Raw genomic sequence first — 72089 nt, 5'->3', positions numbered from 1 at the left:
TTAGTTAGTGGAATTTTATTTATTTAGTTAGATTTAAATATTAAGTTGTTTGTTTTAGATTGTTTGGATTTCATATTATTTTAATATAATTTATTTTGATCATCTTTTTGTAAGGTTGTCTTGGAGTAAAAGTTGAAAATAGTGGTAGCATGATATGTAGGAGAGTTTAGATACCAGGGTTGTTAGGAAATCAAAACTATGGTTAGTTTCCGGTTTCGGGTTTGGCAGTTTTCTATTTCCGGAAATTGCCTTAAAACAATTTGGCAATTTGCCGATTCGTTTTGAAACCCGAACCTATTTAAACTTCCATCATACTACACTCACAACCCACACTACACACCACAATCATCTTCACTTTTCACTCCAACCTTTTTCCTTGTTTTTCTTAGAAACTCACTTTCTGCACCTCTGGCGCCTTTTAATGGCGAGCCTTGACTCGCCCTATTATACTGTAAATCGAAAAATTTCGTGGCGCCAGCGCAAACAAAGCGACCGACCAAACAACTGAAATCAAAAATCATCGAGGCGCCCTTACCGCCAAGTAAAGAGCGACCAGCTCAAACATTTGAATTTCAAAAAACCAAAGCGAGCGACTTCTATCTGAATATGGCGCCCTCTCCAGTAATCACAGAAATTTTCGATTTTCTGAGGTTCTTCAGGGTTTTCACAGCTATTTACAAGTAGTGTTGAGATGACACCACCTATAGTGATTCTGAGCAGTCTTTTGAAGACTTGATGGGAACCTATACCTATGGAGCATCGTTCCGGCCGGATCGTGCAATTAGGATGGCATCTTACGGTAAGTGATGACGATTCTTTTTCACCTAAGCTAACTGAATTCTTCTATAATAATATTATTTTTTTTATGAAAAGAAGGAAAACAAAAATTTTCCCTTACTATTGATGGGTGCGACTATGGAATTCAATAAACACTTGATAGCTTTGGTTTCGTGGTTGCCATTACGACCCTATGCACGTGGGGATATATGACCGGATAACTTCATACCTATATGAATATGCCTATTTCCATGAGTATTATGGGGAGGGTATTTCATATCATGGACCAAGACCAATATAACATGCATGCGAAAGTAGCCTATCACTGAATGTAGGCTGACCATGTTGTTCATCATGATGAACATTCTAGGAACGGCGGTTTATACGCCGATAATCTGCGTGGTGGCGTTTTCCTTGCTTTAGCTGAGGGGCGTCGTAGGTATGACATTCGAAGTTTTAGTTCTACTCTGGCGAGCCCATACCTTGAGGCATAAGTACCTTCTTATGCCCTGTCTTGGTTTTGCCGCTTTATCTTGGCGCTTGCCTACCCATATTCTATACGATTACCGCATTGGAAAAAGGGTGAAATCATGAGACCCACCAATCGTGGTGGTAAGATCATTCCGAGCCATGACTTGGCGGGGATGGCGAGTGCAACCACATTTGGTTGCCCGCACACCCCATCGGACCAAATAACACTCAGAGAGGTTAGCACTAGTTGATGATACCGCGGCGGCGTGGCAAGTTGTTATGGCATGGCGGGATCTTGAAAAGAACCTCATATAGAAGAGGAGGATGCCAGTAGAGATCTTTGGGGTGCAGGTAAGTTTTAGTTAAGTTAGTGTCCGCTTATGTCCCAAGCAATTTAATTACATTAACCCCATAATGGGTGGAACTCTTATAGAGTTAGCGTCGGTATTTTATTACTATATTTGTATGTTTTAACTTTGTTTTGCGGATGTTCCTGAATTTCCGCGGCGTTTCAATGGTATTTTGCTACCCTCTTTATTTAAATGCTTTGAGGACAAAGCATGCTTCTTGTTGGGGGGGGGCATAGAAACGCGATGTAATTAAGACATCTGATTGGGATATAGATAGGTATAATATGCACTTGTTTTCTAGTTAAAATTTCAAAAACTCAAAAATAAAAAGAAAAAGTATGCTATACACTTAGGAATATTGGTATTGTTTTCTTTCTCTATGCTCTTAACAATCTAGAAGTCTCCGTAGCTTTTTGCATCGAGAATAATAGTTAGGAACTTAGGTTAATATGTAGGTAATAATCTTTGCATCTATCTATAAATATATTACATGAGTATCTATGATTGTTTGGCGATAAGTTTTGAAATCTAGGCTAGAGTACTTTATTCTACAAATCTGTGAGAATATAGCCTAAAACCTTATATGAGCGAAACATTTGAGAAATGACACAAGGGAGAAGTAAAATCGGATAGAGAAATCACCGTCCACTTGCTTGATCACTAAACCATATCCTGGCGAGAATTTAGGCCCTCTTTGGATCGATATAGCCAGAAATTCAAACCTATGAATTATTTTCCGCTATTAAGCCCCTCGAGCCTTTCTTTAGCCTTCCATAAAACCACAATTCCTTTACCTGTTCACGAAAACAAAACAAAATAAAATAAAATAAAATAAATCAACCTACCCAATCTAGAATAAGTCTGAGAATAGAATGAGTGAAGAAAGAAGAAGAGAAAAACATGTGTAAACAAAAGTTAGTTAATTGCTTCAGAAAATAAAGAAAAGAAGTTTCCATCCAAAGAAAAAAAAAAATAAAAATAAAAAAAATAAAATAAAAACTCCAAAAAAAAAAATATAGAATAAAAGGAGTCAAAAGCCAAAGAAAAAAAAAATATATATATATATGGCTAAGGATGGAAACAAAGTGTAGAAGCAAAAGTAAATAACAAGGTTTTCTCTAGTTACATAATATGAAGACTCTATTATCTCAGACTTGTCCTTTTTTGAATATCCATTTCCTTCCTTCTTAAACCATCTCCTAATCCCATGACACCTAATAAAGACCTCTAGCTCAATTAGGAATAGGTTAGTGTGATAGTAAAGTGGCAGATGTGTTTTATCGACCCGGCTTCCTTGTTGTCATTGAGATTGTAAGGTAAAAGTGTGCCCACTTGCTTTAGATATGAAGCTTAAACTTGAGTGGAAAAATCAGAGTGGTTTTGTCTTGACATTTATGTGAGGACCTACTTAAGGGCTATTAGAAGTTTTTAACGGACTGCTATTACATTTCATAGTATTACTCATTGTTATATGTTTATTTTAGATGATTGATTATTATGCATATATTAGCTTAGGGTTACATTTGGGTTATTCTTATGTATTTGCTAGTGAGGCGATATAGATAGTTGAGACATGAATGAGAAAACAATAGTTTTATTTCTTAGTCGTTGTAGTATAGATGAAGTTTGTGAGTACCTTCACTGGAAAACTCTCACGAGGCTATAACTTCATCCACTAGGGAATTCCTAGTGGTTTAAGGCCTTGTTGCATATGGTCAATGCAATCGCGACTCAGTAAAAAGCGAGTAGTTAGAACTCCATTTTGGTCACTTATTCTAATTTCTCATATTTGCTTGAGGACAAGCAAAATCTTTGTTTGGGGTGGTTTGATAAGAGCCCAAAACTGTAGTTTTAACCCTTAATAATCATCTTGTTAGACCAATTATGTGAATAATAAGTAAGAGTTAATCTTGATTACGTGTTTTATGCATTTCGGGGCTTCAAAGTCCATTTATGCGCAGAAATGTGCCACATTAGCGAGATAAAGGAGCAAAAGCCATCAGAACTTCGAATGCCATATCTTTGGACTTAGACCACCGAATTGGGCCTACCTTATGTCAAAACGACCGGCTCGGAAAGAGCTTTGCAATGGTCAAGCCTTGACCCAATCAGAGGAGCAGAAGTGGACGAAAAGTCTGTGGAAGCCAACTGCAGCTGAAGAGGCCTTTTGAATTTGAAAAGAATTGGGTTTTGGGCACGATTCTGCGGCCCAAACCATGGCTCCAAGCCCATGCACGAATTTTGGATCTGGATTTATAAAAACAAAAGCTTAGCTCTTTGTTAATGGTAGCTAGTTAGACCTAAATTAAGATATAGAATTATAGATCTAGTTTTATTAATTAAATTAAGTTTTAGTTCCATTTAAATTCTTGTTTTAGATTAAATCTCTGAATCATTGTTCTTGATTGATTAGATAAATAAAGTAGTATTTTTATCAAGTTTGAGTTTTGTCATTTCAGTATAGATCTAATTTCAATTCTTGTTCCTATTTCATTCCAGTAGTTAAGTTAGATTCATTATTGTTCAAATTAAGTAAATCTAAATTTCTCACATTATGTTTAGTTTAGATTCAATGGGAAATGTTAGATTGATGATTCAAGGCTAAACCTCCATTAGAGGGGTTAATGAAGCCTTGATGAAAACTTAGTTGTTTAGTATAGAAACGTTTTAGCATCTATTCCACTCTAGAAGGTCGTGTTTTAGCCATGAGAATGGGTGGGCGACCTCACATGCTAGTTAGTACTTGGTAGAAATGCCATGAACACTAGGGATTAGACTCGAAATTCTTACCGCGGAAAGCGTAAGAATCGAGATACCACAATCTGTACTAGGTGATTAAGTTGGATTCGAGGTGGATTCAATTCCCCTCTAATTCCTTTATCTAGAGTCAAACAATAGTATTTCCATAGCATTTGTAGTTAATTTCTAGTAATCATCTTAATTAAGTATCGTGTAGTATAATATTTAAGTAAAGCTCTCATTGACTTAAAGCGACTAGTTAGACTTAGAAAACAATCCATGCTAGGGAACTAGGAGTGGAACGAACTTCGTACTCCATTTAGTGCAATTCGCATTGAGAGTAAAAGCTTTGATAGACACTAAAGATAGTTTAGTTTACTTACGTCTTGAATTCATCGTTCATTTCGTAGGTAGACTATTCATTATATAGTTATCAGTTACATGTAAGGTAGCAACCCCGTATCATCCACAAACTAGTGAACAAGTAGAAGTTTCTAATAGGGAAATCAAAAAGATCTTAGAAACAACTGTAAATCCTGATAGGAAAGACTGGTTGAAGCATCTATTTGATGCCTTATGGGTGTATATGACTGCTTTCAAATCTCCTATAGGTATGTCTCCTTTTAGACTTATATTTGAGAAATCTTGTCATTTGGCCGTTGAATTGGAGCACCATGCTATGTGGGCTATAAAAAGGTTTAACTTCAATTTTGATGAGGCAGGTGTCAAGCGCAAGTTGCAATTGAATGAGCTTGAAGAAATCCTTAGCGATTCTTATGATCTCGCAAAGGATTATAAAGCTAACATGAAACGTGTTCATGATAAGCAAATCTTGCGCAAAGAGTTTGTGGTAGGTCAAAAGGTCTTGCTTTACAACTCCCGTCTACATATTTTTCTAGGGAAATTGAAAACCCGTTGGTCTGGTCTTTTTCTGGTTACTGAAGTCACCCCTTATGGGGCAATCACCTTGGTAAATCCCAAGAACAACAGTACCTTTCAAGTCAATGGCCAACGGTTAAAATATTTTCACAAGCTATTGTCCCCTGATGTAGAGGAAGTCCTTTTACAGGACCCTGTCTATGAGGACTGACCTTTGTTGGGGTGTACTTCCTTTAATTTCCATATATTGGTAAGTGCACCATTCAGGTAACCGGGCCCTCCCTATAGAGTGTGTGGCTGTAAGTACCGGATCCTAAGTCCACGTTTAACATAATTCACGTTTTCCACTCTTGCATGTTTTCTCGGTTTTTGAGTCATGTTCCATTATGGTGTGAATTATGCATTTATTGCTTTATTATTTTTCTCTATTACATCTTTTTCATAAAAAATATAAATAAATTCTAAAATAAAGAAATAGTAATTTAGGAAGTCTCGGGAATCTGACTTTAAAAGACCCACTTTTAAAAAAAAAATTCTAAACTTCGTTGCCAAAAATTTGTTTGGGGGTGGGGTGTTCATTTTTCTATCCTTGATTGTTCAACTTTCCATTTGTGTTGCTTAGGTCGTTTAATTGTATTTCGATTCGGGTTGACATTATTTATGAATTTAGATTTCATTAGTTCGCATAACTTACATCATGCACGCACTTCGAGGCATTTTCCATCTTCTTATATGTTACCCACAGTTGGAATAGAGTGTTTTATAGATCATTGGATTGGAAATTCTCTCTTGATCGTTTCCATATCTAATTTGCATAAATTGGACAGGTAATGAAACGACAATTTTAGTTTGAAGTTGCGCAGAAAATCGACGAATTTCGAAAAAATCGAATTGGGCTTGGTCCCAATCTCGCACGCACGTGCGTCTCTTTCTTCAACCCAAAATAGATCGCGAGTTTTCCCCTTCACCTCCACCATTAACAAAGCTTATAAACCCTAACCTAAAAAAAAAAGAAAAGAAAAGAAAACCTAAACCTACCCACGCCCAAAGTTAAACCAAGTCCAAAAGCTCCATCCTCTACCAGCAGCGCGTGGTTTAGGGATATTATGAGTTGACGTTGTTTGTATTTATTTTTATTAGTTCGGATGCTAATTTTTGAATTCCGTAGTTAAAATTTGAATTCGGTAGTTAATTGTATTTGAATTTGAATTTTAATATAATGTAGTTCTTTTCAAATTGTGCGTTGTTTTTATTGTTAATCCCACCTTCCCGAATTGTTTGGGGGTGGTATTATTTATTCTGGCATAATTTTTCTATGATCCTCAATTTTAGAAGTTGTTTTGGAGGTGATTGTTGAGAATATTGCCGATATTGGCATGCCTATGATTAGATGTTGTGGTAGGATGAAATCTAAAAGAGTTTAGAAGTTACTATTCTAAATTCAATCTAAAAGATTATTGTTTTAGAATCAAGAATATGGATTGTTTCCATTTTCGGTTTTGGAATTTTTTTGTTTTCGGCAATTGCCTTGAAACTGTTTGGCAACTTCCCGATTCGTTTTGGAAACTCAAAACCTATATAAACTTCATTCATTCTCCACACAAAACTCACATCTCTCACTTTCATCTCTCACCTTTCACTCCCAAGTTTTCCTTCTTTTTTTGTTTCACTTCAGCACTCCGCAGCTCGGAGCGCGCCTGCGCCTCAGTTGAGTGCCACCCGTGCCTAAAACACTGTCAGTCCATTTGCTCCTGAGCGGGACCCGCGCCCTACCCAGACCAATTCTGAGCACGACCCGTGCCCAAAACACTGTACGTATAAATTCTTCGGAGCGTGACCCGCGCCCATACAAGGCTTAGTCAAAGCGCACCCCGTGCCCTGACTTCTTTAGGCACAAAAAATTCCATTTTTTTTGTGGGTTGTTCCAGGATCAATTGCAACTGTTTTGGAGAGTAGTTTTGTGATGACAGCCCCTCGTATCATACCAAAACAATCTTTTGAAGACTTGTTACAAAGTGACACCTATGGTGCGTGGTTTCATGAAGTGATAATTCTAGCAGGGTGGGAGCCGCTATTGGTAAGTCCTGATGAACTTTATTCTCCTACACTTACATTTTATTTTTATGATAATTGTAAGTTCTTTGATAGACCGGATGAAGAACAAGTGTTCTCCATCACCATTGGGGACGAACCGATGGAAATTTCCAGGTTCTTGCTAGCCTTTGTTCTTGGACTTGCTATGCCTGCTGAAACACAAGACTCATGGGCCTATTTGGTAGATAATATGTACATATATAACTATGAGAATTTGCATGAGCATTATGGGGAAGGAATCTTTAGGATAGAGGACCAAGGGGATTATAACGTCGCCCTTGGTAGCCTGTCTATGAACGTGGGCACTGTTATGTTTTGGATCATGCTAAACATTAGAAGGGAATGCCATTATTCTTCTGTGAATGACGAAACTTGTGATATTTTCCTTGCTTTAGCTGGGGGACGTACACTCTATGATATTCCCCAGACACTAATGTCTAGTTTAGCCCGAGCCTATAGCAAGAGGCATAAGTACATTCTTATGCCTGTTTTAATTTGCCGTATTATGCTATGTTTCTTCCCTATTTTTTGTGCCCACTTCATGGATTGGGTTGGGGTCGACATTGTGAGACCCACCAATTGTATTATTCGATCTTCACATGCAATGACTTGGCCAGAGTGGAGGATACAACCTCATCAGGTTGCTCCTTACACCCCATCCGACCAAGTGGCGCTTGATAGGTTAGCTATAGTAGATGATAAATGGCATGAAGCCTGGCAAATCATCATGGCGTGGCAGGATGCGAAGGAACCTCATCTCTTTGGAGAGGAGGATGATGAGGAGGATGAGGATTAAACGGGAATTAAGGTAAGTTTTTAGTTTCAGTTAGTGTCACCTTATGTCCCAAGCAATTTGATTCTTGTTAACCCCATAACGGGTGAAACTTATATAGAGTTGCGTCTGTTTTTATTTTTCTATATTAGTATCTTTTAACCTTGTTTTGCAGATGTTCCAAAATTTCATGCGTTTCCATGGTATTTCTCTACCCTTTTTATTTAATACTTTGAGGACAAAGCATGCTTCTTTGCGGGGGCATAGAAACACTTGTAATTAAGGCATCTGTTAGGATATATATATGTATAATATGCACTTGTTTTCTAGTAAAAATTCAAAAAATTCAAAAATATAAATAAAAAGTTATGCTATACACTTAGGAATATTGGTATTGTTTTCTTTCTCTATGCTCTAAATAATCTAGAAGTCTCACGTAGCTTTTGCATTAGAATAATTTTTAGAAACTTAGGTTAATATGTAGGTAATAATCTTTGCATCTATCTATAAATATATTACATGAGTATCTATGATTGTTTGGCAGTAAGTTTCTGAAATCTAGGCTAGAGTACTTATTCTACAAATCCTGTGAGAATATAGCATAAAGCCTTATATGAGTGAAACATTTGAGAAATGACACAAGGTAGAAGTAAAATCCGGATAGAGATATCATACGTCCACTTGGTTGATCACTATACAATATCCTAAACAAGAATTTAGGCCCTCTTTGGATCGATATAGCCAGAAATTCAAACCTTATGAAATTATTTTCCGCTAGTCACCCCTCTGAGCCTTTCTTTAGCCTTTCATAAACCGCAAATCATTTACCCTGTTACAAAAACAAAACAAAATAAATAAATAAATAAAAAATCAGCCTACCCATTCTTTGAATGAGTCTGAGAATTGAGATGAAGAATAGAAAAGAGAAAGACCTTTGAAATCAAAAAATTGTTAGTCGCTTCAAATAAGAAAAGAAAGTTTCCATCAAAATAAAATAAAATAATAATAAATAAATAAAATAATAACAAATAAACAAATAAAAGAAAAAAAAGAGTTAGAACTCCAAAAATAGAATCAAAGGAGTCAAAAGCCAAAGAAAAAGAAAAATATGGCCAAGGATGGAAACAAAGTGGAGAAACAAAAGTAAAGAACAAGGTTTTCTCTAGTTACATAATATGAAGACTTTATTATCTCAGACTTGTCCATTTTGAATATTCATTTCCTTCCTTCTTAAACCATCTCCTAATTCCCGCGACACCTAATAAAGACCTCTAACTCAATTAGAAATAGGTTAGTGTGATAGTAAGTGGCAGATGTGTTTGATCGACTCCGGCTTCCTTGTGTGTCATTGAGATTGTAAGGTAAAGTGTGCCCTTGCTGCTTAGATGTAAACTTGAGTGGAAAAATCAGGAGAGTGTTTTTTGTCTTGACATTTATGTGAGGACCTACTTCTGGGGCGCTTATTCGAAGTTTGAAAATGTACTTGCTAATGCATTTCATAGTATTACTCATTGTATATATGTTTATTCGTAGATGATTGATTATTATGCTTATATTAGTTTAAGTTTCGACTTGATTATTCTGTATTCATTGCTAGTGAGATGTATAGATAGTTGAGGGAAAAATAAGGAAACAATAGTATTATTTCTTAGGTGTTGTAGTATAGATAAAGTTTGTGAGTACCTTCACTGGAAAACTCTCACGAGGCTATAACTCATCCACTAGGGAATTCCTAGTGGTTTAAGGCCTTGTTGTATATGGTCAATGCAATCGCACTCGGCGAAACGAGAGTAGTTAGAACTCCATTTTTGGTAACTTATTCTAATTTCTCATATTTGCTTGAGGACAAGCAAAATGCTGTTTGGGGGTGGTTTGATAAGAGCCAAAAACTGTAGTTTGAACCCCCTAACAATAATACTTTAGACCAATTATGCGAGTAATAAATAAGAGTTAATGTTGATTTCGTGTTTTTATGTATTTCAGGCTTTGGAGTCAATTATGTGCAGAAATGTGTCACTTTGGACAAATAAATGAGCAAGGGTTGGTTGCTAAGAAGTTCTGTGATTAAATGCCAAGATTTAAGGAGAAAAAACCTTTTCAAAGCCCGGTCAACATTTTCGTGCATGGGCTGAGGAGCCATGTTTCGGGCCGGAAAATCGATCCCAAAGCCCAATTTCTTCAGTTCACAGAGCTCTTTTCAGCCGGATTTGACTTTATCAGACATTTCATCCACTTCTGCTCCTCTGATTGGGTCAAGGTTTAGACCATTAGAAAGCTATTTCCGAGGCGATCGTTTTGACATAAAGTAGACCCAATTCAAAGGTCTTCTTTGTTCTAACACTAATTCTATTCTAATGGCAACTAATTCTATTAAATGTAAAAAAAACTAGATCCAAACTAAGTTCTTGGATAATTGCTAATTAAAAAAACTAAATGCTTAAGAGCTAAGTCTTTGTCTCCCATATGGAGGAGACAAGATCCACAAATTCGTGCATGAGCTAGGGAGCTATGTTTTAGGCCGGAAAATCGAGCCCAAAACCTCATTACTTCAGTCCATAACGGGGTTTTCAGCCGGATTTGACTTTAATAGATTTTTCGTCTACTTTTTCTCCTCTGATTAGGTCAAAGCATAGACCATTAGAAAGCTCGTTCCGAGCTAGTCGTTTTGACATAATGTAGGACCAATTCCGAGGTTTGAGTCCAAAGATACGGTCTTCGGAAGTTCTGCTGACTTTTGTGTGTTGTTTCTGCCCACGTTGACTTTGACTTTTCAGCTTTGACCGGGCTTTGAAATGGTTTTTTCTCCTTAAATCTTGACCTTTAATCACAGAACTTCTTAGCAACCAACCTTTGCTCCTTTATTTGTCCAAAGTGAATAGTTTTGATCTAGTTAAGCAATCAATTAGTTAGGTAGCAAGTAGCCATTAGAGAATAGTTTTGATCTAGTTTTTACATTCAATTAATTAGTTTATATTACCTTGTTGTTAATTTAGTATTTCAATCAATTGTTATTTCTTCATTAGATTAATAAAGTTAGTTAGTTATTCATAATTTAGTCTCATTTTCCATTAATCATTTTAGTTTCAATTCATAGATTTAATTATTTATCATTATTAGTTTCAATTAAATCTTACATGAGTAGATTTCCATCTAGTTCAAATAAGCAAAGTTAGAATCTTTATACCATGTCTTGTTTAAATTAATATAGAAATAATAGTTTGATGAATTAAGGCTAAACCTCCATTAGAGGGGTTTGATGAAGCCTTGATGAAAACTTGTTTGTGTAGTGTAGAAATAGTTGTAAGAGTCTATTCCACTCTAGGAGGTAGTTGATTTGCCATGAGAATGGGTTGAACTTCCTCACATGCTAGTCATTAGTTGGTAGAGATTGCCATGAATGATTAGGGATTAGAACGACCAATTCTTATCGTAAGAACGTAAGAATTGGATTACAACAATATATGCTAGTTTATTAAATTTTGATTCAAGGTGGATTCAATCCCACCTAATTCTTTATGTAGATTCAAACCTTAGTATTTTCGTCATTTCGTTATTCGTATCTTGTTTAGTATTTGCATCGTAGTATAATTTCCCAACATTACTCTCATTAACTTTGGATAGATTGATAATCTTAGGAAACGCGAATTCTAAAGAACTAGAGTGGAACGAATCTTTTACCCCAACTCTATTTCGATAGAATCGAGAGTAGAAATCATTGATAAACCCTGAGCATCGTAAATAGTTTTAGTTTTACTTGCGTTTGAGTCTCGTAACTTATTCGTAGGTTAAACTATCATTTTACATTATCAAGTACTCTATTACTCATAAGCTTGTTACCCCATACCATCCTCAAACTAGTGGACAAGTTGAAGTATCTAAGAGGGAAATTAAGCAGATTTTAGAAAAGATTGTACGACCTGACCGTAATGATTGGTCTTAACGTCTTAATGATTCTCTTTGGGCTTATAGAACTGCTTATAAGACTCCTATTGGTATGTCTCCTTATAGGCTTGTGTTTGGAAAGGCATGTCATTTGCCTGTAGAATTGGAACATCGTGCTTTTTGGGCCATTAAAACTTTTAACTTTGATATGCGTAAGGCAGGTTCACAACTTAAACTTCAGTTGAATGAGTTAGCTGAGTTAAGGAATGAGGCATATGAGAATGTCAAGATTTACAAAGAGCGGACTAAGATTTTTCATGATAAATCTATTCATCACAAGTCTTTTGAACCTAATAAAAAAGTCTTGCTATATAATTCTCATTTGTGTCTTTTTCTTGGTAAGTTACGTTCTAGGTGGACTGGTCCTTTCATTGTTAAAACTAATTTTCTTCATGGTGCTGTTGAGATAGAAGATCCTACGGATGGTCATGTGTTTAAGGTAAATGGTCAACGTTTGAAACCATACCTTGACGGTTTGGCCGGGCAGGATGTGGAAGAGGTAAGTTTTATTGATCATATTTATCATGATTGATTGATTAGAATGTATGTTTATTTTGATTTTCGTGTATTTTTAGGTTTTGTTTATTTCTTACTTAGCCAAAATTAAGGGTCGAGAGAAAGAAACAGTGCTAGACTTTTCTGGGAAATATTTTGTCAGGCGTGCACGCGCTCGACTAAGCCTATGTCAGAGCGCGTCCACGCTCCATCACATTTTCAAAACATTTGACTGTTTTCAAAAATTGTATGAACATAACCTAGGTTGCATTGATTCCATGTATTGCATTTCAGCCCCTAGTCTACTTTAGCTTGACATAGCGCTAATCCAAGAATTAGTTATGTGAAGCATTCATCTGCTAGAGATGTTAACTGTAGTGCTTGTGGGAGGCAACCCATGTTTTTATTTTTGAGTCTTGTGTACACATATCTCATGTATTCCGCTTTAGCACATTTTCTCCATTTTTTTGGAGACGTGTAACTCTATGGAATGAGATATGTGACACATGTTAGTCGTTGCAGTAATTTGGTTCCTTTTCTATATTATCACTGTTATATCTTTTGTGAGGTACGAATTTCTACAGGTGACTCAAGCTTTATTTTTTGTTCATGGAGCTATTGGTAACTTATTTCCTTATTCTTTTACTTGTCCATGTTATTAATTTTTGGAATTGCGCATATATGTCAACATTGAGGACAATGTCTAAAATAAGTTTGGGGGTGGGAACAAAATGTATTGTTTAGCGAAAAATAAAAATTATTTATACTATACACTTAGGGATAGTGGTATTGTTTCCTTTTCTATGATGATAATAGTCTAGAAATCTCATTTAGCATTAGAATTAAGAGTAGTTATTGGAAACTTAGGTTAATATATAGGTAATAGTCTCTGCATCTTTTCATAAATGTCTTGCATGAACATCATGATTGTATTTGGCAGTACTTTTCTGAGACCTAAGTTAGAGTGCTTAATTTTATATATCCTATGATAATCTAGCCTAAAAGCCTCATATGAGTTGATATCTGAGTGATGACACAAGGAAGAAGTTAATTCTGAGTAGAGAAATCACACTTCCACTTGCTTGATCACCAGACTATATATCCTAAGCGAGAATTTAGGCCCTCTTTGGATCGATATAGCCAGAAATTCAAACCAAAAGAAGATTTTTCCGCTAGTCACCCCACTGAGCCTTTCATTAGCCTTTTCATAAACCGCAAATTCCTTACCTTATATAAAAGAAAAATAAAAAAAAAAATAAAGAATAGCCTACCCATTTGATAAGTTTGAGAAATAGGATGAAATGAAGAAAAGAAATGAGAAAGACCTGTGGAAAACCAAGAATTTGTTAGTTGCTTCAAAAGAAAAAATAAAGAAAAGAAAGTTTTCATCCAAAGAAAAGAAAAATGAATAGAAATAAAATAAAAAAGTTAGAACTACAAAAATAGAATTAAAGGAGTCAAAAGCCAAAACAAAAGGGCTAAGGATGGAAACAAAGTGTAGAAGCAAAGTAAGAACAATGCTTTCTCTAGTTACATAATTTGAAGACCTTATTTTCTCAGACTCTTCTATTTTATTTATCCATTCCATTTATTCTTAAACCATCACCTAAACCATCCATAATACCTAATAAAGACCTTTAGCTCAATTAGGAATAGGTTGGTGTGATAGTAAGTGGCAGATGTATTTGATCGACCTCGACTCCCTTGGATGCCATTGAGATTGAGAGGAAAAGTGTGCCCACTGCACACTGGAGTGAGCGAAACCTGAGTGGAAAAATCAGAGTATTTTTATCTTGACATATTTGTGAGGACCTACTTAGGGACGCTATTCCAAAGTATCAGAAATGGACCTGCCATTGCATTTCATAGTATAGTTCATTACATGTTAATTTATTTTTAGATGATTTGATTATTATGCATGTATTACCTTAGGATTTAAAATGAGTATTCTTTATTCCTTGCTAGTGAGATGTACAGACACCTGAGATAAATTAAGGAAACATTACTGTTATTTCTTAGTCACTGTAGTATAGATGAAGTTTGTGAGTATCTTCTCTGAAAACTCTCACGAGACTAAACTCGTCCACTAGGGTAAACCTAGGGGTTTAAAAGGCTTGTTGCACATGCTAAGTGTAATCATGATTCCTACAAAAATGAGTTAGGATTTTTAATTTTTGTTATTAGTTTAGAGTTATTAGTTTGCTCGAGGACTAGCAAAATGTAAGTTTGGGGGTATTTGATAAGCACATAAATGCTACACAAGTATGCCCATATTTATGTAATATTGTCTAGTTAATTAATATAAGTTTATTTGATTAGTCTATTGATAAGAGCCTAAAACTGTGGTTTTAACCTTTTAACAATATCACTTTTAGACCAATTATGTGATTAATAAGTAAGAGTTAGTACTGTTATCGTGTTATTATGTATTGCAGGCATTGGAGTCGAATATATGCAGAAATGCACCCCTTTTGCAAGATAAAGAAACAAAGGTTGGTTGCTAAGAAGTTCCAGGATTAAAGGCCAAGACTCAAGGAGAAAAAGCCTTTCTAAAGCCTGGTCAAAGCTGAAAAGTCAAAGTCAATGCGGGCAGAAATAGCGCACAAAAGTCAGTAGAACTTTCGAAGGCCGTATCTTTGGACTCAAACCTCGGAATTGGGCCTACCTTATGTCAAAACGACTAGCTCGGAACGAGCTTTCTAATGGTCCGAGCTTTGACCCAATCAGAGGAGAAGAAGTAGACGAAAAATCTATTAAAGTCAAATCCGGCTGAAAACCACGTTGTGGACTGAAGTAATGAGGTTTTGGGCTCGATTTTCCGGCCCAAAACATAGCTCCCTAGCTCATGCACGAATTTGTGGATTTTGTCTCCTCCATATGGGAGACAAAGACTTATCTCTTAAGCATTTAGTTTTTTTAATTAGCAATTATCCAAGAACTTAGTTTGGATCTAGTTTTTTTTACATTTAATAGAATTAGTTGCCATTAGAATAGAATTAGTGTTAGAACAAAGAAGATATATTATTTAGAATCAGATTTAGTTTTATAATAAATTATTAGTTTTTCATTTCAATTTAGTTTATTGATTCAATTCTTATTTAGTTTTAGTTGTCTTAAATTCATAATTAGGTTGTCTTAATTTGATAATTAGTTAATCATTATCTTAGTTCTAGATTAGTTTTAATTTCAGTTGTAATCCATTTCGAATCATTAGATTATTATTCATTAGATCAATAAAGTTAGTTGGTTATTAATCATTACTTAATTATGAATTCAGTTTTGAATCCTTGATTAGATCAATATATTAAATTTATAATCTTTTTATCATGTCTTGCTATTATTTATATATTAATGATAGTATAATAATTTAAGGCTAAAACCTCTATTAGATGGGTTTGAAGAAGCCTTGATGAAACTTGATTGTTGTTAACGTAGAATAGTTCGTAATATTCTATTCCATTCTAGAAAGTAATTAGTTCACCATGAGAATGAGTTTGATTGTTTCACATGCTAGTTGTTAGTTGGTAGAGATTACCATGAACAATTAGGGATTAGGAAGACCCAATTGCTATGCGAAAGCATTGCATATGCGAAAACATTGCAATTCGGATTATGACAATTCCTCGCTAGTTGATTAGGTCGAATTAAGGTGGAATCAAATCCCCCTAATTCCTCCTCATATTGTCAAATTAGTAATTCTGTAGTTTGAATTATCGTATCTTGTTTAGTATAACTTCCATCGTTACTCTAATCGACTTTGGTAGAACTGATTATCGTAGTTAACATTGAATTCTAAAGAACTAGGAGTGGAACGAACTTTCTATTCAAACTATATTGCAATAGCATTGAGAGTAGAGAACTTTGATAATATTAAGTTGAAAAAAGCTTTAGTTTTACTTGCGTATAGTTTCGTAGCTTATGCGTAGATAAAACTATCTTTTTACCTTTTATCATCTATTTCCTTGGTTTTACAGAAATCAACTCAAGTATGAAGAAACGGGCTGAGACTGAGGACTTTACTGAGTTGTGAGATTCTCACGTCTTGATTACATAGAGAATACATGAAACAAGGTGGGAAATAACATGTGTATAACATTATAAAGCTACTGCAAAAAGTTGAGGTACTGTTGTCAAGAGGTTAAAGTGCGCCCGCGCTTGAAGAAGCCTTTGTCAAAGCGTGCACGCGCCCCCTTATAAAAACGCAGAATTCCAGTGTTTTCACAGCACCCTTCACAGCTTGTTTCCACCGCTTGAACTCGATTTGGATGTTTCCAAAAGTGATTAAAACACGGAAATGAAGCTTTCTAAAGGATTTCCAAGGCTTGTACGACATAAGGGATCTCTATATAAACAAAGGAAGGAGAAAGCTCTTTCTCTCTCACCCCCAACACACAAAATCACAAACCTCAGGACAGCTTGCTCGAGAAGAAGAAGTGGAGTTGCTGGAGAAGAAGCCAATGCCTACCCCACGGTTTTGTCGATGATTTCTCTTCCTTATTCCTTTGTTTCTTCCACCATGTTTATGAGTAACTAAACTCAAAGCTAGGGCTTTAGTGAAACCCTAGATTTATGTAGGATATCTTTATGCTACTGTTACTGTTCTCAAACAATTTTTAATGATTAATATATTATTTTCACACTGATGTTAGTGGTATACTTGCATTGATTATATCTTGAATGATTAAATTTCATATCTTGACTAGTTAATTGTAGGATTACTATTCCATTAGCATTATAGCATGACTTTTAATTGTATATTGAATCTGTGAAGAGTTATGCCGTAAGAAGACAACTCTTTCTAGGATTCATATGTTTGCATGCTGGAATTCAATTCAACTTCATGTATAAATGCATATTAGGGCTTAAACGAACGCATATTCGAGGAAGCTAAGGTTTTCTTTCCTTCATGCTACTCGTACTTACATGAGAACTTTAAAATAGTGAATTAAGAGAACCTACAAGAGTCTAGGGTGGAATCAAATGCCTTAGTGTTTCCACCATTCATAGTTAATATGAGTTTCATAGTTTTCATAGTATAATTAAAATAGTTTGTAGTTAAACAATCTTCAAATCAACAACCATTATATTCGGATTAGGTTAAATAGTATTTTAGAATTCAGTTATTCCTAGATCACAATCCCTGTGGGTTCGACCTTGTTCTCGCACACCTACTACAATAGACCTTGTGCGCTTGCAAGTAGTAATAGTAATAGGAGTGAATTAACCTATTTATTTAGGTTGGTTAAATCTCTATCAATGAACTAATCCATGGCAACGAGATTTCAGCCCTTAACTATACATTCATGTAGTTTGCTTAATACTTACTGAATAGCCTTCCCTCAAAATTTTCAAGGTCAAAATCTAGTGGGCTATTTCATTTTCTGTACTTTGTTGGAATCTACTTTGAATTAAATCTTTATCTTTATCTTTAATATATAGAAAAATATGGGGTCTGATGAATAGAATTTTTGGTGTACGTCCCAGGGGCAGTTTCATCATTTCGATCTCTTAACAAAGTTTCTAAACAATTCTTGAATTTTCTTCTCTCACTCGGTATATAATTGATTCTCTCTCTCTTCTTCAACCCATTTCTCTCTCGGTACATTCTTTTTTTTTTTAGTGAAGTTGGGGATTTTATAATAGAGTTGGATATTGAGAAATCTGTTGCTCAATGCTGTACTATGAATCTCTCTAAAGTTGTTTATACTTCGTCAAAGAACATCCTAAGTGCAAGAAAACTGCGGTGATCAACCTTTGCTTTGCAGATGAGTTATTATTATTCTTTAAAGGAGATAGTGAGTCCATTGTAACTGTTCAAGACACACTTGAGCTATTTGCATGAGTTACAGGGTTGAACATTAACAAGCAGAAGACTACACTGCTTGTAGGAGGTTTGAATGATGCTGAAGGACATCCATTGGCTAGTACTATAGGGGTTAAACTTGTTGCTCCTCCTATAACATACCTTGGGCTACCTCTAGTCTCTTCACGACTAGGTATACATGAGTGTCAGCCACTTGTGGAGAAGGTAATGACAAGGATTCAAAACTGGAAATCTAGAGTACTGTCAAGTGTAGGGAAATTGCAACTGATACATTATGTTCTTTCATCTTTCCATGTGTATTGGGCAAAGAACTTCATTTTACCCCTAACAGTCTTGAATCAAGCATCCAAGATATGCAACAAGTTCCTCTGGTGTGGTCCTGATATGAAGAAGAAAATGCATCATGTCGGGAAAAAATGTACTAGTCTAACAAAGAAGGAAGGTGGATTAGGTATTCTTGATATGAAGGTTTGGAATGTCTCGGCCTATTGTGGCCTTGTGTACAAGGTGGCTTTGAAAGAAAGCAGCGTATGGGTGGAGTGGATTTGGAAGGAAAACCTTAAAGGTAAGTATTTTTGGACTATGAATGTACCAAAAGATTGTTCTTGGGTGTGGAGAGGCATATTAGAGATAAGACCAATTGCTAGGAAATTTATCAAGTACAACATTTCTAATGGCCAAAATACTTTGATTTGGCATGATATTTGGTGTCAAGAAGTACCTTTGAAGGAAGACCCGACGGCAAGAAATGAGTTCACCTTACCAATGAGTGCCAAAGTAAGTGAACTTATTACAGAAGGGAAATGGAACTCTATTGTCCATAATTTACCATCAAGTTCGTTGAAAGAAAAGATTCTATCTATTGATATAAATTTACACCTTCTAGAAGACAGAATCATATGGACTCCTAATCCTACTGGCAACTATACTTCAAGGTCTGCTTATGCTGCTTTGAGAGTTACTAGGGAAACAGTGAGATGGTACAATATGGTATGGGGCAAACTGTTCATCCTTAAACACTCCTTCACAGCTTGGTTTCTCTTCTCTGGTAATCTACCCACCCAAGATAGACTTATCCAGAAAAAGGTTCTTCACTCTTCAAAGTGTTGTTTGTGTAACATTAACTCAAGAGAGAACTCAAAACATCTTTTCTTTGAGTGTCCTTTCAGCAAAGCTTTCTGGAACAATGTTAAGCATCATTTGGGATTATCAGCTCAAGCTTCTAATGTTAATAGAGAATGGAATCAGCTTATCAGACTATATCAGAAGAATACCATGGAAGTCAAGGTGTATAAAGTCTTTATATGTTCAGCAGTGAGTTATATATGGAATGAGAGGAACTATAGAAGATTCCGTAACACAAAACAGGATTGGAAGACAGTGAGTAATAGACTGAAAAGTGTTGTTGGTGTGTATTTACAAGGACAGCTAACAGAGGTAAAACACTCAATACTAGTCAAAATTTTATTGGAAAGACTTGGTCTAATAGTAAAGTATAAGTCTAAAATACCAGTCCCATGTGTATGGAGGAAGCCAGACCTAGATACTGCCAAGCTCAATTCTGATGGCTCACTGTCAGATAACAGATGTGGCAATGGAGGAACCATTCGTGATGCCAATGGGGATGTATTACTCGCATTCACTGAAGCGGGAGGATTAAGGTCAGTTCTATTTCAAGAACTTAAAGCTATCTTGAATGGATTACATGGATGTCTTATGGTTGAGATAAGGAAGGTGGAAATAGCATCAGACTCCCTTCATGCAGTAAATATTCTCAAGAACCAAGAGAGTGCACCTTGGCAATGTTATAACATGGTTGCTGAGATTAAAGACATACTAAGGCTTTTTGAGAATGTCAAGATCTCCCATGTGTACAGGGAAACGAATCGAGCAGCTGATTATCTTGCTTATTTAGCTTCTGATCATGTTTTAGAATTCTTTGTACCTCCTCTGAGTTCAACTCTCATGTCTATTGTTGAGGAGGACAAGCAGGAAACTATATATTTGAGAACTTAATGCAGGTAGAGGTCGGCCACAACCTCAGCTATATTTAAAAAAAAAACTATTCTCGAGGTTCGATTTCATCTTTTTTCGTTTTATTTATCCTTACTCAATTAATTGGTTGAAGTATGTAACTATTAAGTTAATTGTTTAAGTCTTTATTGCTTTATTTAGTATTTTTTTTGTAGCTAATCTAATTGGATGCACTCTATGTCCATTAATATCTGTTTCTTCAATTTTTTTCCTATGTTTCACCATATTCATTCAAGTAGAAACTTAGGTAGAGACTATATGAAATTTGACAAGATTGCATGAAATGAGAACACTAGATGGGCTTAAGGTTGCCTTAGGCCTTGGATGGAGTTTTTCCATATGAATAGGCAACTTATACGAGCAAAGTTATGGAAAATGGCTAGAATCCACAATCCACATAGATGTTAATAGATGTTATAAACACTGCCATTTTCTATGTTATGGGTACCAATAGGCTATAGCTAGGATATTCAGTAACTTTGCTAGAGATTATTTTTTTATGATTCAGGAATCCTATTGCCTATAAAGTCTTCAAAATTGTTTTCCAAGGCATTAGTTACTGTTCTTATGTGATGAATAGATCATAACAAATACAAGAAGGTAGGGGCCCTTTCTTGCTTCAAATATAGCAAAATTGCATTTATTTCACTAACACCCCTAACTCCTCTGGAGAAAAACAAAGTGAACTCTTTGGCTATTTAAATTGTTCATTGTTTTTTATGTTGTTAATAACTATTCTTATTTTTTATTATTATATTAGGTATTCATCCATTTGTTTACGTGTGTAGTTGAATGTTTAATTGTTTAATTAATTATTCGATTGCTTTTTTTGCCGCTTTTAGTTAAATTTTAGATTAGAGAATAACTCTTATCTTCTCAATCCTCCTTTCTCTTGCCTTTATGGGTAAAATCCTCCATTGATTAACAGTGTGAGTTCTGAAAAGGTAAGCAAAGTTACATATGGCCTCTACAAGTAACCCTCCTTCTCAGGCAACAAATTCTAATCAATAACAAGCTGCTGTCCAAAATAACGGAGGTGGATCAAGGTGGAGTTTGTTGTTTGGTCGAAATGGAGATCAGGAATCTTTTATAGCCTTCTCTACGTTCTCTCCTATTATCATAGATGGAGTGGCCCAAGTTCCAGAGTACCTTGTGGAACAAGGGATTAAGCAATGGGATGAATACTTGGTGGGTTACTTTCTGGACAAACGGCTATCGTTTCCGATGGTGAAGGAAGTCTTGGGAAAGAAATGGAAACTTAAGGGAGAATTTGATATCACGACAGATAAGGATTTTTCCTACATGAACTTTACATGTGCAGAGGATAGACAGATGATCTTAGATGAAGGGCCAATTTTTATTGCGGGTTGAGTGTTTGAAATAAAACCTTGGATAGTAGACGTCAACAACTATAGGAACAAGGATAATACAATACCAATATGGGTTAAGCGGATGGAGGTTCCAAAAGAGATGTGGACGCTTGATGGCTTGTCTTACCTAGCTAGCTTGGTAGGTGGAATACCAAAATTTATGGATGATGCTACTGTGAAGAGGAAAAGGTTGTCTTTCACTAGATTTTGTATTGAATTCCCAATTAACCATGAGTACAAAGAAGTCATAAAAATTAAGGTGGGGGATTAAAAAATTGATATACCACTTGAATACCCTTGGAAATCTCAATCTTGTGAAAAGTGTAACCGCTTTGGGCACACTATATAACATTAATGTGGTATCAAGGCCACGAGGGTGAGGACATGAAGGGATAATGGATAGTCCAATGAAGCTGAAGTGGTCAGTAGGGTGTGGGTACGAAGGCAGCATGGGCAAACAAATGGTCCAATTGCAAACAGAGAAGAAAGGTCACTCAATGGTACAAGAGTAAACAACCAAGAAGGAAATGGAGATGTAACTGAACAAGGGAATCAAAGGGATGGTATAGGGCCACTAGCAGTTGTTATTGCTAACCCAGAGGTGGAGCCTAGGATCGCCGAAGTTAGAGAGGCAAATTTCTATAACATGGAAGGCAATGGGCCTTAGGCCCAACAGAGTCACAGTGACATCTACACTATCAGTAATATAAGCTTTGTCACTCCTGGACGAGTAGAGAGCTTCTTCAGAGTTCAGTCGCTAGGAGCTATGGAATACAGTGAGGAGGCTAATAACATAGTGGGGACTGCAAATGAGGAGGCTGACACTCTAGCTGTTAGTGGTGGAAGATATGAGTTACTACAATTTGATGAGGAAGGCTACACAAACAGAGGGGAAGTGGTAGTGTACTTTGAAGTCCCAGCAGCTAAGGTAGAACCTCAATATCATGGGGAACATATACTATATGAAGCAACAGCTCTTGAGGATAATGTTATTGAGGATGATATGTCAGAGCCTGAGAAGGATTTCTTTAATGATGAGCAGTTGCAACATGAAGTCTCACCAGTCTTTCTTCCCATGCAAGTGACAACAAGGTCTCAGACTAAGGGATGCAACTCCAATAAGAAAGGGAAGGATAAGAACAAGGGTTCTGGAAGGAAAGGGAAACACAAACATTAATCATGTTGAAGTTAGCAATATGGAATGTCAGGGGACTAAATGACCTCAATAAAGCTAGGTACATGAGAAAATTTTGGTTTGAGAATAAATTATGTCTTTTTGGAATGTTGGAAACTAAGGTGAAGATAGAGAAGTTCCAATACATCAGCAACCTCTGTTGTCCAGCATGGTCTTTTGGGAACAACTACGACAGTAGTTCTAGTGGGAGAGTTTGGATATCATGGGACCCTGGAATAATTTTGTTGGCAAAAATTATGAAAACTGACCAACTTATTCACTGTAAAGTGGATTTACTGCCTACAATGAAATAGTTTTTCTTTACAGTAGTTTATGCTAGTAACTCAAGTGCAGATAGATTGAGATTATGGAGTGATATCTACAATATTCACATAGGGATACAAGGTGAGTGGTGTGTGGCAGGGGACTTCAATAATGTTCTGTATTCCTTTGAAAGGATTGGGGGAGAGGCTGTGCACCCTAGGGAGACTACCCCTTTTTCTGACTGTCTTGTTCAAGCTGAACTATATGATTTGAAAGCTCTTGGGGGGTTCTACACATGGACCAACTTTGCCAGAAAGCATGGTCAACAGTTACTGGAGCGCTACATTCTCTTACTCTTATGCTAAATTCCTTCCTCCTGGAACCTCTGATCATTCCCCAATAGTCGTATCCATTATGCATAAAGTTATTGCTAGTCTCCCGTTCAGGTTTAGTAATTTCTAGATTCTTCATCTAGAATTCTTGGCTATGTTTATGACCTGCTGGAATATATTAGTGTATGACAATCCCATGTACATTCTTACCCAGAAGTTGAAGCTACTGAAGAGCAAACTAAAAGGATGGGCCAAATTCTATTGCTCTGACTTAACTAAGCAGACAGAAGCAGCAAGGAAAGAACTTAAAAGCATACAGAATGCCCAACAAAGTAATCCCATGGATGGTCTTTTATGTTTATGGGAAAAGGAAGCCAGAACTACTCTGTGTCAGCTTATGATTATGGAAGGGGATGACCTTAGGCATAGAACCAAATGTGATTGGATGAAATATGGGGATAAATACACTGAGTTTTTTCATAAGATACTCAAGGAGAGAAAGGGCAGAAATCTAATCGGGGTATTACAAGATGTTGTTGGAGTTCGAAGGGAAGGTCAGGAGGAAGTTTCAGAAGCCTTTGTTGATTATTACAAGGGGTTGGGAAAACCTTCACCAGCTTGATGTGATACTACATTCCTTGAGAGTCTCCATTTTCCGATAGTCCTCACTATATATGAGGCATATTATATGGTCCAAGATTTTTCAGAGGCTGAAATCTAGAGAGCTCTGTTTGAGATGGATGATAATAAAGCACCAGGTCCGGATGGCTTTAATGCTCACTTCTTCAAAAATAACTGGCTATGTGTGAAAGATGAGTTTGTCAAAGCTATTATCTCCATATTTTCCCTGAAGTCTATTCATCGAGGAGTTAACTCAATGCACTTAAGTTTCATTCTGAAATGTGCAAATCCTTCAAGAGTTGAAGAGTTCAGACCTATTGCTTGCTGCAATGTTATCTATAAGTGTGTATCAAAACTACTCACTAATAGAATGAATCCTTACATGTCAGAAATCACTTCCATGCAACAATCTGCTTTCATCCCCAGTAGATCAATCCAAGACAACCTCCTGGTGTCTCATGAACTGGTAAGAAGTTACAATAGATCTCATGGGACTAAAAGATGCTCCTTAAAGATTGATATTACCAAAGCATATGATACAGTTAGTTGGCAAACTATTGAGAAAGTGCTAGTAAGATTTAGATTCCCGGAGAAATTTGTTGAGTGGACTAAGATTTGCAATTCCACACCATACTATTCTGTATTAGTTAATGGTACACCTCAAGCCTATTTTACTGGTAGTAGAGGGCTCAGGTAAGGGGACCCCATAGCCCCGTACTTATTTGTCCTAGTCTTGGAGGTGCTTAGTGGTATGCTGAAATGTAGTGTGATGGCGAAAGAAATTTCTTACCACCCTAAGTGTAAGAAATTAAATATTACACACCTATGCTTTGCAGATGACATCTTGCTGTTCTGTAAGGGTGATGAAACAACTATAAGGGTTGTGAAGAAAACTCTTGATGAATTCACTGAGTGTATTGGGCTTAAGTTGAGTAGACAGAAGACTACACTCCTGGCTGGAAGTATGAGCTATCATGAAGAAAAGGAATTGGCAGACATTATGGAAGTGCAATTGGTGCAGCCCCCCATTACTTATCTTGGGCTCCCACTCACTGCATCTAGAATGGGGATCAAAGAATGTCTTCCTTTGACAGAAATGGTTACTAAGAGAATTTCAAATTGGAAGAATAAGTCTCTCACTAATGCAGGAAGTCTCTAGTTGATTTAGTCAGTCTTATCCTCTCTCCATGTTTATTGGGCTAGAACTTTCATCTTACCTAAAAAAACATTAAATGACATTTGTAAGATTTGTAATAGATTCCTTTGGGCTGGTCCGGACATGACACCCAAAATGCATCATGCTAGTCACTCTCTCATTCAACTTAGGAAATATCAGGGTGGACTGGGGATAGTAGACCCGAAGACATGGAATAAAGTTGCCTACTGTGGCCTTGTTTTTAAGATTGCAAGCTACAAAGACTCTTTATGGGTTAAGTGGTCAGTTGAGCATCATGCCAGAAAACAACACTTCTGGACTATGAAAAGTCCAGCTGATTGCTCGTGCGTCTGGAGGAATGTCTTAAAGCATCGGAAAGCTGCTCAAAAGTTAGTAAGACACCAGATAGCAAAAGGAGAGCAGACTTATGTATGGCATGACCCTTGGTGCCATGACACTCCTTTACTATAGTGGCCTGAAGCAGTGCAACTCTTACAGGTATCGAAGAATGGGCTAATTAGAGATCTTATTTTTGATGGGAGATGGAACCACCTAGTTACTAGTCTGCCTACTAGTGAACTAAAAAAGAGCATAGAGGATACTGAGTTGAACCCTATGCTACAACAAGACCAGGTCATCTGGACTCTAACAGTCTCAGGAAGATTCACAGCCAAATCAGCATACATAACACTCAAGCATACTAGAACAAAAGTTAAATGGTATAGAGTGGTATGGGGTAAGCTAGGTTTACCTAAACACTCCTTCACTGGTTGGCAACTGTTTGCTAATTGTTTACCTACTCAGGATAGATTGGTTAGGAAGAAAATTATTAACCAATCTACTTGTAGTCTTTGCAACTCTTCCAGGGAGCACTCAAAGCATCTATATTTTGATTGTCCATATACTAAAGGTGTCTAGGTGAGGGTGGAAAGATGGTTAGACTTGAGCACTCAAGTTAAGTCATCAACTGCCGAGTGGTATAACATAATGAGGATTTGTAGAGATGCCACTATGGAATCTGAAATTGCTAGAGCTGTTGTCTGCGCCACTATATATGCCATCTGGGTTGAAAGGAAGTTGAGGAAGTTTTAGCAAAAGCAGCATACTGAAGATCAAGTCTGTGAAAAGGTGAAGAGGGAAATGAAGTTATATCTGTAGACAGTGTTGAAAGAAGTCCCAGACACGGTGGCAGCCAGAATTCTTCTCGACAGGATGGGGATACAAGTTTCTTTCACGCCACGTGTCCCAATCTGGTGCAAATGGTTTAAGCCTAAACCAGGTGAGTTAGTAGTTAATATTGATGGATCAGTCACAGAAGAATTCAATGGGTTTGGAGTTATGATAAGAGATGAAGTTGGAGTTGTTCAGCTGGAGTATACTAGGAGTTCTACAAAGAGGTCAGCAATTACCCAGGAACTCTTGGCTATTGAAGTGGGAATGAAGGGAGCAATTTGTATTGGAGCTCGATGACTTACAGTTTGTTCGGACTCTAAATGTGTAGTAGGAGCGATAACTGGACTAGAGGAACCTCCTTGGTATTGTCTTAACATAATTGCTTCCATTCAGCTATTTAAACAACAGTTTGAACTGGTCGATTTTAAGCATGTGTATAGAGAAACAAATAGGGTAGCTGATTACTTCTCTAAGTTATGTAAGTCTCATGAGGATTTTGTTTTCTATTTTCTTCCTCTTTTAGACTGTGCTCTAACTAATATTGTAATGGAGGATGCACAAGGAAAAGTGTACTTGAGATCTTGATTAATACAGGTTGGGGTCTGCCTAACCCCTAGCTTCTTAAAAAAAAAAAATTGTCTAATTTCTAATTGGATGCATTCTCTTGCATACCGATTAATTCAAGACAATCATGAAGGACTCTTCCCTACAATAATCTACTATAGTTAATGACAATTACATTATATGAAATTCTTGCAATATTTCCTTGGCACCGAATCTAATACGGTATTCTATCACCTCGATTTAGGTGAACAAACAACATTCGTATCGAACTTCAGAGTTACAGAAAGAATGCGCGATGCTTGAGGAATTACCAGATGCAGTAGAGGAGATGGAAATAAAGATGGGATTGAGGTATACATTTACAAAATTAAGTAAGAATGACACATCTTCAATGAGAGGCAGAGGTTAGGAAAATGCAATTGGAACATTTGCCAAGACAGAGACCGAGCTAAGGTAATAAAAGGATTTTGTCTTTGAGCAAAATGGATGTACATACGATATTACAATTCACTACCGTACTGACCATGTTGCTACATACATTGGTAGGTTGATGATCAGCTTCCAAATGTGCATTTTATTACCCTTACATTACTGCATTACAACCCTTCTTACACATAATGAAAAGACAACTCATAGCTTTTATTGCATTTTTCAAGTTATAGAGCAATTCAGACCACTTATCATAAAAGCTGCGTCTTAGCACCAAAAGGAACCTTAATTACGCTTTTTATGAAGACTCGAAGCTGCTATAAAAAAGTGCTGAAAAAGTCAAAGTCAAAGTCAAAGGTCAAAGGTTAAGGACTCAGAACCAAAGAGCTGAAAGTCAAGTCCTCAACTCAGAAGACTAGAGATAGATGTCCTTAACTCAAAAGAAGGCTTTCTCTAAAACCTATCTTGATCAAGAAGAAATAAAAAAAAGCAAAAGGAAAAAACAAAAGCATAAAGCAAATGGTGATGTGTCTCAAATGTAATGGAGAAGGGCAAATTAGTCTTTTGTAAAAGTAGGGGTATAAGAACCAAAAGTTAGGGAGAGATAATGCACCTAGACTTATTCTAGTGTCATGTAGGATTTATTTTCTAGTCATTTTCATTTAAGTCATTTACTTTTTGTTATTCATTTTCATTCAAGTCATTTACTTTATGTTTTTTAATCAATTAATCATTTCATTTCTTTGTTGTTCTTGTTTCAATCAATCATTTCATTTCTTTCAAGTTATGTTTTCAATCATTTAAACAACTTAATCTTTCAAGTTATTCAATCCAATAGAGTAAAAAAAACACAAGTTCTAAACTAAGAATCTACCTTCCTTCCTTTTAAAACTCCCAACCATTCAAACTCTAACACAATCTACGGTGAACCTCACTTCAAAACACTTTGAAACTCATCATAATACTAAAACTTCAAATGGTGCCGCCGTCATGGATTGAAGGAGCAAGAATGCTTGGTTGAGCATCTAAGGAGGGAACATCACTCTCACCTTTTCACTTCTTATTTTTCTAATTTTCGTTGATTTACTTCATTATTTTTCATTACTAATTTACTTTTTTGCAAATCCAGGTTCGAGATCAACTTGCTGGAGAGGAGCTGAAGGTGCAGCTGGAGGATGACCAAACTTCACACACATCGAGCGCCCCCTAGCCGGAGAACAACCGCGAGTCCACCTCCACACTATGCTATCTGATTTTTTCACAATTAAGTTGTTTTCTGTGTGTGGTTGTACTGTGAAACTCATATTTTGTAATAGAGTAGTATAAATCAGTGGAACTTGTTTGTAATAGATAGAAATAAAAAAAAAAAAAAATGGAAAAAATAGAAAAAAAATGAATTTTGATTAGTTATTTAGATTGATATGAGTTGAAAACTTGGTTGAAGTTGTGCAACTTACCAAGAGTTAGAGTTTTTATTGTCTTGGGAAGTTCAAGTATGCGAGGCGAGTCGTGAATCATACGCTCGTGCACTTTGAATCAACATGGTAATCAACACTCTAATTACGTTTAGCTCTAGTTAATCTAGATAATCTGTCTAAATTACTTAATCTATTAGGTTAGTATTAGTGTTAGTTTACTTTTATATTTTGGGCCCTTGAAGGCAAAGTTGTTTAATTATCAAAAACCCAGACTGTGGGTTTTTTAAGTGGACCTTCTTTGTATTATAAAACAGGGAAAAGCTCGAACGGTTGGGCTTGATTCTCAGATCATGCACCAACCAACGTCGCCGTCTCCTCAAGTAGCGTGTAAGCATGGCTTGAGAGGTAAATTCTAAACCTCCTCGAAACCCATGTAAGAGGATACCTTATGTGTTCAAGCATGCTTACATGATTGTTTGAAATTTAATTTTCACACTGCAATTTACATTCACGCATAAGGCTAAACCTGAGCCACATAACAACCATTGGGAAGTCATTACCCAATGTAGATAAATCGGACGTTGCTTGATTCTTGAAGCTCTAGACCAAAAAAATGAATTAAATCAACCAACTAGAGCCCAAAGTAGTCACGCTCCTCTAGAAAAGGACAAAAATATAGCCACGAGGATTTAGAGTAATCAGGTACCAGATTTCGGTGACCAACTACCTTCCTCACTCCCCTCCCCTAGATTCATCGTGAGTGAGATTCTTGGTAACATACTACTTGGTGAAGTGACTGCCTACTCTTCTAAGCCGTGTAGTAGAGCCATCCTAGTCTCGCGCCCAATTGTTCCTTGAATAGGGCATAGTAAATTATAGACCAAGCAAAGTTTTCAAAACTTCATACTTGCAAAAACGAATTTCGATTTCTTGAGCATACCTTGCATCGTTTGCGCATGTTAGGATAGTTTTGGTTTCTTGCTAAAAGTGCATGATACTGTGTTTAGGCACTATAGGTATTAGGAAGTATAAAACTTACTCACGTAGGAGAGCACGTCGTCCTAGAAAATCTCCAATTTCTAGTCCTCCACCTATTAAGATGGTCAACAAAGTAGTGCAAGTGGAAGAGCCTCTCTCCAACTTCTACACACAGTTGCAAGATGGGCCTCCATCTTGTATACGACTCACACCGCTCACGAGCAATTTTTGCATTCCACCGAACATGTTCAATCTTCTACCCATCTTTCACGGGTTTGAACATGAGTTACCGTACGAACATCTACGCTAGATACATGAAGTATGCAATACTCTCCACCATTTGGTCGTCACCGACGATAAAGTGAAGCTACGAGTGTTTCCTTTCACTCTAGCTGGTAAGAGTCACGCTTGGCTTCTTTCTTAGATGCACAATTTTTTCGATACATGGGAAAATGTTGTGTTCTCCTTCATGAAGAAGTACTTTCTGCTGAAGAAAACAGAAAAGATAAGAAGTAAGTACAGTTCTTCAGACAAAGTCCGAGTGAGACATTTTCTGAAGCATGGGATAGATTCTCTGACCTACTCCATTCATGTCCTCACCATAAACTATAAAAATCCACTCTTGTCCAATGTTTCTTTAAAGGTTTTCTCCATGAATACAAAATAACCCTCGACATCATGAGTAATGGTAATTTTTTTGGATAGAGGTGCAACTGAAGCTTTAACCTTCTTGAAAACCAAGCTGAAAAGAATACCCATTGGGGCGACATAAACAATTCTAGAACAGCCCAACCCAGTACATCTAAGGCTAGTAGTATTTTTTAGGTGAAATCCGATCTAGAAATCAAAACTTTAATCGAAACCCTCATAAAAAAGGTAGACACCCTGACAACCAAACAAAAAGACTAAACCCCTTTATCCTGTCATGAACATAAATACCTCACCATGCAATTTCTGTTTAAGCTTAAATCATATAGATGCCACTTATCCCTTGATCACAAACCTATCATCAATTTAGCCAGAAGAAGTATGTGCTTTCAATGTATCAAATGCACCATGGAGACAACATCCAAACTTTGCATGGACGAATATTCCACAAAACCAACCACATCAAGGTTTCAACAAACCACCAAATATATTCAGACAATGAAAAGGACAAGGTACCTATAACAATTAGAACAGAGCATTGGTTCCATCCCATTTTAACCAGAACTACCAAAACCTACCTATCAACAACCGAAGAGACTTAGTTCCTATTACACCATCAACTAGTGTCCAAGCAGATAAGCCCACCGAAATAATGCTATCTGTCATGTAATAACAAACCCAAATTCTAGCATCCATGCAATAATCTCTGAACTTGTCAGCCCAAGACAAAACCTAAAAAGGTGTGTTCCCAGGACAAGCTATTCCAAAGCCTAAACCAACGAATACAACCTTTGAACCAACAAGTGACATGAACGAAGCTGGAGCGCTAAAAACTATTTCATGATAATCCTATCTATGAGGATTAAATCCTCTTTTTCTCGATATATTCCTTCCCCATTCCATTCCATCTTTTGCTTTAAAGGGAATACATCAATAAGGTAACTGGACCTCTCCACTTAATAGATGATTCTCGATATATCAATAGTCATGTGATTTTCCAAAAACAAAACGGGCAATGGATTCTAGATAGGCCAACCCCTAGAACAACATAATATAGGGGTGGTTTGAGATCAGTTTTGCTTACTAAGGGTTGCTTATATCATCGAGCTATTCGCCGGGTCAGGACATTCCATGTCTTGCGCAGTAAATCCTCCAACTCGTGTAGCTGAAGCTCTGTCTATCTAGATTGGGTTCGCCCCAGAGCCGACATGAAAGTTACCTGAGATTTCCTATTATGGTGTGTTTTCTAGAAATAATATTAGCATCTAGAATCACAATTTTTGAGTACAAGTATCTTAAAACATCTCTCCATAGTTTTAAAACTAGAGGATATAAAAATGAAAATTATACGCCCCAGAATAACCAAAATGATACCGGATTCACGTATAATTTTATCTTATTGTCAAAACCTCTATATGGTTAGAGATATCTTTTGCTTGAAAAAAAAAAGAAAAAAAAAAGAGACAAGGCGTCTCCAAATGAGAATTAAACAAATAGAGTAACCAAAAGTGATATTTTTCTCTGTTTAATTTTATCTTTTGCCTCCACCTCTCTATTTGTCTCAAGAATTTGACGTTAAAAGACTCAAACTTGTACAAAGTTTAAAAAAAAATTCATTTCTTAAAAATCTTTCCCCCTTCTCAATCTCTCTCTTTCTGCAAACCTAAAAAAAAACTTTCAAAAATGTCTTCTGTAACGAATAAAAACCTCCCACCTAGCAAGACTAGATAGATAAGTTTCAATGATTGTGTGCAAGCACTTCCTAGAGAACTGCAGCTAAAGATATGGACACATATACCAAAAATCATTCCTAGTTTGGGTAAAAGTTCATACGCACGTAAGGGACGAGCTATGAGAGAATACTAGTGCTCGAACTGTCAAACACTAACTTGCCCCGGTCTTCAACCTCATAGTGAAAATTCAGTTTTCAAGGTTTTCTTATGCCAGCCACCTGCTCATCGAACACAGCTGAGGAGAGTAATCCAATCATCTGGTTAGGATTGACTCAAGTTTTCAAAAACTTCTAAGTCTTGGGAATCTGACTTGAAACGGCCCACCCTTTTAAAATTTCAGTACTTATTCAAAACCCAAAAAAATTAATTAAATTTTTTTCCTTCTTTCATTTGTACATATTTCTCTACATTTCATTTTTGTTTCTTTCCCTCATATGTTTTTTATCCACCGTTGGATGTGAGTTTACTCTATACCGTTGTGTAGAATTTTTATGTTGATCGTTTTGATACCTCACGGGTCAAGATTGGATGAGTAACGAAGTGCGGATCGGGTCATGAAGTTAGTAATGCACTGAAGACAAGAACGAAATAATTACCTGGTTTCATTTGGGTTTGGGCCAAAATTTCGTTTTAAGTTAAAAGGCACGTGTGAGGCACATGCCATCAAACCTATTTAGCCCACGTGACTGCCTAACCATCCATCATTTTCCTCAAACATTTACAAACCCTAGCCGCCCAAGTCAACTTGCGACTGCCCCCTTTCAGCTCGCGACCGCCCACTCACCCCAAACACCACCACTCCAAATTTTCACAGCCTCCCCCATTTTCAACCCCCATTCCAACTAAAAACACCTATTTTATCAATTCCTACTCCAAAAGGCTCGAGTTCTGAAAATCATGTTAGAGCAAAATTTTGAACTCGTCTTCAATTCCGATCTATTCGAAGTGCACTTCAAGGATGAGGTTAGAATAAGAGGATGGGAATCTTTGGTTTTGTTGGAAGGTGTGGCTTATTCTCCCTCTCTCACCTTTTTGTTTTATAATTATATGGTTAGAGGGGACGATGACCGCATCACGGTTGTCAAGGATGGTCGCACGCTTGAGCTCAATAAAGAGGTGGTAAGTGAGGTTCTGGGGATTCCTCTGAAACCTTATGTTCAGACGGAACAGTCCTCAGACAACAAGACCATCGATGTGATGATGGCAGAGATGCTTCTCAAGGGGGGAAAAAACCCCAAGTCACACTGCGCGTTTTAGAGTTTGCTGCGAAAGAATCAGTTGGCAGTATCTCAGTGGATAGTCTACAACTTGTTAGGCTCAGCCAAGCCTTCTGATATCAGTAAGGTGATGCTAATATTCTATGGATTCTTCAAGAGCAGAAGAATAGCTTCTGCATCGTCACCTTCGGTTGGGAGCAACTCTGCAAACCCAGGAGATCCACCGCCCCTTTACTAGTGCTGGTCACCAGGATCATGTAGCACTGGGGGTTCGAGGCTACAAACACTCTAGTGGAGGTCATTGATGCTACCACAGGTCCTATCTATGCCCACTACATCCAGAAATTCTGGCATCCACCTGCAGCCAGAGCTACCAATCAAGCACGCCCTACTGAGAAAGTGGACTACTTCGCTGAAGGTGCCACTCAACAGTTCACTCAGCCCATGGACAGAATTCACTTTCTCCATGGAAGCCAGAGGATTTTGCACCAGTACATCCACTAGCTCAGGCAAACACAGGGAGTCATTCTAGAGGAACATCAGACCCTCTGAGAGGAGCAATAGTCTTTCCAACAGGAGCATCAATGTTTTCAGCACACTGTCACTAGAACACTGCATAACATTAGAGATGTGCTCCCGCATAGTGATAGACACGTTAGGACCCGACGTCATCAAGGAAAAGATCTTCTCGATGTCGTGATGAGTCACGCATGGATTCTGATAGGCAGTTCCCTAGTGTCTGTATAGTTGGACATTTTTATTTTTTATTATATTTTTTGTTTCTTTATTATGACGTTAGTAATTAATTATATATATGCTTATGTTATTTGTTTTCTTGTGGAATTTGGTATATGAGTAGAAGGTCATACAAATACATCATGCCAAAATTTTCCATTTTTCTTTCATGCATTTCATATGTTTTCAAAAATACAAAAACCCAAAAATATTCATAGTAGAATAATAATCCCTAGTACAATAAACCATGTATTTCTCGTTCTATATCAAACAACACCCACGCCGCAAAACTTATTTGGGGGTGGCGTATTTTCATTATGAAGAACAAAATACAGGTGTATCGCCGTTTTTGTTCATGTTTCTATGGTAATATCTTTCCTTATCTCTTCATACTTTGAAGACAAAACATATTTCTATTTGGGGTGGTATAGTAACATTTTACAAAAACTAAGCATTTTCTATAATAGATATAGTAGTATATTTATTCCTTTCTAAAAAAAAAATCGAAAAAGACCAAAAATATTTTTCTGTTTAGTATTAAAAAGTCTTGTTTCCTTTTTCTATGATGAATAAAAAGTTTAGAAGTCTCATTATAGCAATAGATTAAGAACTTGTTCTTCGAACTTAGACTAATATACATAGAATAGTTTCGACATCTTTTCATGAATGACATACATCAGCATTTGATTGTATATAGCAGTGAGTGAGACAAAGGTTAGAACAATTAAGTTCCATATCCTGTGAGAATCTTGTTAAAAGCTTCATCTAAATGATTATTGAGTGATGACACAAAGGATGTTCGGATAGAAAGACCACACGTCCATTTGCTTGATCACCACGTCATATCCTAAGAGAGAATTTAAGCTATTTTTGGATCGATATAGCCAAATAAACGTTAAAAACCCAAAAAGATAGTTTTCATCTAGTTACCCCTTTTTGAGCCTTCACCATTTTCTAAAAGCATTTTTATTCTTCACTATAAATTCCTGACTCGTTACAACACACAATAAAAAGCTTACCCAACTGACAAGTTGAGAATTGGATGGATATCAGAAAAAAAGAAGAGAAAACCTTGTACAAAAACAGTTCAGTTAGTTGCTTCGAAAAGAAAAGAAAGAGAAGAAAAGAAAAGAAAAGAAAGACCCATCAAAAACCAAAACTCAAAAAAAAAAAATAATAATAATAAAAAATCAAAGGAGTCAAAAATCAAATCTCCCAAAAGTTCAAAATCAAAAGGAGACGATATCAGAAACAAAAGCAAAGTTAGAATTCCCAAATTTCAAAATCATAGGAAGTCACAAAGCCAAAGGGCTAAAAGAATGAATCACAATTCAGAAGCAAAGAACAAAACGAGGTTATTCTCTAGGTTACAAGTATCATGAAGACCCAATTTCTCAACTTATCAGATTTTTGTTTTTCTCTTCCTTTTTCTTTCTAAACCATCACCCTATCCCCATAACTCATAATAAAAGACCTCTAGCTCAATTAGGAATATGATGGTGTGATAGTAAGTGGCAAGTGTGATCAATCGATCCTGGTTTCTTTGGACGTCATTTGAGTATGTGAGGAATATAAGTGCCCGTTGCACTTGAGAGAATGAAACTTGAGTGAATCTATCAGAGAGTTGTGATTGCAACACACCCCTGTGAGAACCCACCTTAAGGACGCTCTCCAAAAGTCTCGAAAACGACTCTATTTTTGCATTTCATTACTCATGTTTTGCACATTTACCTTTAGATGATTAAATTACGGTACATATGTTATTCTAAGTTCAAAGGAGCTTGTCCTTATTCCCCGTTAATGAGATGTGTGGACTTCTGAGAATAAATAAGGAAACAAGACCCTTTGTCCTAAATAGAAGAAGTTTGTGAGTATCTTTACTAAAAAACTCTCACGAGGCTTAAAGCTCGTCCACTAGGGAATTCCTAGTGGTTTAAGGCCTTGTTGCATATGGTCAATACAATCGCACTCCGCGAAACGAGATTAGTATAACTTCTAATAAATCACTCATTTGTGATCTTAGTTTTTCTCTCATCCTTGCTTGAGGACAAACAAAATGCTATTTGGGGGTGGTGATCAACTCCCAAATGTGTGTTTTATTTCCCTTACATTACTATATTACAACCCTTGTTATGCATAATGAAAAGACAGCTCATAGCCTTTAATGTCTTTTTTAGGTTACAGAGCAATTCAGACTACTTATCATAAAAGTTACGTCTTAGCACCAAAAGGATCGGAGCCTTAATTATGCTTATTATGAAGACTTAAAGCTGCTATGAAAAGGTGCTAAAAAAGTCAAAGTCAAAGGTCAATGACTCAGAACCAAAGAGCTGAAAGTCAAGTCCTAAACCCAGAAGACCAGAGATAGATGTCCTTAACTCAAAAGAAGGTTTTCTCTAAAACCTATCTTGATCAAGAAAAAATCAAAAAGCAAAAGCATAAAGCATAAAGCAAATGGTGAGGTGCCTCAAATGTAATGGAGAAGGGCAAATCAGTCTTTTGTAAAAGTAGGGGTATAAGAACAAAAAGTTAGGGAGAGAGAATGCACCGCCTAGGCTTATTTTAGTGTCATATATGTAAGATTTATTTTCTAGTCATTTTCATTTAAGTCATTTACTTTTTGTTCTTCAATTAATCAATCATTTCATTACTTTGTTGTTCTTATTTCAATCAATCATTTCATTTCTTTCAAGTTATGTTTCCAATCATTTAAACAACTTAGTTTTTCAAGTTATTCAATCCAATAAAGTAAAAAAAAACAGAAGTTCTAAACTAAGAATCTACCTTCCTTCTTTCTAAAACTCCCAACCATTCAAACTCTAAACAATCTATGGTGAACCTCACTTCAAAACACTTTGAAACTCATCATAATACTAAAACTTCAGTTGACTGTAAGATTCTATGCCATTTTCCCATGTAGCATTCGTATGTTGTTAGTAATTTAGTAGACCATATGGTTGTAATTGCTACATAAGTATACAATCAAAAATCAAACATATATGAAGAGAACCATGCATATCATGATCTAATGATGATGACCTATTCAAATGTATATTGGTAGGATCAAGGTACTAGGAATGAACATGGAATGGTTACATAATAGTGGAGTGAAGACTATCTTAGTCCCTTTATCTCTAACGAAAGTATTTGATAAAAAGGTGGAAGGAGAATGTGGTTTAAAATACGATAGTAGTTGGTATACATGGGAAGGAATATAGTTCTGCTGCCATGGCTGCCGACACTAAAATACACAATAATGTAGTGAAAAGGTGTGATAATCTTGAGCGACATACATGATTGATAAGTGGTTCTTCATGGAATATTGTAAGTTTTCAGCACTTTATTATTTACGAATTCTCTTCTGCATGTAATGCACTCATTATTTTTTCAAAGAGAATATGAAAAAAAGTTTGTATAGTGATGTAGATTTTTGCATATTTCATATTTTCTTAATAACAACTCTCTCAAGATTGGTAGGGTGTTGAGCTTGTAAAAAACCTAATCTAGCTAGCAGTTTATTGTGAGTTGTTGTTAGTTTCTATCACACGAAAGTCAGCTTTCTTGCTCTCCGACACACGAAATGCTCGATAGTCTTAAATATCCACGTATGTGATTCGATATTCCAAATCTAAACTTTGGCCTACATTGTTCTCTGCCCATTGTTTTAATTAATAGGTCAAAAGCATAGATTTTATTAGAAACTTTGTAGCAACTTAAGTGCAATTTAGAGCTTCTTGAGGTTCGAGTAGGTAATGTGTTCTTCATGTTGTGAAGAGCTATAGTTTATTATGTCAATGTAAAAATTAAATTTCTGAAGTTTGTCTGGCCATTGTTCATTTGGGTCCTTTGTAAATTTTCTATCTTCGATCACTTGGTTCTAAAGGAACAGGTTTAGTTTGGATGTCAATAAACATGGGAATCTCTGCCAAATTTTTCAAAAAAATTAGTTACTACTTTGTGTTTTAAATGGTGTTTGATTATTGTGTTATCTATATATTACTTTATTTTTCTTTTCTGTTATAAGAAAGCTCATTTAAATGCAGGTACAATTGGCAATCTTGATCGTGAGGAAATTACTCTAACAACTGATATAACAAAGGTTAAGTTATTTTTGTGAAAGTAGCTGTCTAGTTACAATGTCCTTTTTGATGTGGTGTGTGTAGCGCCTTTGATGAAATAGACAAAGCTGCTATAGAGACGCGAAGGCTATAATATCATCGATTTTGAAATGAGTGCTTAATCGCAAAACAATGAATCGCCAACATCAGTTTGCCACCAATGCCTATTTGGTTATCAGGGGATCTCATCTATGTCAGTTGTGTGTGGATATTACTATTTACTGCATCAATTGCTTTTTGTTTAGTTTAATTTTCAATCTATATCAGATGCATATATAAGTTAGTGCAATCAGTTTCGATCCTGTACATTCTATCACTCACCATTTAATTTTCAGTTCTCTTATACATTCTTTTCAGCTATTGATTTTTGTTTAGGAACTATTGTTCGTCTCATTCAGAACCAAGCACCACCATCAGTACAAGAATGCTTGAACAATTTGTACAAGAGTCTTGATAATATTGTGGTCGGTCTTCTTCAGTTAAAAAAACACAAAGCAATGCTACTCCGTCCAAGTAATTCATCAGAACACCTATGCAGAAAACTGAAGTTATAAATTATAGGCTCATATGCGTGCTACTATATACTGTTGGGGATTACACCAATACCAATCGATTCCCCCACTACACAGATAATTTGTATTTGAACACAATTCAACTCCGGACAAAATCTAAATATCAACTACAGCCTATACTAACATGCCCAACTCGCTAAACAACTATCAACAACAAATAATAATGCAAAGCAGTAAAGGAAAACCACAAAACAAAGATTTACTGTGGTTCGGCCAATGATGCCTACTTCCACAAGAGCCAGTTCTTTATAAAGTGGGAAGGAAGATTATAATCTCTCCTTTCAGTCTCTCACCTTACTAGATCACTCTTATCTCTTTACAGGGTTGTATCTCTGTAAATGTTATCTCTCAATCTTGATAGCTTTCAAGATTGGGTTTCTCTCTCTTTGTTTTGGTCTGGTTCTTAGTCTTAGGTTTTTCAAAATCTTGATTTTGTTTTTATACCAAAAAACAAATTTCGCAGTTACTGTAGCGAAGCCCACAAAATTAGACCTAGGCGCGGGTGCGCCTCATATGAGCTGGTCGCTTCAACCATCGGAGCCATGAGATTAAAAGTCGCGCTTCTATCCGGCCTTGGCAGGCTCGACATCTCCAACGCCGAATCAGCTCCATTTCTCTCCAGCTCTATTTCTCTCCTCATGTGAGGGATAACTCCAACAATCTACCCTTCCCGAACAGTGAGGGGGGATACCTCCATGAAATTTCCAAATCAACAGGAGGAGTCTGCTACCATTCCGGTGGTAGCACAACAAATATCAAACTTACCTTTCGGTATGACTTTAGTCATCATATCCAACCCGTTCTTGTCAGTATGGATATTCTCGATACACAAATGCTTGTCTTCGAATACTTTTCTAATCCAATGATAACGCACGTGTATGTGCTTGGATCTAGAATGAAAACTCGGATTCTTGCTCAAGTGGATGGTGCTTTGACTGTCACATAGAACTACAAACTGTTTCTGCTTTAGCCCTAGTTCGTCGAAGAACCTCTTCATCCATAGCATCTCTTTGCAACACTCAGTGGCTGCAATATACTCGGCTTCTGTAGTGGAGAGGGCAACACACTTTTGCAACTTAGATTGCCAAGAAACTGCCCCCCCTGCAAAAGTAACCAGATAACCGGAGGTGGACTTCATCGAAGTCAACATCACCGCCATGTTCCGCGATCGGTGTAGCCTTCAAGTAAGGGCTTACTTCCACCAAAACACAAACACGATTTGAAGTGCCTTTGAGATATCTCAATATCCACTTAACACCTTCCCAATGCTCCTAACCCGGTTTTGATGTAAATCGCTTACTACACCAACGGCGAAAAGCAATATCCGGTCTAGTACACACCATGGCATACATCAAACCGCCCCATCTGCGGATGCATAAGAAATCTTTTCCATCTAACTCGCTCATGCTCACCCTTTGGACACATCTCTTTGGTCATGCGGAACTCGCCACCAAGCGGACAACTGACTGGCTTCGCTTGATCCATGTTGAATCTCTTTAATACCTTCTCAATGTAGCTTTCTTGAGAAAGCCACAACTTCCCACTCTTTCTGTCACAAGTGATCCGCATCCCAAGTATCTGCTTTGCTTGACCCAAATCCTTCATCTCAAAGGACTTACTCAAGTCTTTCTTCAGCTTGGATATTTTGTTGATGTTTGGGCCAACTATCAACATATCATCCACATACAGCAATAGCACTATGAAATCCCCATTTGGAAATCTCTGAACAAACGCACAATGATCAGAAGAAGACTTCTTGTATCCTTGCTTCGCCATAAAGGAGTCAAACTTTATGTACCACTGTCTCGGTGCTTGCTTCAACCCATAAAAGCTCTTTATCAACTTGCATACTAGGTGCTCCTTGCCTTTGACCTCAAACCCCTTTGGCTGGTCCATGTAGACATCTTCTTCAAGGTCTCCATGAAGAAAAGCTGTCTTAACATCTAGCTGCTCAACCTCTAGGTTCATACTTGCGGCCATACCCAATACCACCCGGATAGAAGTCATCTTCACTACAGGAGAGAAAATCTCATCAAAGTCAATCCCTTTCCTTTGACCGAATCCCTTCACAACAAGGCGAGCTTTGTGCCTTGGGTGAGGATTGTTCTCCTCATGCTTGACTTTGTATATCCACTTATTCTTGAGAACTTTTCTCCCTGTGGGTTTCTCAACTAACTCATAAGTGTGATTCTTATGCAAATAATCCATCTCGTCATGCATGGCCTTCAACCACTTTTCTTTGTCTGTACCTTCAAGTGCCTCTTGATAGTACATAGGTTCTCCACCATCCGATAGTAGCACGTACGTATGTGGTGGATACCTGGTTGAAGCTAGTCTCCCTCTGTCAGAACTCCTTGCTCCATCTGCTGGTGCCTCAGGAGGATGCACTTCTGCTTGCTCTGGTGGTGGTTCATGCATCTCATCTACATCTTATATACCAATAGGTTCTATCCCATCATGAGTAATAGGATTCTCATCATGAGCTTCAAACTCATGGTTCTATGCATTCTCAATGCCTTCGCGACGTTCCACGGAGGGAACTTCTCGGTTTCAATCAACAAGATCATTGGTGAAAGCCTGTAGCTTCTCACCCTCCTCAAAGTCTGCTATGGTTTGGTCTTCTAAGAACACAACATCTTGACTTCGGATTACTTTCTTGTTAATCGGATCATAGAGTTTGTAACCAAACTTTTCATTTCCATAACCCAGAAAAATGCACTGCTTGGCTTTCTCATCAAGCTTGGATCTCTCATCCTTCGAAATATGCACAAATGCCCTGCACCCAAATACCCTCAAGTATCCATAATCAACATCTCTGCCTGACCATACTCTCTCTGGATAATCACTATTCAGAGGCTTTGCCGGCGACAGGTTGATCACATGCACGGCTATACGCATTGCTTCTACCCAGTAGCTTCTAGGTAGCTTAGAGTGAGATAGCATGCATCTCATCCTCTCTACAATGGTACAGTTCATTCTCTCTGCTATTCCATTCTATTACGGTGTCTTGGGAACAGTCTGCTCATGATAAATCCCATGACTCTGGCAATACTCTTCAAATGGCCCAATGTACTCACCCCTATTATCTGAGCGAATACACTTCAACAACTTCCCAGTCTCTCTTTCCACCATGCTGTGGAATTTCTCAAACACGCCAAGTACTTCATCCTTGGTCTTCAGACTATAGGCCCATATCTTTCTTGATGCATCATCAATGAATGTCAAGAAGTACGAAGCTCCCTGGTGGGACTTTACTCTCATAGGACCACATAAGTCTCTGTGCACTAGTTCAAGGACAGTGTCCTTTCTGTGAGACGGGAATCTTTGGAAAGACACCCTGTGTTGCTTTCCTACCAAACAGTGAGTACATGTATTTAAATGTGTACCTTTAATGTCTGGCACGACCTTTTGCTTAGCAAGAACTTCCATCCTTTTTATGCCCATGTGACACAGTCTCTTATGCCACAGTTCAGATGAAGCTTCTTTTTCTGCCGCATTCGCTTCTGGTTTACACAAACTAGCCTGTGTTTTGTAAAGAGAGCAAGTTTTCTTTCCTCTGGCTGCTACAATGGAACCTCTGCTCAGTTTCCATACCCCGTTACCAAACGAGTTTACAAAGCCATCGTCATCTAATTTCCCAGCCGAAATTAGGCTTAACCGTATGTCAGGGACATGTCTTACATCCTTGAGTGTCAAGGTGTAGCCGACATTGGTTTCTACATGAACATCTCCAATGCCTATAATCTTCGAGACTCCACTGTTACCCATCCTTACTTCACCATATTCACCACAGCTGTAGGTAGTGAAGAATCCCCTGTGCGGTGTGACGTGATAGGATGCTCTTGTATCTATCACCCACTCTGTATCCTGACATGAGGTACTAAGGCAAAGACACACCACACCGACACAATTCCCCACTAGGTCGTCGACTAGTGCGGTAGTATCTCTGCCTGTGTTTCCGTTCCTCTGTACCATGTCTTCATGTACACAATTATTCTTCTCATCCCTCTTCAGTGTTCTGCACTCATATCTGAAGTGGCCTTTGGTGGCACAATAGTAACATTGCCTTTCCGCCTTAGGAGTTCTAGCTTCACCCCTAGATTTACTTCTGTCATCACCTCTAGAACGAGATGGTTTTCTGTTTCGACCTCTCCCCCGTTTCTCTGTGAAAAGGATCTCTGAGTGAGAGGAGTTGCTTCTTCCACTCCTTCTAGTCTCCTCATTCAACAAAGACATGGTAGCCATCTCCATAGTAACAATTCCATCCTTGGCTGCTCCATGTAGAGAAACTGCTAATGTCTCCTAACTTTCGGGTAGAGAGCCTAATAGAAACAATGCCTCAACTTCGTCTCCCAAATTTATCTTCATCAAATGCATCTGATTGATGATATTCTGTACTTCATTAAGATGCTCAGACATTGAAGAACCTTCTTGGTACTTCGTGTCTACAAACTTCTTAACGACTAGCACTTTGTTTCCACCCGACTTCCTCTCATAAAAGTCTTCGAGTTTCTTCCACAGACTGAAGGCTGTAGTCTCTTGGGACACATGGTGAAAGACACTGTCGTCAATCCACTGTCGAATGTATCACTTTTCTGTCAAGCTTTTTCCACTCAGCCTCATCAGTCTTTTCTGGTTTTACTCCCTCATTCTTAATGGGAAGTGCCAAATCCTTGCAGTATAGCAAGTCTTCCATCTTGGCTTTCCAGATTGTGTAGTTCTTCCTATTCAGACTTATCATGCGAGTGTTCATGGAATGGTCCATCTTTACAAGTTATTTAACTTCAAATCTTCTCTCAGGAATTTCGTCAAACACCTTCTGACCAAGATTCGGATAACACCCTAAGCTATTCTAACCAAGGCTCTGATACCACTTGTTGGGGATTACACCAATACCAATCGATTCCCCCACTACATAGATAACTTGTATTTGAACACAATTCAACTCCGGACAAAATCTAAATATCAACTACAGCCTATACTAACATGCCCAACTCGCTAAACAACTATCAACAACAAATAATAATGCAAAGCAGTAAAGGCAAACCACAAAACAAAGATTTACTGTGGTTCGGCCAATGATGCCTACTTCCACAAGAGCCAGTTCTTTATAAAGTAGGAAGGAAGATTACAATCTCTCCTTTCAGTCTCTCACCTTACTAGATCACTCTTATCTCTTTACAGGGTTGTATCTCTGTAAAGGTTATCTCTTAATCTTGATAGCTTTCAAGATTGGGTTTCTCTCTCTTTGTTTTGGTCTGTTTCTTAGTCTTAGGTTTTTCAAAACCTTGATTTTGTTTTTATACCAAAAAACAAATTTCGCGGTTACTGTAGCGAAGCCCACAAAATTAGACCTGGGCGCGGGTGCGCCCCCTTTGAGCACGGGTCGCACCTAAACACTGGAGCTATGGCGCTGGTGCGGTCATATGATCACCGGAGCTATCAAGTGCGGAGCCATGAGTGCATGTGTATCATCCGAAAGCAGCGCCTTGACATCATCTCAACGCCGAATCAGCTCCGTTTCTCTCCAGCTCTGTTTCTCTCCTCATGTGAGGGATAACTCCAACACATACAATCTTATTTGTAGGTGTCAAAATTTACTTTCCATTTTCTGGATTGCGGGTTTAAGGAAGAATAACCAACAATGGACGTGAAATGAATGAATTTGTTCCGAGGAGGAGTTCTATGGATGGAGAAGCTATCATTATTGGAATTGTACCACAATTGAAGGATCTATTTTTTCGAATATGATGCTCCTCTATCCTTCTCCACAGATGGCCTAGAAATTTTGGGTGGTGCAATGGTCCCTACTTCAGTGATCCTAATTCTTCTAGGCATGCTTATTACTGAACGACCAAATAAATGATTGTAAACTTGGAATAAAAATAACAATTCATATATATCAGTTGCAAGGCCCTTAGTGCATTTTCTATTTGGGATCTGTAGACACCCCATTTTTGCACTCTAGGCATAATTCATTCATGATTTTGCCTTAAATTAAATTTGATCATATAAGGTAATTTACATTCTAGAGTCTTCATTTCTACATCAAACTTCTTTCTTTTCATCTTCTATTAGTGTATTTAGACTCCCCTCATAATGTTCTAACTATGGCTGAAGTTTCATTACTTTCTGAGTTTTGAGCTGAAAATGACCAAAATGCCCTTATAACCTTTTGGAGCCCAAATTTCAAATTTTCTAATATTTCTTTTGATGAGATTATTTCATATTTGAATTCCCTTTGAAAAATCCTTCGAAATGAGTACAAGCTTGCCTAGGTTCCTTTTGGATTTTTGAAACCCTAATCTTGCCCTATCTCGTTTCAGCCTATTGTGCGCATTGTTCAGTGCAATATATTTTTGGAGTAAGATTTCAACCCAAGGGTATTTTTAAGAGTTCATGGGCCTTCCTAATGGATTATTAAACAATTTTTATGAAGAAAAGTTTGCCTAATTTTGACCCGGTCAAAGGAAACTTGCAGTGGTAAGAAAATGGTCAAAACGGGCTTTCTTTGTGGATTTTGGACCCGTGCTTGTGGGCTGTGGATTCAGCTCGTGTTGAACATTTTCATTAGGGTTTCTAGAATATTCTCAAGCCTCCAAAACCCTAGATAACCTTCCTTATTTGTTTGATTTGATTTGATCCCTAAAATCAAGAATATTCTGGAGAATATGCCATTTTGGAGCCATGTTTGGAAACTCAAGATTGTGGGAATATTGAGGACGTCTAGGGTTTTTTTTTTTCCCTAATCCATCTACAAAACCTAGAAATCAAGGGCCAAGATCGCACCTCTCTTTCCACCTCTTGAATCAAGGACCAGATTTAGGAGGTGCATCTATAAAGATATCAAGCCATTGGATTTTTCTTAATCAATACTCATCCATTGGATCAAACTCATTACCATATTAGAATCCACGCCTAAACACTATAAATAGGGGTCTCATTCACCCAGAAAAAAACATCTTCAGCTAGTTATTCAGAGCTAATAGCCTAGTAGTCTTCTTATCTTCAGTGTTCTTCATTTTTCCTTCTAGTTCTTTATTTTAGCCATCTTTTCTCTTAGTTCAATCCTGAGTAGAAGCTTGATTTTATTGAAAGTTGTTTCTTCTCCCAAATCACCTGTTTCATCAAAGTTGTCAATTCAAGATCAAGTTCATCATCATCATTCATCAACAATCAATCAATCTACAATCAAGTATGAGACAACATTCCAAAGAAGGTGATATCTTTATTTTTTTCTTCATTTAGCATTGCATATTAGGATTCTTTTTAAGTCTTATTATAACATATAGTTATTAGCTTTAAATAATTTAGCAAAGATCATCCAACATGGTAATAAAATTTCAAGTTGTCTTCATTTACCTATCTCAAAACATTACACCTTAATAGAAGTAAGGCTGGTTTTACCAGGCGAGCGTGGGTGCCTAACACCTTCCCGCATCGTACCTTGACTCCCGAACCCAATAATCATCTAGTTTCAAGGGCTAGTCCTTCACATAGGTTTAACTCAACTTTTCCTTAATAAAGTTAGTGGAGACTCTAAAATCAATTGCATAGACCTAGGTACACATTTTTGTGCATACAGAATCCGTGTCGTTTCTTTGGCAAGTCAAGTAGTGAACATGTCAAATATTTTGTTATTTTGCATCTGTATATGTACATGACATTAAGCTTTTTTTTTTATGTGTTCTTTACTGACTACTCTGTAAATCTATATGATATTTTGTTCTTTTGCATTTGTATGTATCGTATATGATATTTTACATCTCTATATTCATGTGATAATTTGTTCTTCTACACTTTGTTCACTGGAGATGCATCAGATCTTTTTTATTTTTAAGCTATTCTAAGCCTTCTCTATTTTAGAGAGTTGCCAGTGGAAATGAGTATAATTCAGTTTAGATACATAAAGCTGTTGGATTTATCACCAATGAATAAGCCTATAATATGAACACGTGCAATCACGTGCATGATGCTAGTATTAATAATACATCACGCTGTAGTATTGTTGATACTGGTGGCTCGAGTTCATTATTTCATTAAATATAATTTTGAAGTGGTCCTGATTGTATTTGAGTCGATTGTCTAAAGTCTGTGTAGTGTAATGACAATACTTATCTCATTATATAGTTTCCTAGAAATTAATAGTAGAAACTATGCTTTCCCCCCCCCTGATTCTGGCTACTATTTGTTTGAAAATGACTGACTTCATGTCTTAGTAGAAACTTCCTATGTGTAATTTTACGATCAAAGTGATAAGCTAGTTTTCGTACATGAAATATGTGTGTCAAAAGATGGATTTTTCAGTTAGCCCTGTAAGCCTTAATTACTGTTCTTTAACCTTTGCCCTGTATCCCTGATACATAGCTATAAGGAAACTGAGTTAAATCGCCAATCCTTTAAGGCGATATTAAACCCAGAAATGAATATTCCGTGTTTGTCAAAAAAATATCAGTTTTTCTTGATTGCTTCTTTTTTCGTTTTCGTTCATATCCCTATTCGTGCTGACCCTCCTTACACAAATTATTCAGCTAAATCTAACTTCATACTTGGTAGTACATATCATGTTAATCTCAATAATCTTCTCGTCTCCCTAGTCTATAATGCTTTTTAGTCAAACTTTGTATTGAACTAAAAACTCCACTGTTCAATCGCTCCCTAATAATGGACTCACTACCCTCTCTTTTCTCTCTCACTGTGCGGCCTTCTTTTTCTCTTCCCATCTCCTTCTCTTTATACTGGTTTCTTCTCACTTCCTGATCGTCCATCTGTCCTCACATCCGACTGATCCACTTCCTGCCGTACACTTGCCACGTCTGCGATCTAGCGTTTCTCGGCTAGGATCGCATACTTCCCAGTTTATATTACTAAGATGCACCCCACTCGGTGTCCCGCTGACCTGGTCCTTTCCCTGGCTCGGCTCCTATGCTCCTGTTCTATCATATTACTCTGACTCCCATATGACGTCCACTGACCTGGCATCCTTTTCATAATTGGGACTATACAAATGCCCCTTCTTGATTCCGCGGTCCTAATTATGGACCTGGGGTCGAGAACCCACTTTTCCTCGTTTTCCGTGCACCTTTTCTTCCTACTCCTGGGATTGCGTGAGAGAGTGAATGTATTCATCACGCGCGTTTTCCGCCGCCTCTCGTACTTCGTGCTGCCACGTGTCTCTTTTAGGCTGGCTCGCTGTCTTGTCGCCTCGGTTTCTTTATTCCTTACAATTACCATTCTACCCCCAGTCCCTTCAGTCTTTCTGCCCCCTCAAAAATACGCTTTTACCCCTCCCCTATATAATCCCCTCTCCTTCTTCTTTCTCTCCCATTTCATCTCAGTTATTTTCTTTTCCACCTTGCTCTCGTTCATCACTCCGGCCAACATCCAGTTCGTGACTACCCTCCCTTTCTTTCCTCGGTGAGCTTTTTCTTCCTTGAGCATTCTACCTGGGCAACATTCCCACTAGCTTTCCTTGGTAAGTTTCTCTGTGCTTGAATCTCTTTAATTTTTGCTTTTATTTGAAATATTCAACTTCTCGAGCCTGTTCATCTTCCTCGATGTCGGTTTCTGAATATACTGATCCCTCGTCTTCCCAATCCGGTGGGGTAGCGTCGCCGCCCCCTTCGGTTCCTGCTGCGGTCCCTTCAACCTCTGGTTGTCCGCCTCCTTATTGCCGCCCCCTTCCCGATGCCGTAAACCTAATTTGGCCGCAATTAGGGCTGCCTACGGTATGCCGGCCGACATAGTTTTAGAGCACGTGCCTGCTATCACCCATTACCCTCATCTGGTTCCCTGACGTTCGGAGTACCATGTAGTCACAGTGGGCCAAATTGTAGCTGGCTTGTGGCTACCTCTCACTTTGTTAGACGTTGAGGTATGTAATCATTTCCACATTCCTCCCTGCCAAGGCATAGCAAATTTTGGAGAATTATGTACGCTGCGAACTCCTATAATAAGTCTGGGGACCCCAAGATCACGAGCCGCGACATATTTTCTCAGTACTATATCAAAAAAAGTACCAAAGACATTGAGGTATGGTACCAGTCTTTCTGTGTGCGTCCTCGCAAGAAGAATTTCCTACTTCATATCACCTCCTCGGATAAAGTATGGCACCACTACCCGTTGTACGTGTCGGGCCCATTCCTATCCACAGATCTCCCTGACGATTTAGCTCTTAATCATCTCGCCTTCAGATCACGCGGTGCGTATCTTGGTTTTCCCCTTCTCTCTAGATGTATTATTTCATTTTTTCCTAACTGTGGTTTCTCTTCCTTGTGCAGGGTGGCGGTTAGATTCCAAGTTCCAAATCTACTCTGGTATTTCAAGTCCTATCTTCCAAAGACTCCACGACCTCGGACCTGACCAAGCCGTACACCTGGGTATTCATCCTACCACTGCGACGCCCATTACTGCAAGTTCCCGACCTATACCACATAGGCGGTTTATTAGCTCCTTTTTACCGCCCTCCCCCTCCAAAAGAACGCAAACCCCGAGCATCCCCCCGGCAAAGGCCTCACCCCCACGCACCACGCCACAAACGAACTAGGTCCGCTACCCCTCCACCCGTTTCCCGCAGATCTCAAGACACTCCCACCTCCTCTGCTCTGGAAGGTGTCCCCTCATTCTGCTCTATCTCTGACTGGGATGATCAATACCACAACTCTCCTATAGACGACATGGATGTTCACAAGTAGAAGCTGTTTGACAGCGACTCTGATGATGAAGCAGTCATTGAGGTTTCCCCCTCCATCGTACAGACTTCCACTGAACAGCTGCCCTTTAAGAAGCCGTGGACCGCATGCTTTGCAGAGCCCGACCTCTCCACGCATCAAGCCCCTGCCTCGGGAGAGCTTGCATCCCACCCTTCAACTCGGCCCCAAGCCGTTTCACCACCCCCCTTCCATCGGGCTGGCAAGGAACCCGCCTTCGCGCCCGAACCCATAGATGCCCCATCATCTGTCCTTTCTACTGCAGAAGAATTTCGCCCGGTCTTCAAGGTGCGCAACCGCTGAGTTAATATTGACGACTCTGCTCTGGACAATGCCACAGTTGCCTCCTCCCTGTTTTACAACTCTCATTTTCCCCGGGATATTGCGTATGCAGATGGAGGCACGTTCGATTCGCGACCGTACTTCATTGTACACTAACTGGGAAAGGGTGCGTTTTTTTTTTAACCTTCTTCCTTGGGGTTCAGGTCAGCTTGGATATCTCTTTTATGATTCATGGCCTGCTTAGCGCCAGAAACAAGCTGACTGCCTTGGAAAGGGAGTTGGACGGCCCCCTAGGCTTGAAAGCGGCCTATGCGGGCCTTCAATCCGAGTTAGCGACTGCCAACTTGGCCAAACTCAAGGCTCAAGACGAGCTCTAGACCGCGGAGAGTTCTCATCAAAGGTACATGGACCAAGTCAATGACTGTCTAAGCCAGCAACGGGATTCCCTTCTCCAGCACCATCAGCTCAACTTGGAATCCATGGCCCAACAACATCAGGATGCCCTGGAGGCACTCAAACAGAAGCATCAGGAGGCCTGTGCCACAGAGTCGCAAAAGAACTTGTCCGACATGAATACACTCTGCAACCGCTTCAAGCTTCTAGCCGACAAGATAGTGGCCAGGAAACTCCAAGAAGCAATGGATGGGCTCATCCAAGAAGGTCGTCTTCTCCCAGAAAAGCCTGCCACTCTAGCGACCGACCCCTCTGAGGCCACCGGGGACGTGTTGCCAGCTCAAGAGGTCCTTTCTGCGCAGCTGGAGTAGGAGGAACATACCACCTTAGAAGCTGCCGCGACTCTCTCTGCAGAAATCTCCGAAGATGTCATTGCCGCCAATGATCAACCGCCCTCCGATGTGTTGCTTGTTAATGAATATGTTGCCAAAATGATTTAGTGACCCTTGTGTTGTAATAAGACATTTTTGCTTTCCTGGCCTTGTGATTAGTCATACTTCCCCTTTAGCATGATATTTTGTATTTTGTATGTTATACTATTGTCTCTTTATCATTTGAGGCTCCTTATCAGTTTGATCCACAATTTTTCTCTTTATCTAGATCACTTCTTCCTTTTCGATTCTTCTCCAAGCTCTCTTCCTCTCTAGCGTTAGCGAAGGGCTCAACCCCTCCACTGCCTTTTCTCCTGAGATGCCCTGAAACAAGCCGGGGACACTCTCTTTGCCCCCAAGTCTCCTGCACCTCTGGTTCGCGGGGCCCAGAAGGCTTCCTGCGCCTGTCGTATTCGCTCTATTGCGCCTGACATCTTTGATCTGCGAGGGGCTCATCCCGCCCCGCGGCTCGCTCATACTCTTACACCTACTGGGAACAATCTACTGCCCCACGTGTCTCTGACATCTTTGATCCGCGAGAGCTCACCCCGCCCTGCGGCTCGCTCAGGCTTTTACACCTGTTGGGAACACTCTATTGCCCACGTGTCTCTGGTATCTCTATTCCGCGGAAGGCTCATCCCACTCCATGACTCATTAGGCTCTTATACCTGTTGGGAGCACTCTATTGCCCTACGTGTCTTTGACATCTCTATTATATGGAGGGCTCATCCCACTCCGCGACTCACCAGGCTTTTACCCCTGTTGGGAGCAATTTATTGCCCCACGTGTCTCCGGCATCTTTGATTCGCAGAGGGCTCATCCCACTCCGCGACTCATCAGGCTCTTGCAGCTATTGGGAGCACTTTATTGCCCCACGTGTCTCTAACATCTCTGATCCGCGGAGGGCTCATCCCACTCCGCGACTCATCAGGCTCTTACACCGGTTGGGAGCACTCTATTGCCCCACGTGTCTCTAACATCTCTGATCCGCAGAGGGCTCATCCCACTCCGCGGCTCTCTCAGGCTCTTACGCCTGTTGGGGCACTCTATCGCCCCATGCGTCTCTTCTCTCTCTGCTGGTACACGGTTTATACTCTTCCCTAAAACATTGTAGGTGACAAACACAATTCCATTCACAAAAGTGCTGTGGTTTTATACATTTACATACAACTGTCATCCTTTATTTTGGACCTCCTTACATTGCTCGGGATTTTCTTACATTCAATTGTAAAACTTTTTTAACAGTCTTACATTCCATGGCTTCTCTACCCGTTTACCCTTCATGGTCTGCAATTTGTAAGTTCCTGACACTCCTGACTCTACCACGGTGTACGACCACTCCCAGTTAGGGCCCAGCTTCCCATCCTTCTCTTCTTTTGTACTTGGGGGTCACCCGACACAGCACCAACTCCTCTATCTTGAAACGCCATGGTCTGACCCTTTTGTTGTACTGTCTCTGTAACCTTCTGTGATATTCCTCCAGTCGGATGCGAGCTGAGTCCCTTTTCTCTTCTATCAGGTTCAAGTCCCCCACCAATATGTGCCAATTTGACCCATCCTCCACAGCCTTGGTTCTCATTGTAGTCGCAATCATCTCTGAAGGAATCACGGCTTCCACTCCGTATGCCAAGGCAAACGGTGTCTCCTGGGTGCTCGTCCGTGGAGTGGTTCGGTAAGCCCATAGCACATGGTTTAGCTCATCGGCCCACACGCCCTTCTTATCCTCCAATTTCCTTTTTAGATTGTTCATTATCGTTTTGTTGGAAGATTCCGCCTGTCCGTTGCCCTCTGGATTGTAGGGGGCTGAGAATCCTTGTTTCACTTTGTAGGCCTATAGAAATGCTACCACTTTAGCTCCCGTGAACTGTGTCCTATTATCTGCGATGATAGCATATGACAACCCAAACCGACATATGATGTTCTCCCATAGAAACTTAATCACTTGCGTTTCCTTGACTTGCTGCAAAGGGATGGCTTCAATCCATTTAGTAAAGTAGTATGTGGCTGCTAGCATGTATCTCCTCTTGCCGCTTACCATGGGCAGCGGTCCCATAATATCCATATCCCACATGGCAAATGGCCACGGGCTTGACACATTATATAGGGGTTTCGCGGGTGTGAATATCCTTTGCGAGAACCTCTAGCACTTGTCACACTTCTTGGCAAAATCCACCACGTCCTTTTTCATATGGGGCCAAAAGTAACCCTACGTCAACAGCCGGTGCGCGGTGGTCCTCCCCGCCGAATGGCTCCCACAGTCACCTTCGTGCAATTCTCCCAACACCTCTGCAGCCGACCGTGGCCCTAGACACTTTAACAAGGGCCCATTGAAGTTTTTTCGGTACAATTCACCTTCCACTAGGACGTACCTTTGGGACGTCTGTTCCAACCTTCTCTTTTCTTTCTTGTCTGTCACCTCCCTTCACCCCAAGAAGTCTCTAATGGGATCCATCCAACACTATTCCTCCTCAGTAACCTGATACACCTCTACCACCTCTTCTATACTAGGCTTGTCCAATCTTCCTACCTGTATCATCCTTCCTCTGACCCCAGCATCGTTGCCGCCACATATGCCAGCGCGTCTGCATGCTTATTTTCTCCGCGACCTAGGTGAACAAATTGAATATTCTCAAACTTGCTAGACCTCTCGCACACCACCTTCAAATATTTTGACATTCTCAGGCATCGAGCTGCGAACCCACCATTAACTTGGCAAACCACGAGATTCGAATCTGAGTACACTATCAGCTCTTTGACCCCCAGATCCTCGGCCATCCTCAATCCCGCTATCACTGCTCTCATATTCTGCTTCATTACTGGATTCCACAAAACCCAACTTTGTAGTTAGCTCTATTCTATGGTTATCGGGTGTAACCAACACCACCCCTATGCCGCTACTTTCGTCAGTGGCCGATCCATCCGCAAACACCTTCCATCCATTTCTCTTATCCCAAGGGTCCAGCACGTTGGGCTCCACATCTCTCTCTGGTTCCATAACCATCTCTTCTCCCCAATTGGGACCCTCAGCGGGGAACTCTGCTAGAAATTCTGCCACTGCTTGCGCCTTTTCCGCGGTCCTACGCGCTAAGCATCACTGCCCATTTCAACATTCTCCCAGAACTCTCGGTCCTTAACGCCTGTTTGAGGGGTAGGTTTGTGACCACTACGACGGAGTGAGATTCGAAGTAGGGCTTCAGCTTCAGTGCCGAGAAAATTAGTGCCAGGGCATACCTCTCGATTCTGCTATACCGCGTCTCTGCGTCCAGTAATGTTTTACTTTGAAAATACACCGGTTTCTCCACCCTGTCCACGAGGCGGACCAATACCGAACTTACTGTGTACTCGGAGGCCCCCAAGTACAAGTACAACTTCTCCCCCTCTTCTGGCCGGGATAATAAAGGTGCCTTGCCCAAGTACCCCTTAAATTCCTGAAATGCCTCTTCACACTCCGCGGTCCATAAGAAATCTGGGTACTTCTCAACAGTCGGTACAGCGGCCTGCATTTGTCAGATGATTTGGAAATGAACCTATTTAATGCCGCCACCTTTCCTGCTAGCCGCTGTACCTCCTTTACATTTTGTGGGGACGACATTTCTATCAAGGCTCTTATCTACTCAGGGTTGGCCTATATTCCTCCATGAGTCACGATGTAGCCCAAAAACTTGCCCGTGGTCACTCCAAAAGTGCACTTCTCTAGATTCAACTTCAAATTATACTTCCATTGTATACTGAATGTCTCCCGTAATCCCTCCAAATGCTCCTCCTCCGACATGCTTTTCTCCACCATATCATCTATGTATATCTCAATCCTTTTCGAATCTTGCTCTCAAACATTTTCTCCCCCAATCTCTGGAACGTGGCTCCAACATTCTTCAACCCGAATGGCATCCTTGTATAGCAATACGTGCCGCCTTCTACCACAAATGTTGTTTTCTCCTGATCCGGCCCATACATCGCAACCTGGTTGTACCCCATAGACGCATCCATGAATGAGAATACCTTGTACCCCGCGGTCCTATCCATCAACTCATCTGCCTGCGGTATGGGGTAGCTATCTTTCGGGCACTCTCTATTCATATCCGTGAAATCGACGCACATTTGTACCTTGCCATTCTTTTTAGGTACCGCGACTATATTGGATAGCCACTCGGTGAACTCCGTCTCCCGTATTATGCCAGCTCCCTTCAACCACAATACCACTTCGCAGATGTCCTCCGCATACTTTGGTCTTATGCTCCGCATCCTCTGCCTACCGGCTTGGCATCTTCTCTCATGTTCAACCTATGGCATGCAAATTCTGGGTCTAATCCCGTAACGTCCTCAATTGTCCAAGCAAACCCATCCCCTATATTCACCACTTCAATTTCATCCAGCATCTTTGTACCCTCCGCAGGTTCCAACTTACTCTCGCGGAGGCACTCTGTAATTGCTATGCCTGCCTTTTCCTTGGGTGGGAACTTTCCTCTTCTGTTCCGTGTACCAATCATTTCACTGTTCCCCTATGACTGTTCTTGGCCGTCACCTGATCGTCGCGGACTTCATACGTGCCCGTTGGAGTAGGGAACTGTATCACTTGATAGTACGTAGATGGGACGACCTTCATCTCATGAATCTATCTCCTCCCCAATATAGCGTTGTATTGCTAGGCAGAATCTACCACCATGAACCGTGCGAATACTGTCACCGGTCCCGTTGTTACCGGCAACAAGAGCTCCCTAAAGGCTCTGTCATACTTCCATTGAACCCGTATAAATTAGTGCGCGGAGGCCTCAGTTGCCTAGGATCTATTCCCATTTCTTCCAAAGCTCCTTTGAACAACAAATCCATTGCACTGCCACAATCCACTAACACTCTCTTCACTAGGTAATTGCCCATTGCCACCATGATAACCAACGCGTCCTCATGGGGGGAGTCCACTGCCTGTAAATCTGCCTTGCTGAAGGTAATCGTGTCTTTGTCCTCGGCTGACCCCCCTTTTGGTCATGGCATATCAATCCTGTCATTGATCTGTTGGATGCTCGCGGTCCTTCTTACCCTGTCTCTATGTGCATTATGACTTAGTATCTCTCCACTGAAGATCACATGTATGACTTAGTCTCTATGTGCATTATGACTTACCCCCAATAACTGATCTTGTCGCGGCAAGCGCTCATCATTTTGCGCATCCCTCCCAAACTCCTTCATCTGGCCCTTCTCCACCAATCTCTGAACCATCCACTTCAAAGCGTGAAACCATCGGGCCTCATGGTTTCAAGATCCGGTGATATGTGTAGAAAGGCTTATCCGGTAGCTCTATAGGTGTGTTCCGGGGTCCTTCATACCCCCGCAAGTTTTTAATCAAAGGCAATATTTCTCTCAATGATCTATTCAATGGCGTCACCTCTGTCTCCCGGTATGGCGTCCTTTCTCTATTCTCCCGTCGAATCCCTTCCCGTACTCTTTCAACCCTCGAGGGGTAACCGCGGTACCCCCCGCTTTCCTTTTTCGAGGCCCCTTCCCTACATTGCTCCCTATCTTTCTCTAAAGACAAAACATCTTTCCCTGATCTCTTCGGTAAAGTGTCCTCATACCTGATGTATTTCTCTACCCGCGGATATAGTTCGTGCAATGTTGCAATCTCATTCTTCGCGACCGACTGGTGCACTCCCGTCCCTGGACATAGCCCTCGCTTAAATGCGATAACTGCAGTCCTTTCATCCAAATTCTCGACTTTCAATGTCTCAGCCTTGAACTGACATAGATACTCTCTTACTGTCTCGGCCGACCTCTGTCCCACATTGAACAAGGCCGCGATGTCCACCGCATGCTTCTTCTGGTGTATGAAATGGTCTACAAAAGCCTGTTCCAACTCTTGGAAATTCCTTATGCTCCCCGCCGTCAACCGATAGTACCAATCCGATGCCCCGCCTTTCAAACTAGCCGGGAACATCATGCATCGTAATCCATTATACCGCGGCTCCTGCCATAGCAGCATCTGTTGCCTGAAGTGGTGGATATGGTCCGCTGGGTCTCCTTTCCCATCGTACCTCTCAAATCGAGGTTGACTAAAGCGCTTTGGGACCTTCGAAGCCCAAATGCCGTCCGCCAAAAGGTTGCGATTTAGCCCTGCCACCACTTGGCTGGCCACTCCTCCGTGACTTTTCCCCTTCTGCTGGTTTGCTTCTCTGTCCTTGTCTATCATCTCTTGCATCTGTTCGATTGTCAAGCTGGCCACTGGATTTTCCACGAGGTTTGGCTCCTCTTCTTCCTCATCAGAGCTATCGTTTGCCTCCCTACCTGTACCTTCTTCTTCTCTTTCCCTTTCTCTTCTCAACCCATCATTCTCCTCTCTTAGCCTCCCGATCTCTTCCCTCATAAGCCGTGTCTCCTCTGTCTCCACATCCTCTCTCCTGCCTCCTTCTTCATCAATCACCGCCTCTGGTGTCGGTTCTTGCACTGCCACTCTCTTCGGTCTGCCTACTTGTTTCTTCGGTGCTATCTCTACTTTGCCTTTGTTCTTTTCCCACAGACGGCGCCAAATGTATTGACCTAAAAACTCCATTGTTCAATAGCTCCCTAATAATGGACTCACTACCCTCTCTTTTCTCTCTCACTGTGCGGCCTCCTTTTTCTCTTCCCATCTCCTTCTCTTTATACTGGTTTCTTCTCACTTCCTGACCATCCAGCTGTCCTCCCATCCGACTGATCCCCTTCCTGCCGTACACTTGCCACGTCCGCGATCTAGGGTTTTCGGCTAGGATCGTGATACTTCCCAGGTTTATATTACTAAGATGCACCCCACTCGGTGTCCCGCTGACCTGGTCCTTTCCCTGGCTCGGCTCCTATGCTCCCGTTCTATCATATTACTCTGACTCCCATATGACGTCCGCTGACCTGGCATCCTTTTCATAATTGGGCCTATACAAACTTCAAGGAGATTTCTATCGGAAATGACGGTGATAAAATCTATGGCAACTTCCTCTGTTACAGTTCAATATCTAATGGAACCTGCCAGAATTGCGTGAGCACTGCTGCCGACCATGTAAAATCACTATGTTCGATGAATGAGGAAGCAATTGTTTGGGGGGAAAACTGCCAGTTGCGTTACTCAAATGAAAGTTTCTTTGGTATTGCGGATATTAGCAGTGATCTTACATTCTATAACATGAGAAATATAGCGAATCCCAATAGTTTTAGGCAGGTTGTAAAAGGCTTGTTACACAATCTTTCTATGTCGGTTTCTTTCAATCCTTCCATAGGCGGTTACGCAATTGGACAACAAAACTACACGGAGATTAATGAGACTATTTATGGTATTGTCCAATGTACTAGAGATTTATCTGGTGATGAATGCAATAGATGTTTACAGAAGGCCATATTGGACATACAGAGTTGCTGTTACTACTATAGAGGTGCAAGAGTTTATAGTAGAGTTTGCTTCTTGAGGTATCAGTTATACCCTTTAGTTGAAGCAGCACCTACTTCAACTGAAAATAAGTGCATACTGAAAAGTAAGTCTTTTCCTTCTGCTATTTTATGGGCCCATGCAAGGCAGAAGATAATCCAAAACAGTTAAAATGATTATCAGAGGGTAATTACTAACTAATAACTAGTAAGTGCATACTGAAAATTGCAGGTCATGACCGAAGGGAACAATTTCCCGTTGTAATCTTTGTTGTTGCAGCTATACTGGTGGTGGTGGTAGCCCTGCTGTGTTGTTGGGGTCTAACAGTGTGTTGGCGGAAAAGGAGAAGGAAAGGTAATAAGCCTATGTCATCGATAATCCAACATCATCTGTTGCCTTAAAATACTTCTTTGGATCACAATTTCTTGCCATTTGGTTTCATTACAGAAAATATTGAATCGATCAATCAAGAAGGTTCTTCACATGGTGTGGTGAATCTCACTAGCACAAGTACGTTGTACCAAAACAGGCAAGAAACAGAACTGAAGCATACGGATCTTCCAGTGATGAGTTTGGCCACTATACTTGAAATTACAAACAACTTTTCCGATTCAAATATACTAGGACAAGGCTGTTTCGGTCCTGTATATAAGGTAATATTTCTTTCTGTTTCATGCTAGTTAGGCAAAGTTATTCTATGAACCGAAATGAACATGTTCCTCATTTGGTTTAGACTATTTCTTTCTGATTTGGTTAGATAAGTACGAACTATTGACTACAATTTTTTCAGGGCGTGCAACCAGATGGACGAGAAGTAGCTGTAAAGAGGCTTTCAATTGTCTCTGACCAAGGTTCAGAGGAATTTATGAACGAAGTTTTACTGATACTGAAACTTCAACACAAAAATCTGGTGAAACTCCTTGGGTGTTGCATTGATGAAGACGAGAAGATTCTTGTTTACGAATACATGCCCAACAGAAGCCTTGATTTTTTCCTCTTTGGTAAGAAACTTGACTCATCAATTCTCTTCCTTCAATCATGTAATTAAGAGAAGGGTTGGACACAAATTCTAAAACAAGGGATGTATCATGTATGAAATTATTTACATACAAAAATAACATCTGGAATCTGATATGTATGATATAAATGGTCTCAATCGATTCTTTTTTCCGTCAACGGATACATAACACATGCTTCATACATAAGAAATTATTTATTGTTTCTAGCAGAGGCGAAGCTTGGATCAGAATTAGTGTCGTATACTTGGGTTATTGTTTCTTGTTTATTAATTTTGACTTGATTATGTTTGTATTTCTTATGGCAAGATCCAAACAGACGTTTGCAACTTGATTGGACAAAAAGGCTTGACATCATTACTGGAATTGCTCGTGCGATCCTTTATTTACACCAGGATTCTAGGCTTAGAATTATCCACAGAGATCTCAAAACTAGCAACATCTTGCTGGATGAGAATTTGAATCCAAAGATTTCAGATTTTGGAATGGCAAGAATGTTTGGTGGGAATTTAGGTGAAGCCAATACTGGTAAAGTCGTTGGAACATTGTAAGTTCAATAGGCTCTCTCACTGTTGATGATTTTCTTGACTAACTATAGCCACTGTTAATGATGGAGAGACACTATGCAGTTCGGCATGATAACGTCTGATGCAATTAGGATCTCTTCATATCTGGGATATCATGTTGCACCTATTATTAGTTCTGAAACTAGCTCAGACACCATCCAATTTTTAACATGTTTCTTCAAATTTTTTTAATCCAACAGTGGATACATGGCTCCAGAGTATGCTATGGAGGGATTATACTCCACAAAGTCTGATGTTTATAGCTTTGGGGTTCTCTTGTTTGAGATTGTTACTGGTAAAAGGAACTCGAGATTCCACCTCTCTCCACATGCTCCCAGCCTTCTAGCATATGTTCGTATGCACTTAATTACCTTTTAAAAGTTATATCATCTTACAAGGTTCTACTAGTTATACTATCTCCGTTTAAACCCTCAAATGGTACATTGCAGGCATGGCAACTTTGGAACGAGGGGAAAGGGGGAAAGGGTTGGAACTAATGGATCCAACGCTAAAGGAGTCGTGCTCAACAACGACTAAACTTTTGAGATGCATTCACATTGGATTGCTTTGTGTTCAAGATGATTTGGTAGATAGGCCAAACATGTCATCAATCATTGTGATGCTGGGAAATGAATCTGTACCGCTTCATCAACCTAAACAACCTGCATTCTCCATGGGTCGACTTATCCAAAATGATCTACCAATAGATTGCTCTATCAATGAATTAACTATTTCTAGTGTTATACCTCGCTGAACAAAATTTATCATAAGAAAATTACTATGATATTTGTTAGCATAAGCAGATATAAGCCTGTGTGCTTCTTCTGTTTGAAACGAAGGGTTTTCTTTGAGTAGGTTTCTTTGAATACGTTTATTTCTTAAATATGGTTTCCTATTTAAGTACGTTTCCTAAAGTTAAGAGTAAGAGCATCTCTAGGTGGTGGTAGCATACTCTTCGTATTTGAAGAAAAAATTTGAAGAAGTTGGTCGCAAATTTCGACCAACTCTAGGTGGTTGCAAATTTCGCCCGCAAAATCACTTGTAGAGCCCACCCTGCGCGACATTAGTATTTGGCGGACGATTAATCTGGCCAAGATATTCTAATGTTATGCGGCGCTTATGCTTAATATAATGTCGCGCGACAGTCGGACTTTTGTCATTTCACAACTTTTTTTCAACTTAGTCACTCTAGTTCTAGGAAAAAAATGAGTTCCGACGACGAATACGTCTATAATAACCAAATACGATGGAGTGGTGATGGTGAGGAAGAAGAAAATAGTGGTAGTAGTGCATACGTTTGGAACAATCCCATTGGTGATCTAGATGATGAACCAACCACTTCTGGAGCTGGAAATCAGGGAGCTGAGGCTGACGATCCATTGCTGCTTCAATATCAGCAAGTCGATTTTGAATTTCCTGCGGAGGCTATTGATTTCAGCCATCTTAGGCCGGTATCTAAGAGGTTTCATGATAGGCATGTCTCAAGAGTTGTTCTTGAACAACAGGTATGTATTTTAATTTCATATATTTTTAATTTCATACATTAGTAGTAGTAGTAGTTAATTTTAGTAGTTCAATACGTACATTTTTTATTTTTTTTTTTTTTAATTTTAGTTTCATTTTGCGTACATCAGAGATGTGTTATGTATCAGGTTCGGTGCACTCCACGTGCGCTTAAGATGTGGCGCGATGATATTAAAAAAGTCGGTGCATTTGACCATATTAGAGATGCAATTTTAGCGACTCCCTTTGCTCATCTAGTTGACATCCCTTACAATAAGACTGACATTCAGGGAGTTATTAATGGTTTAGTTGAGAGATGGTGGGATAGTACACGTACTTTTCACTTCCCTCATGGAGAGTTGGGCTTCACTCCACTAGATTTTTGCATGATATCTGGTTTGAGTATAGGATTAGGTAATCCGTTGAGATGTAGCACTGAATTCCACAGTTGTGCCCAAATGATGACTTTCTTCCCTTGTTTGACCGAGGAGTCATATGACAGTTATGGTGTTAGGATTTCTGGTATCAAGGCTGCATGCATTACACCGTTGACTACTGATTCAGGGTTATAGTTTTTGATAAATTATTTGTCACTTGATTCTGATGATGGTCAAGCACATGTTGATGAGTATGTAAGAGCTTTCTGTATGTATTTGATGGGCGTCTTCTTTTTTCCTTCTGGCCATTCCACGATTAACTTGGGGTATCTAGCCAACTTTGAGCACTTGCATGAGGCGGTATTGATTTTGGTGGAGCCCATATCGTCATTTGTTCGTTGTTTAGATAGGGCTTCTCGGCAGACTGGTGTTGTTAGTAGTCCCCAGATGGGAGGGTTTGTCATTCTCTTAGAGGTATGGTTTTATGAGTATTTCTGTGCTGCAAATCCTATTCTCAAAGAGTATACCGATGAGAGGCCTAGGCTCAGGGCTTGGCATGGACCTCGTCGAGCTTGTCTGACCAGTGAGATCAGTCATAATATAACTTCTATCCAAACCTAGATCGAGCTTAGCACACATGCTTCTATTGTTTGGAGGCCTTGGAGGACATTTGTGCACATCGGCACGAATGACTGTAGATATGCATTGTTCATTTCTCATAGGAGGATGGTATTCACTTGTGGGAGTGATATGGAGTGGTATTTAGGAGATAGATGTTACAGATATCTCACACCATATTTTGTATCCCCCCTGATCCGCCTACCCATGTATCAGAGGCTAAGGACATGACCTTAGAGCAAGTCATCGAGAGTAACGTGCATTGGACTTGGCTAATGGCTTCTGACCTAGTTACATTGCAGACTTATGAGCAGTAATACCTTTACTGGTTTAGGGTGTCTATTGGTCATTTGCTTCCAGCCGTGGGTCGTACAGGCAACATTCATACGGTTAGCAATTTGGGTGTCAGACGTGAATTCCAGATTGGCCAGCCGTCACAGCCGATGTTTTAGCATGGACCTGTACACACATTTGTTCCAGTGCCAGATCCCCTTCAGTCAGAGTGGCCTTGGGTTTTAAGTTTGAGTGATCCGAGTGGCCAGACGATTTACCAGCCCATTTCTTCTATTGATGACACTCGCGTCGTACCGTTAGATCCTGACCTTGGACATCTATCTCTGGTAATTATTTTTATTGGTTTTGGTTTATTATTTTTGTTTATTATGAAAATGTCATAAATTATTAATGAATAATTATTACAGGATGACCTCCGCATGAGATATGAGACAAGCATTCGTGTAAATGATGGCTTGCGCTCCTCAGTATTCGCCTACAGTGTTGAGAGCGAGAGACTTCTTTCCCAGGCTCATGTGAATTATGACGATTTGCAATGCCAGATTGATGAGTTACAGGCTCAGATTGATCGCACAAGGGTGAGTTCATCACATCATGGACAGACGAAGAGTTCAGCACAAAGACAGTCAACGAGGAGTTCACGGCAGAGGAGGCGTATGTAGGACAATCGAGAAGGTTGTTGTATGACGATTATTATTATGTTGTGTGATTTAGAATTGTTCATTTGATCATTTTGATATGTTCTAATTTACTTCCATTGATTTAGCAAATGAATTGCAATTTTTATTAATAGAACGACAACTAATACATGAAACATAAAATAAAAATAAATAAATAAAAAAGACAACTATTATATATCACCCTTATTACATACTACTAGAGTTACTTTAGTTATCAAGCCAGTCATCATTTTCTTCATCATTAGCTTCTTCGTCATTGGAAGCTTCATTTGTACTACTTGCTCCAGCCTTTTTTTTTTTCATATTTAGCTACAATTGCATCTTGTTTTAGCTCTAAAACCCTTCGCAAATGAGGATTGACTTACCAACAACCTAGTCTCATTTTTCTCCTCTCTAACCCGGAGTTTTTCTTGGTTCAAAAATAACTTTTTTTATGACTTCTCTTGCTTCAATTTCATCATACTTTGAAATTGCCCATTTATAATCTCTTCTTTATTTCTTCGACTTTCTTTAAAAGCTTCAAGAAATTCATCCATATTTTTAGCAGTAGATGCAACATTACCCTCGACAGTAGAAGCAACTTTCTTGTTCTTCTCAATTTCTTTGTTCTGCTTCCTACCGACCGACCTCTCAAAAAAACCTTCGGTACTGCTAGGATTGTATTCCGAGTACAGTGAAGGTGAAGGGGTAGAGAAAGGCGTTGAAGGGGTTGGGGTTGAGGGTGAAGAATCGAAACCTTCAACATCTCCGGATCTTGCTTTCTTCTTTGGTCTTGGAGCAAGCGTTTCGTTGCGTAACTGAGTTCTTCGCCACTTTGGCGTATTTTTTACTAGATTATAACAATCTTGCCATATCCATGGTTTTCCAGTAGTAGTCGCATAAGTTGTTGCTGTGTCTGAAAGCTACGTTTATTAAAAAAAAATTTAATATCAAGTAGTATATAAAACAAAGTATAAATTAAACAAAGTATAAACGAATCTTACAATGTCTTCACGTCCCCACCCATTTGGAGGTTGTTCTTCAAGCTTTCTTAGTATAACATGATATTTGTTGAAGAACGGTAAAATAATCGACCAACGTTGCGAGACTCCCTTCCACTTACGGTTGTGGTCAAAACCTTGAACTTGATTAATCCTAGCCATAATTCGTTCCCAATAAACTTGTCCCGATTGATCATTCCCTACTATAGGATCTTCGCCAATCTCAATCCATGCTCTAGTAAGAGCAATATTTTCTTCATTTGTCCAACTTGGACCACTTCCTTATTTTGGTTGTGACATTGAGAGTGTTGTGTGTGAAATGGTTGAGAGTGTTGTGTATGAAAATGAAGAAGGAGATGAGTGTTGATATATGGATGTAGAAATCCGGCCGTTTTTTGCCCGTTGAAGCACGTGACATTATGAGTGGCGTGCGACAGTGGTAATGGCGCTCAGTAGTTGTGGTCAAAGTCAAAAAAGTGTGCCGACATTTGTACTGGCGTGCGACATTACTATTGTCGCTCTGCATCCGCATCCAAATTGCCAAATTTGCGAACAAACAAGTGATACGACCATGAATGCGGCCACCTAGAGATGGAATTCCTAGAAATTCCAAATTTTTTCTTCAAATATGAAGAAAAAGGTAGGTTATAATACCACCTAGAGATGCTCGAAGTCGATTAACTCTTAATTGTATTATTACTAGTTAATGCCCATGCGTATGGCACGAAGTGTATAAGATATTGTCTTTATCTCTATATCTATCTATATCTTAATATTAAAGCTCCCACAAGGGGTATTTTTCGAGCTCTATTAAAATTCCACGTCATCTCCTATTAAAACGGGAATTTCTCTTCTATTTGAAAAACGGAAATCCTCTTCTATTATAACGGAAATTCTTTTCATATTAAAACAAATTCTACATAGCACTTCTAATTAAAGCGGGAATTATTCTCCTATTAAAATGAGAATTCCTCTCCTATTGAAAAGGAAAAATCTAGCATATCTAACTAAAACGGGAATTATTCTCCTATTAAAACATGATCTCTCTCCCAATTGAAAAAACGGGTTTTTAAAACTTAATTAAAACTTTATTTAAAGCAATTTGTTAGAAAATTAAAACGGGTTAGCGACTAAAACGGTAGTCCCAATTTTCTAAAAAAAATTTAATTTAAATGTTTTCAAAAGAGCCGGTGCGTATGCATGGGACTACAAGCTAGTATATATTATAACTCTCCCCTCCTCAATTGAGAAAGCATTGCTAGAGTGTCCACGTGTCCAGACTAATTACGATAAATCAGGAGGAAAAAACTCTCACACGAACTAAACTCTCGCACAAACTAATCACTCTCTCCCACTCTCTCTTCTCTACCACCCAACCTAAATCGCAAAACCCTAACTCTGACTAAAATCCTAAGTCGCTCATTTGATCTCAAGGCAGTAGACGACCCGATCTGTTCCCTTGATTTTTTGCTTGACAGATTTGAGGTTAGTTCTTTCTTCCCCTTTTCATTCAAGAAGCCTTCTTTGTGTCACTAGGGAAGCTTATCCAGAACACTGGGGCAACTTTGGTGGAAATTGTTGCAGGGTTGTTTGACTTTAAAAGGAAATCACGAAGTTATCAGTTCTAACACCAGTATCGAAAGCAGCAGAGACATCCAAATGGTTGGCTGCAGCAAGACAACTTTGTAATACCTGATGAAGACGAGCCCCCATCTATAAATGGTAAAACTCCAACCCAAAAAAGACATATGCGTTCATGGCGCAGGATCCTGAAAAGACCCACCATGTCCTCCTTACAATGGTTGGGATGGGGATTCTCAGAAACAATGACAACAAAAACAACAGTAACACTACTAGAGTATCAGCAATATTATTCATCCAGTCCACAAACATTCTGTGTAAAATGTTGCGAGTTGAATGAGATTATTCTTGGGCCACTTCATGAGCAGTATATGACTAGCTCGATTCAGCTTCTCATTATCCGGACATGCTGCGGACAATTTTCACTGACAACAAACAAAAAAACTATCATAAAGACTTTCTCTGGGTTTTTTAGCAGCCTCAGATATTTTTGAAGTATGGGAAATTGTTTTAACCATAGGCGAACCGAAGAAGGTATCGTCTTTTATTTCTTATTTTATTCTTCTTTAATCTTCTATGATTCACTTAATTGCTTGATTTCACTAAGTTGATTTAATGATATCTACTTTATAATTTTGATATTGGTTGTTTTATTCGAATGATTACTCTTGATGTTGATGTGTCTGTTTGTGTGCGCTATTTGGGTGCTTCTATTATGTGTTAATGACCAAACATCATTTAGCGTTTGTATGATTGAAAGTTGAAACTATGATTGAAAGTTGAAACATGCTTCATCCTGTCTCTTTCCTTACAATGTTCCCTTAGGAAGCTCTTTCACTATTTTCACATCTCCTTGCAAGGTCGTGATAAAATGATGTTTGTCGAATATATCTGAGAACGTATTGTATAGTCCCAAGACAATGGCCGCCTTCTTTTTATTAATGAGAACTTCAAATCGCAATAACAAATATTTGAATTGTTATATATATAGCTTTATTATAGCTCTCCCCTCCTCAATTGAGGAAGCGTTGCTAGAGTGTCTACATGTCCAGACTAATTACGATAAATCAGGAGGAAAAAACTGCGAATCCCACAAATAAGATTCTAAACCCCACGAGTCCCCCCAAAACCTTCTTTCTTCATCTCTGAATTCACATAGAAAAGCACAGCTAAAACTCTAAGACCGAAAATTAACACCCCTGACTGATGCATTTTTTATCCGGATTTTGCGTTAAGTAAAAAAATATGTAGACATTACAATTCCAGATTAAGAATTGAGTCCGCCCACCTATCCAATGTGTGCATTTTCTCTGATCGACACTTTGGATCTCCGACAAAATTAAGAACTCGCAACCAGGTATGTCTTAAACTCTTAATCAATTTCTCCAAATTCTTTCCACTTAATTTATTAGATTGGGTTTTTTTTATTGAACCTTTACCCCATTTTGGATTTCAACGATTTCAAATCTAAGATTCATTTTACATTCGCATTGTTCTTGCTGAATTAATTGGTATCAAAATGGTGTTATTATTTGTTGTTATATAAAATGAATTGAATGCATTATATTGACCATCGTGTGATTCAAATCAGTCAAACATGGACAACTCTTCACATACAAACGATCGTGTCAACACTCGGGTATGACAATAACAGCAGTAGCGACAAAGAATTCACCCCCATCACATGACTAAAGAACAACTCTCTTTGCGCAGAAAACGCGACCGTGTTCGTCAACATGCTAGGAGACGTCAAATGCCTGATGAACAATGAGCCCTCGAACGAGAACGAAATCGCAAACGATTACGTGCTTACTATCGGCGTCGAAGGAACATTGTTGCTGGTTAGCAGGTTCGTTAAACATCATAATGCGATTTGTCACATGTTCATAATTGTGGTTTTCAGTTCACTACCCCAGTTAGTTGGTGGAACCCGCAATAGATCTTTCAATAAGCCCCAACAAGCATGTATGCACAGACACCAATTTTAGTAACTGAATTTTTTGTAAAGTTTGTGTGTGGAGTTGGCAGAAAGTGGGTTGTATATGGCAAATGCCCAAACAGGAGAACTTTTGTTGGTTTGAACCAGATATTAAAAGAGAGAGAATTTGTTGCCAGGTCACAAGCATGGAATTGCAATTTAGAACTTCATGTGTAATCTATTTTTGTTCCCTCCTAATTTTTGAGGTTCAAGTAGGGGATACTGTGAAGTTTGGTTTCCCTATGGCATTCACTACTAATGCTTTCGTGGAGTGTTATTGAGTTTGGGGGTTTGATGAATAATGAGTAGCAGAATGCAAAAGAAGCTATTCGTTGGGCTAGCGATTATCTTTTCAATGCTATTGCTCATCCTGGAACCATTTATGTTCGGGTTTTAATTCTTTTCTCATTTCCACATTTTCCACACTGCTATACTTTTCAAATCTTGAAGTAAATGTGGTTCTTTTGTGAACAATTTTGTCCTAAAAATGGAAAATTTCTCCCCAGTTTGAAATTTATTTTGTGCTTATTATTTTTTATTTATTTATTGAGGAACTAAGTTTCTGTTGGACAATTGTGTTGGACAGGTTGGTCATGCTAATAAGGACCATGCTTGCTGAGAGAGACCAGAAGATATGGACACATGAAGATCAGTATTTAAGATAGACAAAAAATAGTAAGATTAGGATGTAGCTCTTGAAAGCTAGCTGCAAAGACTAGCAATTGCTTCATTTGTCTTTATGAAAACTGATCCCTCTTACTCCAGGCTTCTGAGCAGAAGAGCTATCAGTGTAAGAAAAAAAAATTCTTTCTCTGTTTTTTTTTTGTTATGTTTCTGACTTTCTTTAAAACTTTACTCATTATAAGTTGGATTTCAATGTTAATAAGTGATGTTCATATGCCTGATAAGGACGGATTCAAACTCCTTGAACACGTTGGACTGGAAATGGACCTTCCTGTTATCAGTGAGTACCATTTCCTATTATTAAGATGTCAGCTCTTGCACTTTATAGACGAATTCAAACTTTCTTTTTGCAGTGATGTCTGCTGACGGGATGACAAGTGCGGTAATGAGAGGAGTTAAGCATGAAGCCTGTGATTATTTGATTAAGCATGTAAGACTGGAAGAGTTGAAAAATGTATGGCAGCATGTCATTAGAAAAAGGTGGAATGGAAGTAGAGATATAAGAAAAAATGTCTTTTCTTTTTCTTTTTTTTTTTTTTTTTTTTAGGAATTTCTTTACAACATTACTCATTATAAGTTGGATTTCAATGTTAATAGGCGATGCTCATATGCTTGATATGGACGGATTCAAACTCTTTGAACACGTTGGACTGGAAATGGACCTTCCTGTTATCAGTGAGTACCATTTCCTATTATTAAGATGTCAGCTCTTGCACTTTATAGACGAATTCAAACTTTCTTTTTGTAGTGATGTCTGCTGATGGGAGGACAAGTGTGGTAATAAGATGAGTTAAGCATGGAGCCTGTGATTATTTGATTAAGCCTGTAAGACTGGAAGAGTTGAAAAATGTATGGTAGAATATCATTACAGAAAAAGGTGGAGTAGAAGTAGAGATCCTGAACAATCAGCTAGCATGGAGGAAAATGATTGACATAAACGAGCTAGTGATGATGTTGAATATACTTCATCTGCTAATGAAGGAACCGATGGCAGCTGAAAAATTCAGAAGAAGAGGAAAGATTCTAAAGAAGAAGAAGATGAAGGAGAATTGGAAAAAGATGACCTTTCTACGTCTAAGAAACCACTTGTAGTGTGGTCAGTTGAGCTCCATCAACAGTTTGTCACTGCAGTGAACCAACTTGGAATTGACAGTATGAACTTTGAGAAAATATTTATGGTTAGGAAAGAATTATGTTGTCATTAATATGTAATGGTAATGTCAACAGTTTAGTTAATGGATGTGGTTGGCTGTTGGTATAAAATTTTACTCCTGTGGACAATTCTGATATTTTTTGTACAAGGTTTACAGTTCTACAGTTCTACTGTCAAAATCTATCTGGTAATGGAATATTCACACAATCACAAGTTATTAATACTTTCTTGCAACTTATATGTAGCTAATGCAGGTGATAGATCACAAAGAATCCTTTTTCAGAATCCAACCATGAGGACATGGTGAGAAACTAACAATAACACAACAAATGTATAATGTCCTAGCACAACAGAAACACCGTAGGAACATACAGAAAATGCAAGCAGCAATTTTGCAAATATACATGTAATACAATCGTCTATAGTTGCCATTAGGGTATCCTGTGGATAAGTTCGATAAAAAATGCATAATTTTGCTTTAAATTTGCTTATACCCATATTTTTAGCATATTACCTTAAAACACTAACCGGCCAACTCTTAATGGATTAGTTAATTGATATGTATTAGTTATTGGATATGGATATGGATATGGATATGGATTAGTTAATAGATATGGATATGGAGTTAATGGATCAACGACATAATTCTTTTGCTACACAACTGCTGTCATATTAAAATATATATAAAGACATCAATATTCACGAAGCATTAAACAAAAACCTATTGAAAGCATACACCAATATACATAAAGAAATCATAAGAAAACACATCAATATTCACGAAGCACACACCATCATTAAAAGGTTTACGAATTCCTTCCACTGAAGGTTCGTTTTTTTCCCTAGACTGAAGGTTTTTCCCTGGTACACCATCCCTAAAAGAACTCCAAATTCTTTCCATTGAAGGTTAGTATTTTTTTCCCCTAAAAGAACTCCAAGAAGGAAAAAGTCTCTTTGTCTACATCTTTGTCTGTAATTTTTATTGTTAGTACATATTTTTAGGTACATAAGAAGAATTATTTGTTGCTTCCTGTAAAAGCTTTCACCACTCTAACCACCGTACCACCATCACTAATACGCACCAGTCCACCAATTCCAGATTTATCCACACATGACCCAATTCCCATCCCCAACAACAAACTAGCAAGTACTTATTGGAAAATCAGGATCCAAACCCCCATGACATCCACCAAAATATTCTCCTCTATGATTCTAAGTGAAATAGTTTCATCGTTAACTTTTTAAAAGCTAGAAGAGAACGTATGTCCATGGAGGCAAATATGCACAAGAGACAAACAAATAAAAAGAACTCAAAGCTGGAACAATATTCTTGACTAAAACTATAGAATTAAAGCATGAACATGAGAAACATCTTTTCTAAATAACGACATATCTAAAGAGCAATCTCCAGTTTCTTGCCCCATGGATTACATTAAACTAAGTGGTACCCACCTTTGTAATCTTCAAGATTAAAAACAGCAGCAAATTCATCATTTTGAGCCTGAAAAGGAGGATAAATATATAAGCAATAAAAATGCAAGTATAGCAAGCCAAACTTCCTAGACTCGACAGATGAAAGTAGTTTTTATTTTATTTTTTTTGCCTGATCGGTAAAGTGTATGTATATAGATAACAAAAAATCTCTCCCTTTCTTTTAGGACGACTGACTAAAATACAACAAGGGGAAGTCAACACAAGAGCAATGCAAGAAAGAACTACAACTGAGAAACTAAACAAAGGAGGTGTCATGCATGGCAAAGCAAAGAACGCCCCATCTGAACATAAAGTCCTAACTCCAAGAAATGAGTAGGCTACAAACTCCATATTACATTCAGAGATTTAATACAACAAAGAAAAAATGAAAATGAAAATAGAAACTTTCGAATTATTTTCCCTAATACATCAAATTCATGTTCAGTTTATCCAAATTTTTATTGTATTCACAGTTCACACACACTTACACTGGTAGTTTGTTGTAACTCATCACTGGACAGCAACCAGTTACATTACATGCTTTTGTGTGCATTGACTAAACACTCAGATATGCTAACTTATCAGTTATTGTTAGTATACTAAAGTGCCGCAGGAGTGCAGGACACACCGAATTCCATTACTCGACCTGGCAACTGTGCTAGATGTCCTAATAGTCGTTGGTCCACTTTGGCTATCACTAATACGCACGAGTCCACCAATCACATTTGGCTGCTTCTGAGTTAAGTGACTCCTTTTGTTTCCAGGCTTCCAGCAGTATTCTGTTTTACATGATTTCTGTTGACGAGAATTTATTTAGCAGAAAGTGATGGACACTAACAACAATGCAACTTGAAAAACTGCATCAAGTATTTGATCAATTCAATGGCAGCCCAAATAAAGATATGATTAACAATTTGAAAGCTAAACTAAATCAACATGGTAATATTTCAGAAAAAAAACATAGTTACTTGGTTTCGCAACATGTGTGCTAAGTTGAAAAGAAAAGCACTCATTAACGCAGAGAAAGATTCGGATGAAATTCAAGTAGAGATTCAAATTTCTCCAAAGAAGACCAAGCCTAATAATATGGAAGAAACTTCTGGTGACA

General features: G+C 38.8%; 3 protein-coding genes across 3 annotated transcripts; all 3 read left to right on the top strand.

The window, feature by feature from the left end:
• Window positions 1-24253: 24253 nt before the first annotated feature.
• Window positions 24254-26764, top strand: LOC147504151 (uncharacterized). Its single transcript, XM_086605079.1, has 6 exons — window positions 24254-24791; window positions 24975-25153; window positions 25541-25687; window positions 25793-26107; window positions 26213-26332; window positions 26453-26764. The coding sequence occupies exons 1-6, from the start codon at window positions 24254-24256 to the stop codon at window positions 26762-26764; spliced, it is 1611 nt and encodes a 536-aa protein (XP_086461205.1).
• Window positions 26765-57602: 30838 nt separating this feature from the next.
• On the top strand, window positions 57603-60536 carry LOC147504150 (putative cysteine-rich receptor-like protein kinase 12). Its single transcript, XM_086557222.1, has 7 exons — window positions 57603-58184; window positions 58310-58432; window positions 58526-58731; window positions 58869-59079; window positions 59404-59641; window positions 59861-60015; window positions 60110-60536. Exons 1-7 carry the CDS (start codon window positions 57734-57736, stop codon window positions 60412-60414), a joined length of 1689 nt encoding a protein of 562 aa, XP_086413348.1. The 5' UTR covers window positions 57603-57733; the 3' UTR covers window positions 60415-60536.
• Window positions 60537-68547: 8011 nt separating this feature from the next.
• On the top strand, window positions 68548-71808 carry LOC147504149 (two-component response regulator ORR21-like). Its single transcript, XM_086605076.1, has 6 exons — window positions 68548-68635; window positions 68709-68846; window positions 68953-69030; window positions 69104-69132; window positions 69363-69533; window positions 71746-71808. The coding sequence occupies exons 1-6, from the start codon at window positions 68548-68550 to the stop codon at window positions 71806-71808; spliced, it is 567 nt and encodes a 188-aa protein (XP_086461202.1).
• Window positions 71809-72089: the final 281 nt, after the last annotated feature.

Source organism: Coptis chinensis, chromosome 4 (genome assembly GCF_015680905.1).
Source record: "Coptis chinensis isolate HL-2020 chromosome 4, ASM1568090v1, whole genome shotgun sequence".
Lineage (NCBI taxonomy): Eukaryota > Viridiplantae > Streptophyta > Magnoliopsida > Ranunculales > Ranunculaceae > Coptis > Coptis chinensis.
The sequence above is the reverse complement of the archived record's forward strand: the minus strand, read 5'-3'. Positions and strand labels throughout refer to the sequence as shown.

What these genes read in the sequence shown, in the direction of transcription:
- LOC147504151 (XM_086605079.1), top strand. Translation starts at nt 24,254, where the DNA reads ATGGATGATAATAAAGCACCAGGTCCGGATGGCTTTAATGCTCACTTC. An exon ending in ACATTATGGAAGTGCAATTG is followed by an intron (nt 25,154 to 25,540) that starts GTGCAGCCCCCC and finishes CTTGTTTTTAAG; the next exon opens with ATTGCAAGCTACAAAGACTC. An exon ending in GGAAAGCTGCTCAAAAGTTA is followed by an intron (nt 25,688 to 25,792) that starts GTAAGACACCAG and finishes CAACTCTTACAG; the next exon opens with GTATCGAAGAATGGGCTAAT.
- LOC147504150 (XM_086557222.1), top strand. Translation starts at nt 57,734, where the DNA reads ATGAATGAGGAAGCAATTGTTTGGGGGGAAAACTGCCAGTTGCGTTAC. An exon ending in AAATAAGTGCATACTGAAAA is followed by an intron (nt 58,185 to 58,309) that starts GTAAGTCTTTTC and finishes TGAAAATTGCAG; the next exon opens with GTCATGACCGAAGGGAACAA. An exon ending in GGTAAAGTCGTTGGAACATT is followed by an intron (nt 59,642 to 59,860) that starts GTAAGTTCAATA and finishes TTAATCCAACAG; the next exon opens with TGGATACATGGCTCCAGAGT.
- LOC147504149 (XM_086605076.1), top strand. Translation starts at nt 68,548, where the DNA reads ATGTTAATAAGTGATGTTCATATGCCTGATAAGGACGGATTCAAACTC. An exon ending in AATGGACCTTCCTGTTATCA is followed by an intron (nt 68,636 to 68,708) that starts GTGAGTACCATT and finishes TTCTTTTTGCAG; the next exon opens with TGATGTCTGCTGACGGGATG. An exon ending in AATGGACCTTCCTGTTATCA is followed by an intron (nt 69,031 to 69,103) that starts GTGAGTACCATT and finishes TTCTTTTTGTAG; the next exon opens with TGATGTCTGCTGATGGGAGG.